Below are 70779 nucleotides of genomic sequence, written 5' to 3' on the forward strand. Positions count from 1 at the left end.
TGCTTGTTAAAAATTTAATTAGTAAAAAAATTAAAAATTTAGAATTGAAATCAAAATTTTAATTATTAATTAATGATATTTTTAATTTATTATGAGATTTAAGATTTGATTAGAATTTGGTTTAGGATTTTATTAGGATTTGTTTAGGATTTTATTAGAATTTTTTAAGATTTAATTAGAATTGATTTAGGATTTTATTAAGATTTATTGAAGATTTGATTAAGATTTGATTAGAATTTGGTTAAGATTTTATCAAGGTTTTATTTAGGATTCAATTAGGATTTAGAATTTGATTTGGATTTATTAGAATTTTATTCAGATTAATCTAGGATTTAGGATTTGATTAGGATTTGATTAAGTTTTTATTAGGATTTATTTAAGATTTATTTAGGATTTATTTTAAATTTCTATTTTTAATATTTCTTTAATTTTTTTATTATTTTTTAAAAATAAATTATTTTAGTATTTTTTTTGAAATTATTGTTATTTCTTTAAGATTTTATTTTTATATTTCTTTAGAATTTCTTTAATATTTATTTTTTGAGATTAATTATAACTTCTTTATAATTTTTTAAAAACTTCTTTTAAATTTCTTAAGAATTGATTAAAATTTGATTAGAGTTATTAAAGGTTATTTAAGGATTATTTAAGATTCTATCATTTAGTAAGATTTATTATTATATTTCTACTTACATTCCACAACTAGGTGCCTAATGTATTTTTAAGTAAGAATACACTTAATATGACAATGCCAAGTAGAAGTAGACCATCAGCTGTCCTTTGGTTGGACCAAAAAAAATAGAGTATTGAAATCTATTTGATAAAGACTTAAGAGTACTTACTAATCTTTAAAAATTGCATAATAACTTACTATTGAACTTCCATGACTGCTTATCTCTTTCTTGATTATTACTTGGTCTTCTCATTTGTTTAGTAGAATTGTTCATTTTAAGTGTATAGTTCTTAGGTTGAAGAATTATTATTCATCAAACATCTAGGCCTAAATGTTTTTGTCCTAGAGGTGTTGTCATATAACAACATATATATCTAGTGTTGTGATACTACTACAGAATTATAAACTTCTTCTTACTCAATTAAATAAGTAAGGTAAATCTTCCAATTTATATGAAACAATATCAAATTGACGTTATTATACTTCTTTGAGTTTTTTTGATGTCATTAGGAACAAGGTGAAGTTGGTTGCATCTTGTGATATTTTTTTTATTTATGTTTCTTTGTAAAACATTTCTTTTATCTAATGAATTTTCATTTTGAGGGCTTGCCATTGTGAAGGCTTGCCAATGTGAGGGCTTGACTTAGTAGTGACGTAGTATTGTCCACTAGCTCCTTGACTTCTATCTCTACCTTGTCAAATAATTCATTGATGGTAACCAAAAGGCCATGGCTTTTTAAATTGATTTCCATATCTTCATTAAATTTATTTATTTAATTTAATATGTATTAATCTTGTATATATTTTGTTAGCGACATTGAAAAGAAGATAGCCAAAGGAAGCCAATTTCATTTTAAAAGATTATCAAATATAGTAAAGATACTTGGTTGGTCTACATTTCATTGAAGAATGAAATCAAATTATTGATCTTTTCTTATGAACGCGTGCATCTTGTTATGCTATGCCATACCTTTAAATTATAATTTTTCAAACATAGAACAAAATCTTTTCCAAAAAAAATATTTGACTAAAGATCTTTTTGGTAAATTTTTGTATCCACACATCTCATATTAAACTAGCTCACAATATTTGCTAAGGTATTTTTTTGTTAATCTGGACTACATTCTTAGAGTCCCATGTATTAGTTGTCAAAATGTATTATTTTTTTGGTCAAGTCAATAGTCCAAACCATATACTTTATCAAGTGTTGTAGGAATATTGTAATTTATAATAAGAGTAAAGAGTGTTGAAGTCGGTCCATACCAACAAAATACAAAGACATGTACATGAGCATACTCTAATATTTCAACTCCTTCATTATTATATGGCCCAAAATTACCAACATGATTGATTTTTGAGTACCATTTTTTCATGAATAGTTTCTCTGCTAGATACAACTATTGCATTGCAATTATCTTACAAAGAGCCATGAATGCCATACTCTCTAAATAAAAAAATAAATTATAAAAATAAAAATAAATTATAAAAAAATATAGCCTATTCTTGCTAAGTTGCAAAGTCCTCAAAGAAAATGTTCATTTTATAGTAAGACAATCTTGTGACTTCTTTTATTTGTATATTAGAAAATATTTCAAGGATTAAGAACTTCTAATTTTTTCCGTTCTTAATCCTTAGGATTCTATTTAAGATGGCTAAGAAATTTTTTTTTAAATAATTAGATTTAAGAATTAATGTCATATGTTTTGGAATTTTATTTCTATACTTTAATTTGTATGCACATTGTACATTTTTTTAATATGATAGACTCTCTCTTATTGAAGCAATTATAAGGAGGTGCAACTTGATGTAAGTTCTTTCGAAGATTTAATCCTATATTAGTGACTTAATCAACTTGAGTCTTCTTGCTAAAGAATATGATATACTATTGAAATATTTGAAGTAATAAATGTGATCTAATTTCTAATTAAAAGCAATATCTCACTTAAAGGCATCTAAGTAATAGCTTGTAAAAATATTATCCATTGTATTAAGGTGATTTATAATCTAAAATGATTTTATATACCAAAAATTGCTTAGTTAGTGAAATATATCTTTGATTTAGAATACTTTGTTATATATCCAAATTGAAAATATTGAAATTGGTTCAATTCCAAAGAGAGGCTCTATTGGTTGAGTGATCAATTAATTATCAAATAAAGGCTATTTTAATATTTGAATTGTCTGTTTGATTAAAATTTGATATAAATCGGCTTTAATTATTGTCCAAGCTTAAAAAATCAACTTCCATAATAGTAGAAATCTTCAAAGAGAGGTTCTTCCAACCATTATCCAGTGAATATTTTTTGGCCATAATTTGCCTCAATAAGCTTTGTATAATTTAGATAATACTTTACAAATATTTTTCATGCTTCAAATTGAAGCTTAAAGCTCCAAACCACTAGTTTGATCAATAATGCTTGTGATTGAAGCTTTAGATTGAATACTTTAGCTATTTATGTACTCAAAATTTGAATCAAAGGTGTCCAATAGATCTTGGTAGAAGTAGCAAAATCATTTTCTTTTCCTATATATAATTATGTATAAATTCTCTTATGTTATTGAAGATAGAACTTGTGAGTGCAAATCAAAAACATAAGTATCATATAATTGCTAAGATAGCCTAATTGAATATCATAATTCTTCTTCCAAAGAATAGATTTTGAGAATTCCATACTTTGAATTTATTGGTGAAACTTTGTATGATTTTCTTTGTTATATCTTTTTATAGATACCTTGAATCTAATAGAAAATCCTAAATATTTTATTATACTACCTTATGCTAATCATTTAAAGCTTGGATCTTTCTTCCAAATCTAAGAATATGATTATTTTGAAGCCCAAATTCCAATTGATTTTTTTCAATTAATTTTTGTTCTATTTCTAACATAAAAGATATTAAGAATATTCATGGTTATATGAAGATTGATTTCATTGCCTTAAAAATATAGAATTGACTCATCAACACACATTTGAATGTTGGTGGATCTTCCATTAGGTAGAATTATATTGTATAATATTTTAGTGGAATCATTAAGCATATATCTTAAAAAATCTCTTATCAAAAGATAAAAACAAGGTACTAGAAGATATCTTTTTTTTTATTTAGCCATCACCAACTTGTAGATTCTTCTTTTTTAGAAGACAAATGTGTTTTGATGAGTCAATTCTATTAAAAAGACAAATATAAAAAATGCATAGGCATTACATATTATGTTACTATTAAAAGAGATTTTTTGCTCTTATCTATAGGTGATAAGTGCCCTTATCATCTAATATAATCCCTTAATGTAAACATTGTAAGGCCAACCTTCCAGAAATCCTCAACAAATAAATTCAAGCTTTTTTGAAATATATTCTATCCCTCTCTCCTCCATGTGCTATTATAGGGTTTCAAACCCAAGACATCCTAGGTACTACTCAGGCACCTTATCATCTATCTACTTTCACAAGCTCCAAGCTGCCACTTAATATCTAAAGCCTCAATTCTTCTCCCTACAAACATGATCTCTAACTTCTTTCTCTTCTTTAAATCTCTATTTTTCAGAAATTATAAATTCTTTTTTTGTAAAATATTTTATACCTATTTATAAATCTATTAAAAATATATCTATCAAATTTTATATTAAATAGATATTTTAATAAGTAATTATCCTAAATCCTATTTTTTCTTATACAAATTTAGTTTTTTTAAAAAACTAAAATATTTCTTACTAATAAGATTCATTAATCTATATTTATATATAAAATTTTAAATTTATTTTTATTAATCTTTATTCTAATTTAAAAAATTATTAAATAATTTTATTTTAATTTTAAATAATTTTTCTAAATATTTAATTTAATAAAAAAAATATAAACTAAGAATTAATATATTTTATATTTCTTATCTAATTTTTATATATTTTGTACAAATATGATACAACAATGGCCACATTTTAAAAAAGTAATTGAAAAAAGATAGTAGAGATCAAATTCCTATTTTTACAACAAGGATCACATTCAACCACTATATATGTTGCAAAATTCCAAAACCTTATTTGAAACATGAATTGATATGATAAAGCTTTTATCAATTAATTTTAATATGGATTAAAAGACAATATCAAAGATTTATTGTTGACAATGCCAAGAGCACACTCATTGGAGTAATTTATTATTCAAGCCATTGCATGCAATAATTGTTTCTTTAAAAGATGCCAAGAACAAAGGTTTGATTGAAGAGGTACAAGTGAAGTTATGGCAACTTCTAAATTTGCAGAAGCTTATTCATCAAGACCAAAACCTATGCAAATTAATGTGGTATGTTTTAAACCACTCACTGAGCAAAAAAAATTAATTAATTACGTTTGGAGGATTTATACTTATATTCTAGAGAAGCTTTGTATGCTTTTCAATATTTTTCAAAGAAATAAAGCAATTACAAAATAAAAAGCGTGGTTGCCAAATAAGACAATGTGTCAAAAAATGAATTTTTTCAACTATACTAGAAATTTTGCGATTGGAATCATGTATACCATCTAATAAAGATCTTATACTTTTTTAAGATCCTTCACCTTGTTTCACAATAGAATTCTATTTAGACCAAAAAATCACAAAGTCATTGACTTATTGGATTTAAGAGCCTTACTTTATTTTATAAATAAAGCTTTTATTAAAAAATAAGAAATAATTTTAGTTAAAAAAAATAAACTTATACATATAGAAGTCATAGTTAATTTTTTATTATCTTCTAGAAATATTATCTATAAAACAATTCTTTTAGATTTAGTAACTAAAGATCATAATAGCTTGATAATATTTAATGTGATAAGATATTTTTTATAACTTAGTTATTTTAGGATTATTTTAGCTAGAAAATTATAACCCTCACATGAATTGAATTTTCCAAAACCTTAATTTTTCTTATAGTTTAATCCAAGATTTTGCTAATTAAATAAAAATCCATGAATTCAATACATCCAAATTCTTATTAGCATATGGAAGAGCTTTCATGCATGGTGGAAAAGAAAGATTAATATTTATTATATATGCTACATTATTTTTGATGGAAGAAAGATTTTAAGTGGCATTTTAAGCCAATATCAAGATTATGAAGATATTTTTGAGAAGAAAAATGCAAATATTCTTCTAAATCATTATCTCAAGGATTGTTCCATTGATCTTCAAGAATGAATTCAACCACCATTTGGATTAATCTATAGCTTAATACAAAACAATTTAGTTGCATTCAAGGAGTAAATTGACAAAAATGTGGCTAAAAACTTCATGTACCATTTCAAATCTCCAATAAAGAATTCTATCTTATTTGTAAAGAAAAAAGATAGATCTTTGTACATGTATACGGACTATTGAAGACTCAATAAGTTCACCATCAAAAATAGGTATCTTTTACTTTTGATTTTAGGACTTTTTGATCAACTTAATCAAAAAAAGATATATACAAAAATAGATCTATAAAGAACATACAACTTAATATGTATTAAAAAAAGAGATGAATGAAAAATTACATTTTGAATCAGGTATGGACATTTCAAATATAATGTCATGCCTTTTAGACTCACAAATGTATTAGTTTTTTTTCAATATTTAATAAATGATGCCGTTTGTGATTTTTTTAATAACTTGGTTGTTTGTTATTTAGATGACATTTTAATCCACTCTAAGAATATAAAAGAGTATGAATTTTATGTTGGTTATGTGTTACAAAAACTAAGAGATGGAGGAGTATATGCCAAGATGGAAAAGTGTATATTTCACACTACTTAAGTTAATTTATTAGGATACATCATTTTAAATGATAGTTTTATGGCAGATTCTAAAAAGATCCAAACTATTATGGATTGAAAGATCTCAAAAATAGTCAAAAATATGTAATAATTTTTAAAATTTGCCAATTATTATCAAATCTTCATCAATAATTTTTTTAAAATTAAGACTCTTTTTATATATTTGACTTAAAAAAGACAAACTTAAATAGAGCAATGAAGCTAAAAAAATCTTTTAAAGCTTTAAAGACAACATTTATTTTTGCACCAATTTTATATTTTATTAATTTTTTTAAGATAATTTTTATAGAAATAGATATATCAAACTTTGATATGAATGCAATATTTTTTCAAATGGAAGTCGATGATAAGCTCCATCTAATTACTTTTTATTTTAGAAATTTTTTAATAATCAAGATTAATTATAAGATCAACAATAAAGAATTTTTTATAATTATGAATTCATTTCAAAAATGGTTTCATTATCTAAAAGGTGCTTTCAATTCAATTATCATATATATAGATTACAATAACTTTAAGTATTTCATATCAGCACATTTTTTGAATCATTGCAAAGTCCGTTGGAGCATGTCTTTATCAAAATTTGATTTCAAGATCAATTATTGATCCAAAAAACAAGGTTTATCAGATGTTTTTTTTTAAATATTCTTATCTTGTATCAAAAGAAGGAGATGCAACTTTTGATCAACAAAAAATAATTTTCTTGAAGTTCAAGCATTTTCATTTTCAAATAATAAAATCAACATTGGCTATTAATTTTACTTTTTTTAAGAAATTTTAATCTAGTATATTCTCTAATCTTCTTATTTATGATATTAAGAATAATTCTATTAAATCTCATGTTATTTTAAATTTAAAATTTAAAAATAATCTAATATATTTCAAAGAATAATTATGTATTTCTAAAGACATAGCACAATTAGATATTCAAGCTTATTACAACTTTGCAATAGCCAAGTATTTTAAATACAACAAGACTTTGAATCTAATATCTAAAGATTTTTAATTGCTTCAAATATAGAAGGAAATCAAAGACTTTGTACAATCATGTGATATTTGTTTAAGATCAAAAACTCCTCATCATCAACCTTATCGACTACTTCAACCATTACTTATTCTGAAACAACCATAGTCTTTTGTTTCTATGGATTTTATCACAAATCTTTCAATTTCAAGTTCTTATGATTCTATATTCATAATAATAGATTATTTTATCAAGATGGTATATTTTGTATCATTTATAAAATCTATCATAAGTGAAGAAATAATTAAGCTTCTCCTTAACAACATCTATTGCTATTATGGATTTTTTAAAGATATTATATTAAATAAATAAAGAGACTCAATATATATATATATATATATATATATCAAGATTTTAAAGAATTCTTTTTAAGATTCTAAAATTAGACATAAAGTTATCTTTGGCTTTTTATCTTCAAATCTATAAACAAACAAAGTATGTAAATCAAATTTTAGAGTAATATTTAAGGTATACCATCCATTACCAACAATATGATTGTATAAATTTTTTACCATTGATAGAGTTTGCTTATAATAGCATAGTATATTTTTCTATATAATAAATATTTTTTTGTTAAATATGGTTATTATTCATAATTTTATATTTTAAACTTTTTAAAAGTTGATAATCGAATGGCTAACAAATTGACAAATTATTTATTTAAGTTACATATAATAATAAAAGAATATTTAAAAATAGTTCAAGAACAACAAAAGATCAATACAAATGCCTATTCCAAGGAACAATCTTAATTCTATGTTAGTAATAAGGTATAGTTACTTTATTGTAATATCAAGTCAAGCCACTTTTATGACAAATTAGATTAATATAGATTTGGACTATTTTTTATTTGTGAACAAATCAATTGAATTATTTATTGATTATATATATCGGAGTCTATAAAGATCCATTTTATGTTCTATGTGTCTCTTCTTGAATTATATAAGATAGTGAAAATTTTGAAAAAAAGAAAAATATTATTTTTTATTTTAGAAGTAAATTATAATTATGAGTTTGAGGTAAAAGAAGTCTTAAATACAAGGCAGTGCCAAAATAGATTGAAATATCTTAATTATTGGTATATATATGATATTAGTGAATGTACATGAAAGCCAGCAAAAAATCTTACAAATATAGCAAAGAAGGTTGATATTTTTCATAGATGACATCCATTAAAATCAAGATAAAAAATAAAAAATCTTTGCTATAAAAGAAACAATATCTACGAGAAATAATATTCCGACTTCTATCTTTGTTTGTAGTTTTGTGTATTTGTAGAATTAAAGAGATAGAGAATGAATAACTAGCAAATTCAACTCAAGATCTATTATTTATTAATTTATCAAATAAGACATTACAATTGTTATTACCTACAATAAAATGTAATAGAAATGAAGATCTTTAAAAATATATATATATATATTTTAATATATGGAAAAATACAATGCATTTAGTATCACGGCCTTAAAAGAAACTTCTGGTGTTTGGTAATTTTATTGGAAGTAGAAATGAATCCTAACAATATTCCAAATATTTTATTTGAATAGAGTTACAAAGGCCTCAATAATAATCAAATAATACAATGGTCTTTTTGTTTTAGTTTAGAATACTATCAATAGCTAAGAAGACCTATCAACCATCTTCAAAAGAAATAAAGATCAAAATATGTAGCAAATAGAATTTGTTACATCTTAGACTTTCTCAACATATAATGACCACTCCTTGTAGAACTCATATCTAGGAGTAATGTCACAAACATATATATTTATCTAGATAAAAAATGCTACATAGAAAGTAAATATAAATAGATTTGATATTATCTTAAGGCATACTTTTTTAGAAGCTTTAAAGATGCATATTTGACTTTATATATATTTATAATTGAATAATAGGTTAGAAATTTGGCCAAAAAATTAGATATATATTACATATATCAATAGATTGTGGTACAAGCTAACAATATGGCATGCATGTAAAAAACTTCCCTTACAAGTTAAGACATAGATCTCATAAATTGGACATGTGTTGGAAAACCTATAGAATATTGTTGTGTAACTCCTAATTACATTATATATATATATATATATATATATATATGGAGGCAAACGTGAAGCCTTTTTCACTCTTGTCAATATTTTTTTAGTCTTTAGTCTTATTTCCAAACTTTCTATTCTTATTGTTAGCAATAACCATTCTAATTTAACATTATATCATCTTTAAGTGATTTTCTAATCTTTTTTTAGTGACATAAGAATGTATCCATCTTTTAATTCATTGAGATTTATGTCCTTGATACTTGTACATGGCAATTTTTTAATCATTATGGTATTTGATAGCCTTAATGCTCTCTACAAAATGCTCATTCTATGTTCGGTTGGAGTGAGCAACCATCAATGGATGCCAGTCCATCAAGGAGAGAGTATTTTCCTCTTCATTCAATAAAAGGTGGCAATCAAATTTTATATTGTGCTTGGCCCATGTACGTCAAAATTGGATTCTCACAAAGATCAGTGCATGATTGGTCACATGAACTAGTGCTGGCCATATTGCCATCAGTCCTCCAATCCAAGTTAGATTCTTGTTTAGGTAAAACCGATCGAGGCATGAACATATCATGTCGGGTGTTGATTGGCGATTATTATTCGCCTTTCAAAACTCATCCGATCTGAAACTATCATGTAAGCCGAAATGAACCATTAGTTCACCCCAGGCTACTATTTCCCTTGTCCCGCGACCAGTAGTAGCTTGACCGCCCTACTTGTCCTCTAATTGTTCACAACCATATTAAAGTCTCCAACAATTATCCAATCAGCTTCCGGTAATTGGTACTGTCTGATCTTGTTCCACAGTCTTGTGGGGGAACCTGTGTAGTCAAAAGTATATATGTTTATAATGTCTATCTTGAGTCTCGGAGTCCATTGAAGAGTGATGAACTGTGCCCTGCCACCCATGATGACCCCATGTTCCCGAACGAAGTCATTTATTCTATCCGAAAGAAGGATTGCTATACCTCCTTTGAAACTGCCCTTGGGTATAGTATATGGCCACGTTCCAAAGAGAGGTGCCATTCTTAAAACCAAGTTGTTTCACATGTTTTCGCCCCTCCTCTAATGACAATTTATGCTCTTGTAATAGGAGAACATCGGGGCGTGGATGGGATTTCTGGAGGTAATCCCTGATCTTGCGTCGTTTTCGTACCCCAATGAGGTCTCTGCCGAGCCCCTGTACGTTGTACGACGCGAGAATCAACTGGTCATCCATCAGGTTTGTCCGTTTCCGGGGTGTCGGACTCCCCAACCTGCTCTTTGTTTTCTGATGATATTAAGTAGAATTGATTTTGACCCTTTGGAAGGCTTGGTGTAGTAAGACCCAAGAACGTTAGAAGGTGGTTGTTTTCTAAATGCCATGCTTGGGATTGATGCCGTAGACAGTGTGATATATTGTCCTGCTGGGCAGAAGGGAGAGCTGGCCACTGTAGTCCATTCGTGTGACGCATGGTGCAGATTTCAGAGTTGTATTCAACTGGTGCTACCATATTACATAAATTTTTTCCGGGTGTAGGTTGTGTGCAGTGGTACAACCATGACCCCTCTTCCCAAGACCGAATTGGGTTGATATGTTTGTGTTTAAGGATTATTCGCTTACAAAGGTGGAGCATGGTCTGGTTTACTAGGTGCATTTGTGCCGTTTTCGTTGTCCATGTTTTCTCTTCTTAACCCTGTGAGAGGTGGAATGAGAAGGGAGATTTATCTGCGGCCTCTGTCAGTAACTCAAGTGAACCCTCTGTACGTATATAGAATGTTGGGAGGATGACTGCGGATGCTGTTTTACCCTCGAAGCTCCTGTCTGGTGCAAATGCTGACCAGAATCAACCATGCATGGTATATGTATTATATCCTTGGGTTCCTGTCAGTTTTTGTGTCGATGCGGTAGGTTGACTGGGCGATGGGTCACGTTTTGGCTGCCAGATGAATTTCTGTGCAGTGTGGAATCTATTCTTCTCTAATGGTTTTGATAAGTGGTTACAGGCAGCCTGTTGCGTTCCGCTCGATGCCGCTGATACTATTCTTCCTTTGACAGATCCCCGTTGTTTCCTTTAAGGGACCAAATGTTTGGGTACTAGGCAGAATTGGACTGTATGTTCGAGCGAGCGACACCTACTACATTGTGAGTATAGCTCGCTGTACTCTAGAGTGTTTTCTATTTCTCCTTCATCGTCTAATCTGGGAAGGAGTATTGACTGCGGTAGTGACTTTACGTCCTCCGTTAATATACGGACACGAGGGCCCGATAGCCGAGTTAGATACGTGTCTGTATAACCTACAAACAGTACCTCACAGAACACTGCAAATGTTTCTCTTAAGAACTGCTGCGATCTGAGAAATGGGGGTAATTCTCTAATTTGTGCCCAAACACACATTTTTAGGCTAGCCTTGTTGAAAGGGGCATCCGAGTTAAAGTAAGGTGACCATGCGTGGAAAGTTTTATCACTGTCATCCAGTCGGAATCTTTGTTCGGCCAGCGTGCAAGCTCTACCCTCCTCTTATGTGAATTGTACCTCAAAGTAGTTGTTAGAGCGAATCGACAATAGACGAAAGGATCTGTGGAGAGTTGATCTGGCTCAAATAGCTAATTTTCTGGTACCAAGGGTACGACCTGCTATATGCCCAAGTACCATGCAGTTTGAAAGGGTGGTCATCTTCGTTTTGTATTCTTGAAGTCGATCCGGTTCTAGCACTATCAATAAGGGGTGGGTTTATCTTGGCCTTCCAGAGGCCCTTTGGATCCCCAGATTGTGTTAAATCCTCATGTTCTGTATCCGGTAAATTGTCTGATGTTTGCCTTTGAGGAGTGTTCGCAATTACCTCTATGACTGTTGCTGGATCTGTTCCTTTGTTACATTCCCTGTTTGCTGGTGGATTTTGGCTCGAGTGATTTAGGGGGTAATGAGAAGAGAGATATCTAAGTATACCTGGAGCAATTCGTGTGACCAACGCAACGACTTCATCGTATTCGGAGTTGATGAATGCCAAACCAAGCTGGGGGTACTTCTTCAATAAGTGTTCTCCCGTGAGTCTTCTCTTTTGAACTTGACTCTGTATGGCCCTGAAGACTGCAAGATCCGTATCTCCATTGTCCTCTGAAGGGCTTCTTTCGAATAGTCCAGAGGTAGGGTCGCCAATGGTGTGACCCGTGGGGGGAGGGGTTGTACCCCCAGTGTGTATTGGGATGGTGTGCGGCATTCTTTGGGGATCCAATCTGATTTTGGCTTGCGGGGTACTGGTCAATATTTGCCTATTTCTAGTGCATTCTTGTGATGATAATATTTTCACCTGTGTTACTCTTCCCTCTGTATCTCCTCCTGGCCCTGCGACGGCGTGAAGGGCAAGAGATTTGCCGTTCAGCTGTGCTCTGGCCCGACCAGCTACCGAATTCGTGTCCATCTCGGCCAAAACAACTCGTATTCGGTGCAAAATGATCAGCTACTGACGCACTTCACTACACTGATCGTGTTGCATAAGAAAAAACACACATACGACTCATAAAATCACAACTATCATCTTCCCTGAAATTTCAGATCTAGGTCGAGGGTGCGTCTACGAATTTCAAGGATCCCCCTCCAAGCGAGAATGACTGGTATGATAAGCCAGTTATCCTTACCATCTAGACTATTACGGAAACGGAATCCTCAACCCCCTCGGATCTGTGGAGGTTCGAATCTCGCACGCTCCATGCCCGCTTCTTATACACCGCGGTGTCCCCACTGCACCCGTCAGTCACAGCCGCGCCTCAACTTTCGCCCACTACCTCAATTTCCAACCTGTATCGCCACACCACAAACTCACAACGGGCTATCTGTCAACCAACACCCCCGGAGAGCATTCGGCCTCCGCAAACTCTCGTCGGGCGGGACAGTCCCCTTCGCTTTGCTGCAACCCACACCCCTCGTGTCATGTGCCCAATCCAACCCCAAGCTGCAATGACAACTCAGAATGTACACACCACCCAAACCTCCTGCCTCTCCTACCTCAAGCCCAACTCAACCATCTGACGCCTTCTGCACAACTCTCTCAGCCTCCGGGTGCTCACGCCACTACCCGGATCAAATCGTTGTTTGGCAACAACAAATTGATCTCACTGATATCGAAACACACTTAAGCAAGCTTTCTCTGCAACATTTACCATGGAGATGACCCCGCTCCACACAAGATGCGAATCGTACTCAATTTCAATGACTGTGCCAGATTCGCATGAAGGAACATGAACAATCATAATCCTTGTAATCAGCATCTTTACAAACCAAGTAGAATGGTGCGTTAGTGTTTATGTCAACATACGGATTGATCTGTTCAAAAATAAATCAAACTGCATTAGAATATTCCATATTTTGGTGCTGGACATACTAATACTGACAGACAAAATTGTTTATGCAAAAACAAAAGATTACTACTTACGCACAACAAGCGATGGATTTTTGAGGCCACAATTTACCGGTAACAACCTCAAAACAATTTTCCAAATGAGCAAAAACGACAATCACAAATTTAAGGCATCCGACTAAACAAGCACCACTCTCAACCCAAGTTCATCGTTGCAAGCAACTCATGAATATTTATTTCAAATCCAAAAATCAAAACAATGCTTAAAGAATGAGATATGACCTAATACAATACTCAAACCACCAACATGGAACCATCTTTAAGGACATAAAAAAGCTAGTTTGTAGATATAAAAACACAAAAATAAAAAACCCTCTAAAAACACTTAGCCATTCTAGACGTTTCATACAGTATGGATTAGAAAAAACAAACTTAGAATCTGTTAGTTCAAAAACTTTATTAGGTGAAACTCAACTCCTCTGCAAAAGCTCCATAAATTCTATCCCACTCCAAAACCTTCACAAAGTACTAGTTGTAATTAACTGCTCTTGATATTCTTAAATAAGTAAGTAGACGCTGAAATGTTTCAAAAAAGAAAAAAAGAAAAAAAAACGAACTGGACGTCTTTCAGATAGAGCCGACAAATGCATTTGAGGGAAAAGGAGACTTCAGCAGTGGGCAGGGATTAGCCTTGTGGCTCACAGGAAGTAGTTCATCTTCAAACTGCAGTGCGTATTAGTGTAATTATAAAGAGGCTAAATCAACAGGTACTTGGTGCTGAAAAATCAGTTCAAAAAGAACTTATCGTGTTTAAGAACACCAACGACCCGGACTACACAAGGTTGATCCAAGATGCCAACACTAAACATAGCATGTAAGAGACAAAGCCATCAAATAGAAGAAAAGAAAAACGAAAAAAGAAGAAAAAAGGCCACGACCCATAAGTATGAACTTGACAAATAGTTCCGAAGATAAGATAATTAGGAATATCGTCATACCTAGAACCCTGGACTGAAAAAATTCTCACAAGATTTGACAGTTGAGTCTTCACCGTCGGGGAACTACCAAGTGTGCATGGGTACCGCAGGTTATTTAAAAAGAACTAGAAATGACTGAAAGCAATAATCCCATTCAACCCATGCCTAACCAAGGAAACCGGAGTACACAGCCATTGGCAATCGTTTCTGTAACTCACTTCCATTCAGCCTTCCTTGCAACCTCCACCTGCTTTACGTCATACTCCTCCTCCACTACTCCCCAACTCTCCACACCACCTCCACCGTGCCTTCCATCAATGTACACATCACCAAACTTCCACTCTCACCCTCTGCCTCCACTTCCACTCCTACACCACTACCATAGCTCACGTCTCTACAGGCTGCACCTCCATGTCAAGCCTATTTACACAAACATCGCATTCCACCGCCATAAATTCCATATCACAAAACAAACCAACCAAAACTACGTCCATGTCTCTCATCCTACCAAACCGATCATCTACACCGCCTCCATTTCTACTCTACACCTCTCCCTCACAACGCGAACGCCCTCTTGTTCGAGTCCTCCACCAGACTGCGCACCACCTTCTCGGGGTACCCGGGATACAGGTTCAAGAAGTGCCCGTACCCGGGAAGCTCGTGGTACGTCACCCACGCCAAGCTGCTCGCCACGTGCTTCTGTAGGTTGGCAGGAACCAGGTAGTCCTCCGTCCCCTGCCAAATGTGCACCGGAATCTCGAACGGGTTATCCAAACCCATCGGTGTGAACGGCCACTCCGAAAACATCACCATCACATCTCTATGCACGGATTCGAACTTGCCCTGCTGTGATACCTCCTTGAAGTGCTGCACACATCCATCACACACACATATCAGCCCACACACCTCGTGAAGTCCCTCACCGATCCTCACGCCCAATCCAACTTCGTCATACCCCATTCCTCCCACACAGCTCCTAACCCAGGCCCTTCTCCGCCATGCAAACCTTCACCCACACACCACGCAACAAAATCATCACCACAACCCACGCATGACTCCCGTCATTGCCACGGCCGCGACATGTACCTCGGCAGGAGTCATTTCAGGCATCTTCTTTAGTATTTCCTGGTCCTTTCCATTCAAAGCCGTGATCCCGTCTTCGCTCTCCACGGTCGCCGTTGGGAACCGTTTCTGACTGTTGTACCAATATGTCAGCTTCGGAACGTAATGAGTGATCGTCAAAGATATCTTATCCCCGATCCGCTGCGTATTCCATGCCTTGCTCATCTCCGACTTCGGGAACCCCGGCCACCAGAAGTTTACCACCGGTGCCGAGAACGCCACTCCTGCAAGCCTCTCCGGCTTGTATTTCAACAGCCCCCAACCCGTATACCCTCCGATCGAAGTCGCGATCGCGTAGAACTTCGGTCTCAATCCAAGCCCGTCTGCCAGGTCCACAACATCCTCTGCATCCGACTGAATGGACCGCCTCGGATTCGGGTCACTTTGCCCATACCCGGCTCTGTCGAACGACACCACGTGCAGACCAAGCTCACTCATCACCTCCTGCATCACAATCGTTTCAGTTACAACCTCATCGCGCGCGTGCCCGCACTTTCACCCGCACAACCACCCACCGTAACCAAATCCACACTTTCACAAGTGTCCCGACACACCCTCCATCACCCTCCCACTCTCCTCCAACCAAACGCGCCTCTAACCCCTCGCACATGCTTGCCCGAATTCAACAATCTACGCACCCACTGCTCATATCAACTCAGCAACTCACACGCGGAATCCCTGCGCACTCAACTCAGCTCATTTCATGTGCCCACTGCACATACACAAATCTCCCCACACCCCTCCGCACCACGCCCACCGTCCCGGTCCCAACAGCACCACTCACCTCCGGAATCGGCAAACTCTTCAGCCGCGACCCACCGTAGCCATGAATGTGCACAACGTAGTGCCTGGCCCTCTCCTTCTTCACACCCATCTCCTGATAAGCCAAGTATCTGCCATCGCGCATCTCAATTCGCGGAGCCGTCACCTTCGGTCCGTCGGGACTGTTCAGCTCATTCACCGGCGGTGGAGTGATTGCCTTGAACACCATGCTCCCCACCACCACTCCAACCAGCATCACCAGCCTTCGCACAAAACCTGCACCACATGCGCATCCGATGGTCAACCGAAATCGCCCCCGCACACCTGCCAGACTTCGCTCCATTCCCAATGCCGTCAGTGCAAACCAACCAACACACAATCGGCCAACGCTTCGCACTCCCTACGAATCCCGCTCCACGCGCACGGGGCGTCGGACCACTTCAAACACACAAATCGCTACATTCCAACACTTCGATCATCCAACGTATGCGGAAACTTTTCCCCACACTCATGCTCCAAACCTCTCGCAAGCGTGGACTGTGAAACCCGCATTACAACGTTCGCAACCGGGACGACACCATCCACAAACACCACCCGCCACAGAACCCACAAATGCCACCAACTAAACCAAATCCCCTCCACCTCCTACTCTGTACCGGCGTCGACGACGACGACAACAACACCTGAACAACGACGATACACGGCACAAGCGACGAAAAAGAACGGGCACCTGAAAACCCCGGCCCTCGCCTGGGAGCATCGCGCCGGGTGTGCGAGCGTGCCGAAGCTGCAGAGATCCTGGGCTTCCGCCCCACTTCCGCCATAGCTCCAGGTGGGATCCAACTCCGCCCGACCAACGCGACAGGATAGAAGAGAAGAGAAGAGAAGAGAAGAGAAGGAGCTGAGCCAAGGTCGATCAAACGGCAGCAACAAGATGATGAGTTGGTGGAGGGGGAGTCGGTTTCAAGCAGTCATGGCAACATGCACCATGCGACGAGGTGTGAAGTGCGATGGCAGTGGAGTGAGTGATGGTAGCGAGGGGATGTCAGGTTAGGGTTAGGATTAAGAGCAGCGAGGAGGAGGAGGAGGAGTCCATGTGTGTGTGTGGACGGCGCAAGGGAACACACTCCTCACTTCCTCCGTGACTCGACTCCACTTGACTTCACTGGATTGGATTGCTGTTGAAGCGCAGCCTGCTAACCCCCGGGCTGAGAGACTCATTTCAATGTTGTTTTTATTTGAAAACTTACAGTATTATGTGGCAGTTTAATCGTGTGCATGTTTCCAAGTTGTTTTGCATGGGTTTTGTTGTAGTTCGTGATCGGAGTATTATTTAATAGTGTAGAACAGATGCTTCATGGTTGGTTACAAATGTTTATTAACAGATAATTGGATTAGAATATAAGATAATCATTTGCTTTACTGTCTATTTTGTTAATCTTTTTTATAGGTTTATTCTACACAAATTGCAAAGAGTATTAAAGGTTCCTGAATTGAGCAGATATTTTCTTCCTCTCTCATATTTTTTTTACAACATCCACAAATCATATGTAATTAAAAACAAGTTTGTTATCAAATTGTTTAATGTTTGGATTAAGAAAAAAAGGTAAAATATCGAATTACAAAAAAATTCTGAAACGATAATAAATATCAGTTCTATATTCAAATCACAACAGGACATTATTCTACACAGATAAAGTGACAATAAAGAATATTACAAAGTTACCCACATATTAGATAGAAATCCCCACTTTAAACAACCTAAGCCAATTGTAACCAACCATGAAGCATCTGTTCTACACTATTAAATAATACTCCGATCACGAACTACAACAAAACCCATGCAAAACAACTTGGAAACATGCACACGATTAAACTGCCACATAATACTGTAAGTTTTCAAATAAAAACAACATTGAAATGAGTCTCTCAGCCCGGGGGTTAGCAGGCTGCGCTTCAACAGCAATCCAATCCAGTGAAGTCAAGTGGAGTCGAGTCACGGAGGAAGTGAGGAGTGTGTTCCCTTGCGCCGTCCACACACACACATGGACTCCTCCTCCTCCTCCTCGCTGCTCTTAATCCTAACCCTAACCTGACATCCCCTCGCTACCATCACTCACTCCACTGCCATCGCACTTCACACCTCGTCGCATGGTGCATGTTGCCATGACTGCTTGAAACCGACTCCCCCTCCACCAACTCATCATCTTGTTGCTGCCGTTTGATCGACCTTGGCTCAGCTCCTTCTCTTCTCTTCTCTTCTCTTCTCTTCTATCCTGTCGCGTTGGTCGGGCGGAGTTGGATCCCACCTGGAGCTATGGCGGAAGTGGGGCGGAAGCCCAGGATCTCTGCAGCTTCGGCACGCTCGCACACCCGGCGCGATGCTCCCAGGCGAGGGCCGGGGTTTTCAGGTGCCCGTTCTTTTTCGTCGCTTGTGCCGTGTATCGTCGTTGTTCAGGTGTTGTTGTCGTCGTCGTCGACGCCGGTACAGAGTAGGAGGTGGAGGGGATTTGGTTTAGTTGGTGGCATTTGTGGGTTCTGTGGCGGGTGGTGTTTGTGGATGGTGTCGTCCCGGTTGCGAACGTTGTAATGCGGGTTTCACAGTCCACGCTTGCGAGAGGTTTGGAGCATGAGTGTGGGGAAAAGTTTCCGCATACGTTGGATGATCGAAGTGTTGGAATGTAGCGATTTGTGTGTTTGAAGTGGTCCGACGCCCCGTGCGCGTGGAGCGGGATTCGTAGGGAGTGCGAAGCGTTGGCCGATTGTGTGTTGGTTGGTTTGCACTGACGGCATTGGGAATGGAGCGAAGTCTGGCAGGTGTGCGGGGGCGATTTCGGTTGACCATCGGATGCGCATGTGGTGCAGGTTTTGTGCGAAGGCTGGTGATGCTGGTTGGAGTGGTGGTGGGGAGCATGGTGTTCAAGGCAATCACTCCACCGCCGGTGAATGAGCTGAACAGTCCCGACGGACCGAAGGTGACGGCTCCGCGAATTGAGATGCGCGATGGCAGATACTTGGCTTATCAGGAGATGGGTGTGAAGAAGGAGAGGGCCAGGCACTACGTTGTGCACATTCATGGCTACGGTGGGTCGCGGCTGAAGAGTTTGCCGATTCCGGAGGTGAGTGGTGCTGTTGGGACCGGGACGGTGGGCGTGGTGCGGAGGGGTGTGGGGAGATTTGTGTATGTGCAGTGGGCACATGAAATGAGCTGAGTTGAGTGCGCAGGGATTCCGCGTGTGAGTTGCTGAGTTGATATGAGCAGTGGGTGCGTAGATTGTTGAATTCGGGCAAGCATGTGCGAGGGGTTAGAGGCGCGTTTGGTTGGAGGAGAGTGGGAGGGTGATGGAGGGTGTGTCGGGACACTTGTGAAAGTGTGGATTTGGTTACGGTGGGTGGTTGTGCGGGTGAAAGTGCGGGCACGCGCGCGATGAGGTTGTAACTGAAACGATTGTGATGCAGGAGGTGATGAGTGAGCTTGGTCTGCACGTGGTGTCGTTCGACAGAGCCGGGTATGGGCAAAGTGACCCGAATCCGAGGCGGTCCATTCAGTCGGATGCAGAGGATGTTGTGGACCTGGCAGACGGGCTTGGATTGAGACCGAAGTTCTACGCGATCGCGACTTCGATCGGAGGGTATACGGGTTGGGGGCTGTTGAAATACAAGCCGGAGAGGCTTGCAGGAGTGGCGTTCTCGGCACCGGTGGTAAACTTCTGGTGGCCGGGGTTCCCGAAGTCGGAGATGAGCAAGGCATGGAATACGCAGCGGATCGGGGATAAGATATCTTTGACGATCACTCATTACGTTCCGAAGCTGACATATTGGTACAACAGTCAGAAACGGTTCCCAACGGCGACCGTGGAGAGCGAAGACGGGATCACGGCTTTGAATGGAAAGGACCAGGAAATACTAAAGAAGATGCCTGAAATGACTCCTGCCGAGGTACATGTCGCGGCCGTGGCAATGACGGGAGTCATGCGTGGGTTGTGGTGATGATTTTGTTGCGTGGTGTGTGGGTGAAGGTTTGCATGGCGGAGAAGGGCCTGGGTTAGGAGCTGTGTGGGAGGAATGGGGTATGACGAAGTTGGATTGGGCGTGAGGATCGGTGAGGGACTTCACGAGGTGTGTGGGCTGATATGTGTGTGTGATGGATGTGTGCAGCACTTCAAGGAGGTATCACAGCAGGGCAAGTTCGAATCCGTGCATAGAGATGTGATGGTGATGTTTTCGGAGTGGCCGTTCACACCGATGGGTTTGGATAACCCGTTCGAGATTCCGGTGCACATTTGGCAGGGGACGGAGGACTACCTGGTTCCTGCCAACCTACAGAAGCACGTGGCGAGCAGCTTGGCGTGGGTGACGTACCACGAGCTTCCCGGGTACGGGCACTTCTTGAACCTGTATCCCGGGTACCCCGAGAAGGTGGTGCGCAGTCTGGTGGAGGACTCGAACAAGAGGGCGTTCGCGTTGTGAGGGAGAGGTGTAGAGTAGAAATGGAGGCGGTGTAGATGATCGGTTTGGTAGGATGAGAGACATGGACGTAGTTTTGGTTGGTTTGTTTTGTGATATGGAATTTATGGCGGTGGAATGCGATGTTTGTGTAAATAGGCTTGACATGGAGGTGCAGCCTGTAGAGACGTGAGCTATGGTAGTGGTGTAGGAGTGGAAGTGGAGGCAGAGGGTGAGAGTGGAAGTTTGGTGATGTGTACATTGATGGAAGGCACGGTGGAGGTGGTGTGGAGAGTTGGGGAGTAGTGGAGGAGGAGTATGACGTAAAGCAGGTGGAGGTTGCAAGGAAGGCTGAATGGAAGTGAGTTACAGAAACGATTGCCAATGGCTGTGTACTCCGGTGTCCTTGGCTTGGATGTCTCATCTATCCTGTGCGTTGTGTATGTGTTTGTGGGGATGTGTTTTTGTGTGTGTATGTATGGAGGTGTGTTTGTGTGTGTATGTATTGAGTTGATAAGGTGGAGTAGAATGTATTACTTTTTCATGATTGAAATGGGTTACTTGGAAGCCTGCGTTGGTTACCAGCTGGAATGGTGAGTGGTGACGGTTGAATGGACATCGTTTATTTTGTGGATGACTGGCAGTGCTTTGGCTGAGTTGGCATTGAAAATGGGCATGTGGAATATTTGAACTGTGGAAGTATCTATCGTGGGATGGAGGGTGGAGCTGGGCTGATCTAACGGCTTGTAATGGCTGTTCCCATGGTTAGAATCAGCGGTGCGGGAGAGCGTGCCATGTTTGTTGGTTTCTAGCTGATGATTGTTGCAGCAGTCGTTCACATATGTGCTGCTGCCGTGGGGTCTGCAATTTCGATATGTTTAGCTCTTCTGAGTTATGCTCTTTTCATACCCATGGATTTTGTTTGCATTGGAGCTTGCGGTTGGCTCTGATCCCTCACCAAACTCGGTTACAATTTTGTTTTTAAGAATGGTATCGGAAGGGACTCTTTCAGTGGTTGTGCAGAGGAGCACTACTTGTGATAGAGAAGTTTTTTAGGGTTTCTCAGTGGAAATGCAGGGGGTAATTTCCAGAGAGTTTCTTTTTTCTTTTGAAGTTATGGCGTTTCCTTTTCTTTAGAGGGCATCGTTTACTTTTGAAGTGTATATTTTGGATGCTTGGACTTTTTTTATTCATTGGTTTTATAAACGGAGGTGTGGACTCAGATGTGTCGCACGTATTTTGGAAGGGTTTGGGTGGAGAATGCTCTGGGGATGTTGCTCGCTGTAATGAGTCATGTTTTGGTCGGCTTTGAGCTGGAGTTTATTATGTTTCTGTAAATGTCTTGGTTACGTTTCCTTTCAAAAGCTGTATCCGTATTCAATGTTGATGGAGTCATTTGGTTTACTGCTGAGTCAGTTGATGTAACGTTTTACGGTGTTTGTGGACGAGGTCTGGGCAGTGCACGGTGTGTTCAATACTTCGGATGCGACTTGCGGTGATTACTAAATTCAAATCTTTGTTAAGATTTGGCTTTAGTTTTTAAATGTTTGCACGCTTCGTAGCTACATTGTTAGTGTCACGAAGAGTGTGGAATCGCCTCGGCCTAAAATCACTTCTGGTGCCATGTTGAAAACTCCCAAGAATATTGGAATCAGTGAAGTCTTGTTTGAGCAGCAGTAGCAACGCTCGACTGTCAATATGACCGGAACCTTCGGTGTCGCCACTGCTGCGGCAAAACCTGTTTCTTTGATTCAGCGATTGAAGAGAGGGGCAAGTGCTACCCTCGTCACTTTTAAAGCCGCTCCGACGCCCACACTGACTGAAATTGAACGAGCCAGGCCGTCGTCTGCCCAGGGCATTGGCAACCGTACATCAAGTAAGTACACTCGCGGGATTTTAGTCTCGTCTGGTGTTGGTATCGGAACCTTGTTGCGTGGGATTGTTAGTCACGCAAGTGACCCACAATGGGATTGTTGTCAAAACGGGATGAGAAGGTAAGACAGGTATACAATCACCTGGGCAGCTGAGAAAAAAGATTAGTGACTGCTTGCAATCCTCACTGCAATACTGAACCTACTACACCGTGACGTAAAAGCCTATTCACTCGGGAAGCTGTTCACCGACGAAAAGAATGTCGCGAATTTCAGCCAGTTTTTACGTAAGAGTTTTTTACGTTCATGGGAGCCTCATGAATGCTGATCATGAAGAATTACTTGCTATTCAGGTGATAATAAGTCATACCGAGGTCCACCTCCTAGAAGTCGGAATTCATCGCGCATGAGTGGAGGAGTAGGACCTTCAATAACTTACGGCCGGGGTAGCACTGCTTTAAAAACTTTGACATCAAGTGCGATCAAAGTAAGGTCCTTGGATGAAGAATGCTCCGCTTATGAGAAACCATCCAACGTCTCAAATCGTGGCAAGCGATATGTTGCAGAGAATAGAGACGAAGTGCATATCAATCGAGGTTCCACAACCACATTAGGTCCAACGAGACCAGCTTCCACTCTCTCAGGCAGATCGAAGTTTGCCAATCACCGTGCGTCAGGAGGGTTGGTTTGGGAAATTTCAAGGAACGGATCAAATAAAACGTTAGCAGCCAGCAAGACAGACTTGGAAGAGGAAGAGCGCACAGTTGTGAGAATTCCGAGACGTCAAAATGTCCGGGCATCGCAGCGTAACTCAAATGACAGCGGCTATGACAGATATAGCTCACCTTCGGATCTAAGCCAACTTGGTCATCAGCAAAGGAGATTTCGAAGAGAGCCAACACGTGGCTTGCGTGAATGGAAAGGTGAGTTTGTAAGGGGAAGTCAGAGGTTAGAGGAGCTACAAAGTTGCCAAGACGCTACTGGAGTAGCCACGCAAGCCTTCATGACTACAGATGGATCACATAGATTAGTGGAGAACCGGCCAGCATCAGCATCCGTAAGGGTGATTAAGGGAGCCTCGCTACCGCTGGCAGCCCAGCACGGTGTGGATCAAAACTGGGAGCCTCTCCGGCGCCAAACGAGTCTGCTGAAAGATATTGTTAAGGATACAAAAATGAGAGAAGAAGTGAAAAACAAAGCCGAAAGATTACAGCTGCAATCCGTGGACGAAATAGATCTAGATGAAGGCGGCATCTCGCGTGACAATCATGGTCAAGATCATGTCAAGGACAGTGTGGAAGAGTTCACTGAGGAGCACAGAGTCGACAGATTGGCGTCGTCACGTCATATAATTGATCAACCATGCTCTCTTGAGCGAACATCGCTGGAGTCGCTCAATAAAACGATGATTAGACTCACTCATGGAGATTATTTAGGTCCATTGACACCACCGCTTGGGACGGCGGCTCATCTGACTTTGGTAGAGCAGAATACCAATTCACCGGCAGGAAATGCATCGAGTTCTAACTCTTCTACCAGTCATCTACAACTTGGAGGAAAGTTGCAGGATCAACAGGTCCTCCACTCTCCTGCTGTCGAATCAAGGGGCCGAGCTTTTAGACGCAGAAATTACGAGGTGAAGATGCCCAAACTTCAATCCTAATTGGATGCCACAATTAAAAGTGTGTTAAGTTTGCAGTTCTATATTTGGAACGTAGCAAGTATGCTATATTTTCCGAGGCTGTATTTTTCCACCAATGAGTCTGTACATGTGAGCTTTGCAGAAGGCTCATTACAACGCAAACGACGAGAAAATTGCACATCTACAGAGGGCATTTGGTGAACTAAAAGGCTCAATGGAGGGTGAAAAAATCGGGATTGAGGTCGAAGGCGAAGGATGGCGGGGTGGTGTCGACCGCTTAGAAATGGAGCTAGAGAGCGTGAAGGAGATAGAAAATGAGTTGATTTCGGAGAAAGACAATTTCAAGAATGAGATCAAAACTAAGTTATTAGAATTCAAGGTAGATACTGAGAAGCTCTTCCAACGAGAAAGAGAACAGGTACTTCGTGATTTCAATAAAGTATTTAGGTATGAATTAGGCTTATAATTCTTTTTTTATTGCTACATATACATGATTGTGTACGTTGTGTTTATTCCATACAGAGACGGTGGAGTGATATTTTGATAGTCTTAGGTCCAGATGATGGTGGAGGAGAGGATAGAAAGACAGCTTAAGTCACTGCCGTTAGGCAGTGGCTGGGCAGAGGTGAAGAACGAGATGCAGCTTCTATGGAGCGAGATGGATTCCTTGATAAAGAGCAGGCAGGACTTGGCAAATCACGTTGAGCACCTCACGGTCGTTGCAAAAAAGGAACAGGATATGCTGAAATCAGAGAATGGTTCTTTACGCAATGAGTTGCAATCTCTTCAGGATGATGGTGCGGAGGTCATACATCTCTTCATCCAGCGCCATAGTAAAGTTTAGCAGTTGCCTTAACACTCCCCCAGCATTAAGTGTTCTGCAGATGAGGGTGTTCAAGTCAAAGGACTTGCAGTCAACGTTTCTTTGCAAAGCTTTTAACTGATCGAAGTCTGAAAAAGCTTCTCAGGATTATTTAGCTGGCTGCTTCTACGAATGCTATCATCTCCCTGACTTGCTTCATGATTCGGCTTGTCAAGAATCTTCACAAGTGTATGCATGACAGCCACCATTTCTGTATGATGTTGTGCAGGTGATAATGGAAACGGTCAAAGAAGAATTGAGGCAAACCATGGAGAAGATAAAGAACGGTGAAACGGATATGAAGTTGGAGATCCAAGGGCTGAAGAATATTGAGAAGGTCTTAAAGGTATCAGGATGACCTGAATCCATATGTGCATCATACAAACTAGCCTAACTTTTATTTAGACTGAGAGACCAAGATTAATGGGCTCTTTTCTTATCAAACATCAAAGTTTGTGTGAGAAAATTGAATTTGAAAGCGGGCAAGCAAGAATTATAGGCTCGAAGCTCGTGTTTAGTGTGCTCTGATGGAGTTTTTACAGGTCGAACTTGGGGATCTCAGAACAAGGTTGGGGAAGGTGCAAGACGAGACAAAAGGAATGGCTGGAGAGAAGGAGATGGCATTAGCAGAGGGCACCCGCGAGCGGCTCTTGATCATGGAGAGGATCGAATGTCTCTCACAGCTCTACTTGGGTGGATTGGAGGACGTGAGACAAGACATGTGCGATGTGAACCATAGTTGCAACAAGCGTGTAGACAAGGTTGAAAGTCAGTGGGATAGCTTGAAGAGACATCGGGAGGTGGCTTGCGAGGATAGCGGTTCCTCATTGCCACGCCAAGTAACCAATTACATATCTACAATGATGATAACGTTAAATACAGAACACTTTTTGTTTCACCAGTTTTATTGCTTCAATATATGACACGGAAAAGTAATTATCGTTGATTTTGGAGCACCCATTCCTCTTCATCTCTAATTTCCAGAATTCTCAAATACTGACTGGTGCTATCAGAGGAGCTAGATCAATTCCGTTGCCGAATTACACAGATGGTGGATATTGAACGTGGTTTCTTCAAGGAAATGCTTGAGAGAGAGAGCATTTCGATTTGGCGCAAAGTTGTGGATGCTCTCGCGGGCAACAAAAGAAAGATGTTAAATATGTTAAAATTGGAGATTCAGAAAAAGTTGCATAGTGCCCGTGAGAAGGTTCTGCAAATAACGGATACCCGCAAACACGACATGAATGCCTTGACAGCGAAATTGAATCAGACGCAGGTACGCATCTTGATCAAGTTATTTGGAAATTTGAACATCGTTGGCTGTTTTCATATCAACAGATGCAGGAAGCCATGGTACAGTTATCTCGATGCTGAAAAATGTCAAATGTATTTGTACATGATTTTAGGCCGCAAGTGATAAACTTGGTGGGCATGTATCATACTTTAGATGTGGCAGGATAGAGGCGAGTATTTAACGCGAACTTTTCAGGCCGCCATAGGGCAAAAAAGGGTTGTTGCTCAAGCACCGCCCGATGCACCTTACTCAGCAACAAAAGAAATAGAAATATTAATTTGCACTTTGGCATCCATTGAAGGTGAAGTAACTATTGCATGACGCAAAAGCATGCTGCACCAGGTGGGTTTTTTTTGTGAGTATGCTGCAGAGAATTCTCGCGGTTAGTTTTAGTTATAGACTCTCACCTGATCATTTCAATTTTTCCGTCTGGTTGTATAACCATCCACCATACGCATACAGGAGAAATCGCCTAGCCAGAAGGACATGGCAAATGCTGCGGCATCCAAGATGCGGCTGGTGAACCAGGAGGTGCTGAAAGAGAAAGGGGCCACCCTCGTTGCTTTTCAAGACGTGTGGAAAAAGAGTCACGAACTGCAGGGTTCTATGGAGAAAGGGAGTCCAAAACTGCTGACGGCCACGATGGTTTTCCACGAGGAACGGGATGCTGCATCGCAAGCCGTTGTAGAAACGACCGCGTCTGCCATGAAGGCAGGAGAGTTGCTTGCTGAGGTCTTGGGTTCCTCTAACGTGGAGATGGCTATAAATTGTCACGTAAACATGCAGCTTCAGATTCTTACCGAAATCTCTATTCCTTACCTCTCGCAAGTTCCATTTGATAATACATCATGATTGTGGTTCAAATCAGGTAGAATTCACCGATTTATGGCAATGATGTGCAGGAGGAACTTGAGCATGAGAGTGGGCGTGGCACCCAGCATAGTGAGGAAGTGCGGGACCAGATTAGCGAAGAACTTGAATTCGCCATTTCTACCTGGAAACAGGCAATCAATGGAGATGTTACAAAAGATAGAGCAATTATGGAGGGGTTTGGTAATGAAAACCTGAGCCAATTAGCGGGTTTATCGATCCCAACGGATTAAGAACGCTACACCTTGAAGGTCAGCTATCTTTCATGTGATTAGGGAGGAGGAAACAATAAAATCCCTAAGCTTATATTCCAAGAATCTCCTGGATTGATTGACATTCATCTTATTCGACTGGTATGGTGCAAGCGTTTGAACGTATCTTGCTATCTTGTTGAAGGCAATAATTCTGTGATAGCGCTAACCCATATCTATCGTTTGCTGTTGTCCAGACGGAAGAGAAACTTAGTCTCATGACAACTGTTGAACAACTGCACGGCTCAAATAACAGCCACAATGTCGAGAAGGGACGATTTGGGAACCAGAAGAACGAGCGAGTAGAGAAGGATTGGACTGACAACATGGAAAAGCTGAACCAGGTTCTATTCCTTCACTGCTCCGGTTCAAAAACAATATATATAGAAAATTTAGTAATAGTCTTAACAAGGGATGCATATTTAATTATCTAACACTTATGAACCGTTCAGTTCAGTCATCATGTTCACTAGTCTTATCCACTGTACCCAAACGATTCCTGATCTGTTATGATCAAGCTTTATAAGAGATGTGTTCGTTTTAGTAGCTTAAAAATACAATAGTTAAAATAAGAGGCCTGATTAACGAAATCACTCCGGGTTATTCGGAATGTGGAAGAACGAGTGAATGAAACTTTCTCAAAGCATACCGACTTGCGTAAAAGATTGAAGTGGTTTGAGGGTAATCAGACCAACTCTATTAATTCCGTTGGAGAAGTTCGGTCAAGTACTTGTTCCCTTGAGAAAACGATCAACATTTTCCTTCCTCAAAATGATGCTGCAGCACGATTTGAAAACGATACATCCTTCAAAATGAAGAATCTGGAGGAGAAAATCGAGGGGTTGAGTCGGGACAACGTATATCCGCAACCAGTCAGTCTGGCAGCTGAGGTCAAAGTTGAAAGCATGGAAATTCTGGCTGTGTCAACTACAGGTTCACAAGATCTAGAAAGAGATCTCAAAGGACATGAAGATCGTGTTGAGGATATCGCGTGTAGCTGCTTTCAGGTGCAATCAAAACTTCATTCATATTTTCTCAATTTTAAACGATGCTGACTTTTACATGAGAAGGTGACTGATATGGCGTTTCTCCACCGATGTGAAAGTATTTGATGATTATGTGTCTGGATCATGGTAAAGAAACGATTCTTCTATCCCTAAATTCGAGCAACTGTAAATAATGACATTTTTGAACACAGTCAATTGCTGAGGTGGAAACTCGCATTGCGGTGGTGGAATGCACATTGAGTGATATTCAGCATGACGAACAATCGCAGAAAGCAGAATTGGGGATGTTGGCAGGAAGTGTTGACGTGCTGCAGAGGTTGAATTCCACTGCGGAGGTTTTTTCAATCTAATGTTAATAGCTCTGGTATCACAGGATGGAGAATCTTTCGTTATGCATAGGCTATTCATATTCGGTTTCTTGGAGGATCAAAGCATAGGTTTTTGATGCCGACTGTAGACTGCCCTCCATTATCTCATGCTCAGTTCTTCTACTTAACCACAGGAAAATGCTTAACTTGGAGCAGATAGGTGCTTTGAGCGCAGACCGGGTGCCAGCTATTAGTGTTCTTATAGGTGGGCTGGAAAGTCGCATTGAGCACGTAGCATCAGCAACGTTGAATAATCTACAGTAAGTTGATTCAAGCAAGAATCACGTGAAAAGCATGAAGAGCAGATCTACGATTGTTTTCTAAGAAAATGCCTATTCTCTAGCTGCCAATTAAAATAGGCTATGAGCTGATGATCTCCGTTCCATACAGGCTACTGGGCAACAAGGTGGAGCATGTCTTGATTGGCGTACAATCAGCCCTTGAGGGTGCATTATTAGCAGAGAACAAATGCGGAGCACTAGGAGCTGAACTTGTGAAAGTTTTTCGCATACTAACAGCGGCCAAAGCTTCAAACAATTCTGGCGTCGGTAAAAGAAAAGACGCTGGAGCTGCCTGTAAACCACAGCAGAGCTCAACCCCGGGGACGAAGTCATTCGCCCCGATCAAGTAGCGCAACGCAGAGACTAAAGAGCCGTAGTCAATCACCTCCACCAAGGCTAAGTAGGAGACCTACATGGAATACCGGAAGAGGTACGATTTCAACCCAACCTAAGGCTGAAACGAGGGTGAAATGGAGTGTTGTGAGAAGAAGGTGCAATTTGTAGGAAGGTGAGAACCAGGGTTTTAATCTTCAAAAGGTGGGAACTAAGGAGCGATCCCGAATCAAAGAACCGTTTCTTAAAGATCCACAAGACAGCTCTAATAAACGCAAGAACCCCTAAATGACGATGCTTGGCGGAGGTGTTCACGAAAATCCATACCGTAGAGAGATGACCAATTTTCAGAATACGGACTCACTGTGGTGGACAAGCCACGAGCAGGTCCGTATGTGGCAGTGCATCGGTGCTTTGTTCCGGCAAGCCCACCTTCTCAAGAGATAGATAGCTCCCTGATCTAGGATTTTGTGTACGGCCAGACTATTCAGCAGGTGGGTACCAGAAGCATGTCATTCTCTGCGTTAATTTCTGCATAATCACCGTCAGCTTAAGATCGTCAATCCAAAACATGGGATCACATATGCAATTAACGCTGTGCAGGTTGACGATGGCATTGCCGAGCTGCTCAGAGGAGAAGTCAAAACACCGACTCCTTAAAATTCTGCATGACTTTCTGGAAAATCGCATGATACTTCTGTGTTCATCCAAACACATGAGAAGTTGAGAACAAGGAAAGACCTCAAGGAATCATTTTTTGTCTGGTTTTAGAGGCAATGCAAGCACCGAAGATTACATTGTGCAGAATGAAGTCATGAGCTTTTTATCTGGTCTCAATTTATTGTACTTGAAGATCTATTGGTACATTCCAAAATAATCCAAATGTCATATTACTTCAGTTAATTTATTTCAATTAATAAATTCCAAAATAATCCAAATAATCCAAATGTCATATAACTTCAGTTAATAGATTCTTACAGGATTTGGTTAATTTAAATTTTAGTTTTTGTGATGAATCATTGTGCAAGAATTGAATGATGAATTTCTTAATAGTTTTGAAAAAGATCAGATTATAAAAGTAAAATACTAAAAACATTTTGGAACACAGTCAAATAATATGGTGTCTTCTTTCTTTTTTCTTTTCTAACTTTTTTTTTATCTACAATCTAATCTTTTTAATAAAAATCTTTCTATACTTCTATAGCAATTATAGATATCCATATTACTTATGTTAAGTAAAATAAGTAGAAGTAAATAGAAATAGGTTTAAAAAAATCATTATCTTCTATGATAATTATCAAAAGATTATTTTAAATATAAATTTAATTTTCAAGTTTCTTCAAATATGCCACATGCTCAGAAAGACTTACATTGGAATTTTTTCTATTTATTTATAAAGCAGCTGTAAAAGCATCATATAATTTTGACATTTAATCTATAAGCCTTAGGTAAAGGTAAAATTCATCCCTTAATCTAAATTACAAGGTTGTCTCACTTAAGAATTGCTTTTAGTTAATAGTGTGGTTAAGAAGTACAATCAAAGAAAGAAAGAAGAATAGGTAAGAGAAGAAGAATAAAAGAAATATACATTTAATTTATTTAGATTTTATTTATTTATTATATTCTTAGTTACAAGATAATGAAATATATGTGTATATATATACTTGTGTAGGTAATTTTTTTATCTTTCTTTCAAATAATACCAAATACAAGTAATTTGGAGTTCCTATGAAAAAGCTATAGTAAAGTAAAAAGTAAAAAGTAAAAAAGTCATACAATTGGCATTTACCTCAAAGATAACTTGATTATGTAGTCAAGGTTTTAAGTCTCATAAATTAATATAAAAGTTTGAATGAAATAGCTTTTTTGTTTTTGATAGTAGAAATCTTTTTAAATTCTTGTATTAATATTTTTGAAGATATATGACAAGCAAGTTTGTATAAAGAATGATAAGAAATCAAAGTTGCAAACAATGCATTGGATTGTTTATTAAGCATTGCAAGTGGGACTTATATTGCTAAGTTATAAATAACTTTATGTTCTAAATTAATTGTTATATTTTTTTGTAATATACATAAGACTATCTTTCAAATCAACTCTCTTTAAATCTATTTAATGTAACCTTAACACAATTGTTTTTTTTTTTTTTTTTGAAACTTATTCATGGATATATTTTTCTATAGTAAAATTTTATAGATTCATATCATTGATACTGTATTTCAATATTATGTTTTTTTAAGAAAAAAATAATAATTTATAAATATCTAGTAAATTCAAAAAAATCATAAAATTATTTTAATATTGACTTGATTATTACAAAGAATTATTAATATAGTTCAAATATTATAGAATATAAATATCATTAAAATTTTAATATTGATAATATTTTAAAATAATTTAATACAAATACTGGGATACTACACTTGTTTTCATTTAGAATTCTGAAATTTGTCATAAATTACAAACAATCCCAATGAAATCACACCTATTGTAAGCGTTTTAGGAATTCAAAGAAATTAGTAGAAGTAAATATGATAGTACTTTGTTTTGGAGACTTGTATATATTTAACCATAAATATATATTTGAAGGGCTACAATAATTTTGGTCTAGCCTTGGAGATATGTTTCCTCTGTGCAGAGCCCAACCATGGACTGTTTGGACGTCCAGTGAGACCAATGCGGCAAAAATGTGAACGTTTGCTTTGACGGTGTCAATATAACTGATTTTGGATGATTCCAAAGATTGTGCACAATTCCTTCACTTCTAAGTTCTAAGAAACACTACGGTATTTACTTGTGTGCATCAAAATCTGTTGGCTTAGGCAATATGTTTAGCTCACCGTCTGATCCAAGTTCGTAAAACACTTTTCTGGCGGTTTATCGACACAGTAATAGCAGAGTACAAGACATTATGGTAGTATAACCGCATGAAGTGGGGTGTAAGCTCGGCTAAACATTGATCATAACGGATCTTGAGATTCAGGGTCTGGTAATACACCAAACTGAAGTGCCCAATTGAAATTTTCACCAATCAGTGTTCGACGAAGCATTGTAGAGAACTGATGAGCATACGATAAGACCATAAACAGACACAACTTCTAGTAATTGAGGTTGACTCGTCTTTGATTGCACGTCGTAAAGCTTTCTCACGACAAACATGGTTTATTCAGCAGTAATGATGCCAACATGGAAAACAGTATTTCTTATTCAAAGATTCATAAAAATCTCAAATGAAAAATTGCAACTCATGCAAGGGGGAGTACGGTAATACTCCGCATCTGCCAGACATTGATGCTGCGAACTGTAATCTGCGTTGTGCTGTTGTTGAAGAGGAATACATGAGCTTTCTCGTCCACCGCTTCTTTAGGATAAACACGCGATGTTATAGCCATTCGTCCACCTTGAACAAAACTTTCAACGATAGAGTGATCCACCTGGTCCAATGAAGTAAAGTTAATCAGGAAGGATAGACCTTTCTGAGATCTTACAACTGAGATCTTAATCTGATCAGCTGACTCCACGTACAAATGGATGCTTATCTCACACTAGTGACGATGCTTTGCTAACCAAGTCCAACTCCTCCCGTGAGGTAGAGTCAGACCCAAACACAACAATGTTCAGGGAGCACATAGAAAAATACAATATATCATATTCATAGGAAATGAAATAGAATGGTGAAGGTAGCCCACCAGGACACGCAGAGACAGAAAGTTCTCAGTAGGCAAGACGCGAACATCACTCCAAAACGCAGTTGTGTCAATATCATGCAAAAGAGAAGATCTGCGCAGTGTCTTGGTAGTGAGCTTTGTTTGCACATTGGTGAAGTCAACTTTAGGATCAACCATGATAAACTAATACAAAGCAGGGCTTTGGAAGTCACGTAAAAAAAGCATTGAACTTCAGATATGCTTTAATAACCAGACTCTCAAGAGGCTATATGACCTGCTCTGATCACTGCAAAAGTGCGTGACCCAACGCTGATTGGCGTCCTGGGCGATGTAGAAAAATACAGCAGTTTGCTCTTGGTAAGCGTCATCTGTGAGCACCAGCAATCCAAATGGGCCATATACACCTCGCTGGGCTGATCCTCCATTACCACAGTCAAATGGTCCATTCAGGAAACCATAATCTTGAACTATCACGTTGGAGACATTGGGGTACTCAAATATGACTTCAATATCCAGCTGTCCATGCACAAGTAGGTATTATCAGTGCTTGATCAGCACAAATGAAAATCACATTATCTAGTTTGCGCCAATAACAATGAGCTAAGACCCACAGTAACTACCGTATTTGTGTATGTCTCAATAATGAATATAGCTTATGCGATTCCAAGACTTCTCTGCCCAGCTTTAGAGATTTGAGAACCACAGATGTCATCAGTCTTTCACAAACCTCACGATCACGAATTCCAGTACGTGAGTATGAGTTTTTACCAAAACCACCTGCACAGCCCTGAACACTCTTCAAGGATAAATCTTAACATGCATATTATTTATACTCGACCTTGTTCTCAGATTCCTTCTGATCAAATTACATATTATAATTTGAAGGGTATGGGATGTTATATCAACCTGGCCTCCAGAGGATCCCTCGATTTTGATGACACTGCCTGCCTCCAAATCCACATCTGTTTTGGAAACCTTGCCGACCCTCAAATCATCGACCTCCTCGATAGGTGCCTGTATTAAGCTGTCTCCTAATGCAGTGTCCAACCACAACACCCTCGGTATTGCCTGCGGTAAAAATCCAACCAAAACTGGCCATTAACAGATAAACAGCATTAAGAGCTAATCAGAAGTTAACTGAGAGCAGACACTTGATTTGAACTCATAGAAAGTTGAGTTACCTGGAGTGATGCCCATCCTCTAGCAATATCTTGAGCTGCACTGTCGGATTCATTAGACCAACCCCACACGATGCGACGCTTCTTCACTGGGTCATAGAAAGACTTCGAAGCATAAAACTTCCCGTAGTCATAATGCAAGCCGTGCTGGATGTCCAAAGCATGATTGATAGGTGTGAACGATTCTGTAGACAAATTATAAGTACCCACTGCATAATGATCGTGCTGATCATCATACATGCTCGCTTTCAAGACATGTTTGACATGAGGCCCATTGACTGACGTGTCCAACCCTTCTCGTCCAAACGGTGCAATAGGAAAGAAGTCCAAGCATTCCCACATTCCCGAGCCAGGAACTGTGTGCAGCACATTTTCATCTAGCTCCCAATGACGTAGGTCTTCGCTCTTATAAAGCAACGCCATTCCATCTCTCCCCATTTTGGCTCCAACTAGTATTCTCCACGTGCCATCATTTACCTGCCAAGCTGTTGTTGGATCCCTGAAGTCCTCTTTATCAATTCCAACAGGGTGTCGAAGAATTGGATTCTCTCGACTTTTCACCCACTTGCGAAGAAGAGGATCAGCAAGATCTTCGGGTACCGCCAAGTTCTGTGACTGCTCAAGATCATCTGCTACACCTGATGGTGCAATTCTGGTGACATTAGTAGTAAGAAAGGCTTTTCACTAACAAGAAATGGTTCAAGGCTCTTAAGTAATTTATAAACGTGCCTGTGTATAGAATCAACGGTGATCCGTCTGGACAGATAGTGACTGAACCAGACCATACGCCTCCATTGTCATACCATTCGTCAGGTTTCAAGGCAGGCTCAAGATCACGCCAATGGATAAGGTCTGTGGAGACGGCATGACCCCAAGTAAGGTTGCCCCACACAGCTCCTCCGGGATTGTACTGGTAGAATAAGTGATAAAAGCCTTCGTAGTACATTGGTCCTGTTCAACAACACACTTGTCAACTAAAACAAGCGTTCCAAGAATGAAAGATTTGGAACTTTTTCATCGAACAAAAAAAGAAAAAAAAACAAAACAAAACAAAAAAAAACAAAAAGAGAACAAAAAAGAAGATCTAGTAAGGAAAGGGGGCAGGGACACACCATTTGGGTCTAGAGATGTTGAAAGCGAGTTCCAGCATCATACCCACATGCCACAAGACAAACAAGGTGAGATCGACACACAAGTTGAATTTGTTCCCAAAAAAATAGCTTATCCATCTAAAACGATTCCCTGAGATCCTGAAAGCATGAAAAGCCTCGAGAATACTAATGTGCTGTATTGCTTAGTCCAGCGAGTTCTAGCCATATACATTTACCGACTAACAGCATATTCAGTTGCAAGCAAGGAAACTGCGAACTTGTCCACTACGAGAGCCCTGAAAAACATGATTCCTCACCATTCATCCAGTTTTTGGGAGGTTGGAAATGATATGATGACCGGTAAGGCTGAGAATGACAGCTCGTAATAGCACTGTTTCTGACAATATCACGTACAAGATACTGTTTCTCCCTTTGGAAGAGCTCCAGCCATTTGGGAGCAACAATTTTGCTCGTGTACAATACTACTGCTATCAACATAATTGTGAGGAAAGCAATTGCACTCTTTTTCTTGTTCCTGGATGCAAAAACTTCCCGGTACAAGCCATAGCCCTCCTGCGATGTTTCATCTAACATCGGAACGGAGACCAAATTGCAAGAATTATCTTCCCTCTGAGCATGATAATGCACCGCGTTGCTGTTTAACAAGTTTCAAACCTTGAGAATTCCGGAAGAACAGAACTGCAAGGACCATTATTTGAGATACTGACACGGCTGTTCCCAGCAGGAAAATCTCCTTCTGAATGGCAAACTATCATATGAATCTCACATGTATGATAAAAATAGAGATTCAAAGCTTCCTTTTTCTTTTGTTTATTATTTATTTAGAGTTTTAAAGATTGTCCATAGAAGTATGCAGGGCACAAGGAGAGAATTCACGTACAATTGCGACTTCGTGCTACATGGTAAGTACATTTTGGGCAGCTCCTTGATGATCGAGTGAGAACTACTACGAACGTATCAAGATTCTGCAAAACCCTTGCAAAATCAGGACTTTCTGGGGTGCTACTAGAAACCGCTGATAATCGAATTCATATGAACGACACTATTACGAACCCGACGTCAAATCACTTTGTGCTGTTCTATATGCCGGGAAGGAAAAGACACTACACCTTCAGAAACTCCAAAAGTTCATACGGAAGATATTTGTGCCCAGCCTGCGGCAGACCTTTTCAATCAACTTCACATCTTCTCAGTTGCCTGCACGACTCTCTCCACCAGCGTACACCCTCAGCTACATTCATGGAGAAATTCCTCGTGTCAAATTCCTCTGCGATGTTACCTACGACATTATCCAGGTAGGAACTCAACAATAAGAAATCCCCAAAATCGATTCAGCTTCTAAGATCACTTCTGTGCAACCCAGGATCGACAAAAGAAGAGTTTTTTTTTTTTTTTTTTCTTTTTTTCCTTCCTTTTAAAAAAACTTCAAAACGCTGCAATACCCAACAACCAGGAGGAACATCTTGACGCAGAAATCTCAGGTTTAATCTACTCAACCCGGCCAGCACACTTCAATCCACAACAGCATGATCAATCGCTCAATCGATCCCCATTGTTCCAAAATACAGAATGCGACACAAAGCTCTGATGCAAAAATCTCAAAAATCGACAAAAGTGTTACCTCCTCTGCAGCAAAAATGCAGATGCAGCGCCGAATCCAGCAGAGCAAAGCAGCATCGCTTGAAAGACAAGAAATCCCACAAGAGAGTTTTGTGTGGAACCAAGCTCGCGTTAGAAATTTCAAACCAGTTTGCGTTGCCGTCTCGCACTTGCATAACGACTCAGACTGGGAAGTGGATTGGACCTTCGTGAAAGGGGAATCACGTTCCCTGGAATAAGAAATGGATGATTTTCATTCGTTTCATTTTTGAATGAGAAAATTACGCGTAGTTTCGAGGGTCCTTCGTCCCCGCTACACAATTCGAGGGGGTAGTTAAAACTGTTGAGTGGATTCAATAGGCGGATAATTTATTAATTCTTTACAGGAATTAGGAAATTGTCAAATGTTTTATGAGATTATTGGTAAAATAATAATAATAATTCGTAATTAGAGGTTTTCTTAGCAAAAACAAGTATTGTGGTGTCTTTTTCTTGAAACTTGAATAGGTTTTGAAAATTATTTCAAGTTCTATTCATGTGGATGTTGTAAAACTTGGAAAAACTAATTGAATTAGAACTAGTCATAGTTGCAATATATAATTGAAGTTTAAAGTACCCATTGCTAGAAAAAAAAAAATTACTTCTTCAATTAAAAAATATTATTTATTTTCTTATTTTATAAATTAATAGTATAATATAGAAATAAATAATAAATACAAATTTTATTTAGGAGATTTTATGTTTGAAAGAAAAAGTAAGTAGCCACAAATTTTTAATCTTTTATTGGTTGAAAATCAAGAACCTCGCTTAATTGGCTTTGTACTTGGAAAAAGCAGCTAAAAGTTCGTAAGAGGAAAAAATAAGGTAGAAATCATTTCATTTCATATATGCTACAAATAATGTTCTTGCTTAGAATTTGAGGTATGTCTACCTCAAGAGATGTTATTTAAAAAGGATTTGAGAAGCTGTACCAAAATTTGCTAGAAAAATCATTAAAATAGTAAAAAAATATAATTCTTTTAGTTTTGAAAGTTATATGTATATATATATATATATATATATATATTAAGATATAAGTTGATACATCTAGAATTTTAATAAAAGAAAAACTTGGTCGTTTTTATGACATCTTGTCACTTTATTCTGTCTTCAAAAGTCAAGGTTTTTAAAACAGGGTTTTCTTCCACTAAGAAGTATTTATTTTGTAAAACTTTTTTACACTGGCTTTTCAAAGTAAGCTTCTACATTCAAAGACCCTGTAGTTTCTTCACACAAAGAATATAAATATAAAATAAAAATTTAAAATATATAAATATAAATATATATAATTAAAAATAATAATAATAAATCTTCTAGACGTCAACCTTATTCAAACTGGCATAATAAGCAACTGTCACGAACGACACAAGCACAAAACTGAAGCTCAAAAGTTCATTAGTCCCACTGGGATATAGATCATTCATTCATCCACAATCCATTTCATCCACGAATTAATTCATCCGTGACACCGTCTCGAGTACGTCGCAGACATTTCATCCAGAAGATGAACGCCTTTATCTCCAGCGTGATGGTGTTGTCGAAAACGAGCCGTGTTCGGCTTCCGGCAACCTCCTCCGCTGACGGAGCAGACTGTTACCCTGCCGCTTTTGGATTTAGCAACAATCCCACCTCCATTCCCACGCCAACGACTCTGATCGATCTCCTCACAATCACTATGGACGATAAGGGTTTATCTCCATTCCACAACACCTGCATGACGTTTTCGACGTCGGGATGCCTGCACTGCGGTATTGTTGCAGTCTCTGAGAACCCTGCGAAGTTGCAATAGAATTTTGGGTTTCATACATCCCATTGCATTTCTTTGGATTTCTCAGTGCCTGAACCGATTGCGCCATGGCTATGGTGGGTAGTTCCCCGCGCTCATTTCTTCCAGTTTTATCGCATTTTAGTCATGCTGCTCTCGTCAGTGGCAGGATGGTAGTTCCAACGCGGTTTTCCAGCTCAAGGATGGATTCTCCAAACCTGGCCAACTTTTCTCAGTCGTTCTCTTTACCATCTCGGTCGTTTTTAAGCTGCGGGTTTGCAATGCGGGAATTGATGTGGAGAAGTAGCGGGAAATTAGACGATGGTAGAGATGGAGCATGTACTAGGGTAGTGAAGAGCGAAACGTCTGGCGTAGAAACTGTGGAAGGAAAGATTGAGGGGTTGGTCGGAAGTGGCAATGGCAGTAATGGTGGTGGAGGTTCTGGCGGAGGGGGGAATGGAGGTGGAGGTGGGGAAGCTCTGGGATGGATTTCTAGCGTGCTTGTCTTTGCTCTTTACGCTGTTTTTGTATATTATGCAGCAGCTGTGGCTCCTGCTCAGACGCCGTACCGAGACCAATATTTCATTGAAAAGCTAGTCGGGTTACGCTCTGATGATGGCTTCGTGATGAACACGATTCTTAAATGTGAATTTTTCATCATGGGATTGTGGCCGATAATCTACTCAAGCCTTCTAATCCCGTCTGCCAAAAACGAGAAAGGAGGAGTGCCAGCTTGGCCATTCCTGATCTTTTCCTTTGCAGCTGGAGCGTTTGCATTGGTGCCCTATTTCGGGTTATGGCAGCCACCTCCTCCAAAGGTGACGAGGGAAGAGCTCAGCAAGTTTCCACTCAATGTGTTGGAGAATAAGCTGGTCGCTTATTTGGTGCTACTCTCCGGCGCTGGATTACTGCTCACAGCTGCTGTCGCAGAGGCTGATCAATGGACCGAAATGTATCAGTACTTCCGAGAGAGTAAGTTCATTCATGTCATGAGCATCGATTTTTTGACTTTGAGCTCGTTGGCGCCGTTCTGGGTTTACAATGATATGGCGACGCGGAAGTGGCTCGACAAGGGAACAGCGCTGCTGCCATTATCGCTTGTGCCTTTCCTTGGTCCTGCCTTGTATCTTGTTTTTAGGCCTCCATTGCCACTATCCATGGTTGAAGAGGAGAGTTGAGTAACCTTCTCGACTGCGAGAAGGTTGGGTTGTCATCTACAAAATTGGTTGTGAAATGCAGAGTACAAGCTCTGTTTATAGAGTATTCAGAGAAATTCTAGGAAGGGTAGAGCCAGATTCCTGAGATATTATGAAGCGACGCTGGAATTCGGGTGGCAAACCTTAACATGCTAATTTTTGTTCTCTACCATTCGAAATGCAGTGATTTTAGAGATCAGAATTTATCCTCGTCGAGAGTTGGTGTGAGGGACAGATTGTAACGTAAAGATGAGGAGGTGAGTGCTTACTCTAGACAAATAAGCTTAGAAATCCCTCTTGTACAACTACGACTCAGGCCAGTCGCTTTTTCTGGGGGGATAACCATCTCAGCACCTTCTAAGCACATCGATGGATTTTGCTCGGCCACATGAAAACTAGACATCCTCTTCAATTGAATATCGTCTCTTTCTAAAGTATAACGCAAATAGGAACTGAGAATTCGTGCAAGTTGAGTAATACTTCAATATTCTTTGTAAATTATGTTTCCAAATGTAGAAGATATGTAAACTCATGAAGATCAGAAATTTATGAGGAAACTTCAAATTACACAGTCTGATGTTCACAAAGCTGATATTCGGTAATAAACAAGTTGGATGAGCTCTAGTTAAAGCATTTCCCAACCGACTTGTTCTAGACATGAGGAACTCCATGGTCAGTGGCTTAAAAGATGTTCATATTCTGTTGCAAAACATGTATACTGCCGACGGTCCCAGGACTAAAAGCTTCGATTGCATACAGATAGAAATGTAGTCCGTATCCTCGTTCACTATCAGCATTTGTGAATTCACACGATTACAGGTCATCTCACGCAAACCACTTACTAGAAATAAACAACACGTACTAGCCATTGATGGATCATGTACAAGATATCTGCTTTCACACAATATCACGTCCACAAGAGACAACCACAAATGTCATATCTTTGTCTGTAGGAAACACTGAAACCTTTCTCAAACCAGTCTAACAGTTCCACCTCCATTAGTGCTCCGGAACATTGTTTAAATCTACAGCAAAGAAATATGTGGCACCTCCGTAACGAGATGTAACCAGGCTCCATAAGTTCAGCTGAACTAGCTCCTGCTTCTCTGACCCTCCTATCTGTAGATGCCTGCATCAAGTTTCCTATGGTCTCCAAACCTCCAAGATGTACAATTGACTATCTATGCTTGTCTAAATACCAGAAATGAAAACCTCATGATGATATCCAAAACTTGTATTACACATGGACAGAGTGGTCTAAAAAACTTACAGGCGTTCTGAGGATCTTGAATAGTTACATGTTCATAGAATTTGGATCTCAGTTAAAGCTGTAATATAAGGACTAGGAGAGCATCCATAATGCTTACATCGTGGGCCTTGTTACGAAAAAGAAAGAATCAACTTCAACCTGAGGAGTTATACTCAAAAGAGCAAATATTTCAGCTGGAGCCGAAAACAAGAACCCATTTTCCTCGGTGCAGATGGTAATGCGGCATTCCCAACTCACAGAAGGACAAGCACAGTATATGCTCGGCTTAACTGACGCGGTATTCTAGAAAGAGACCCAGCTTCTGGAGGTGCATTTCATGTGATCCATAGAGAGGGGTTGTTTGGCTCAACCAATCTCTTTCTGCAATAGCAAGACCCTTGTTACTGATAGATCCCACCATTATTTCCTCCCCAAAGACGGCTATAATTTGGTATATTGAGGTTCGCAGGATGTCAGCTAATGCATACGCCTTTTTATGCATTGAGGAGCCTTTTCCAAATGGGGAGCCCTTGCGCTTAACCACGTCTGCGACAACTCCTTGTGAAGGAACGGTCCATTTGATACTATTTGGACCAACGAAGCCCACCCCTCTCGCACTGCTCCTACGTCCAAGGTAAACCTCTACTACCAAGAGGCAAGATAAAAGAGAAGAGAGCGTGGCCTTGTTGCAGCCGCTTAATTGAGCTACCCCGTATCTGTCTTCCAGCCTAGATGTTGCTGTCAACGACGCCACAGTTCGTGCACACCAAGAACACAACTGAAACATCGCATAATCTCATGTGAGCAAACCTACTAGTTGGGACGAAAACGTCTTATAAAAGAATGCTTCATGAAGTCACTGGAATAATTAACAACATATGCCTCTCAGAAATCAAAGCTGTAATTTCCAGTCCTACACACATATCGTATGTAGAGGTCTGCAGGAAGGTACAAAATGAGAGCTAAAAACATGAGAAAATGATGTGCAGTATAGATGTTGCAGGTAAAATCAGACTAAACTATAGTTAGAAACTCTATCCCAGTCCTCACCTGCACCAAGAATAGCAGACGTAGATTTTGCGATTGAAAAAAGAAAAAAGAAGAAGAAGAAGAAGAGAGGAGCATACCTGAATGTCCCTAAATATCTCTTTGACGCTACTACTCTCAGATTTTTTATCCAGACCCCGAGATAACACAAGTTGCTTCAGAAAATCCCCAGACTTGGTCTCGAATATCTCCAAACCGTTCGCAAGTCGCAGCGTGAGGTTGTCGAGCGGTCCTAAACACGCACTAATAATTCGTTTGTAAGTCTCTCCGGACTCCTCGAAGAAAGCAGTCCTCCGCCACGTATCCACGTTTCTCTCAGCGACGATACATAAGTCGAGGTATGCAAGGTGCTGGACAAGGGAAAGGTTCTCGACATCTTCTAAAATTGAGAGGAGCTGTTCACTTGGTTGAGTTTCAGCTAACGTAGAGCCCAGAGGTGGTGCAAATATATGCCTTCTAGTCAGAATCACCTGCATTTCGGCCAGACACATTTCCATCTCATTATTAACCTTCCAAGCGAATGCATACATTCAGAATGCTGATAACATATCCATATCACTGTGCGAATCGTCTCTAGAAATGCTCGATGACGAAGTGATCCGCAAAATACATCTAAAGAAGGTGACAGTGCTTACCTGGACTAGGTGATGGCAGAGTTCCCAACTTAAAGTTGCGCAGATAGCACCAAAAACCAAAACAATCTGCTGCCAAAAAAATAAGGATAATCCATCTGCCAAAATCTCATGAAGCGACTGCCTTCGCACAGTACTGATAAAGTCCGAAAAAATCTCCGCTACTGGCATAACCAACACGCCCAGTTTCGCACTGGTAATGATCAGGCGAGAACTTCCAATTTTCAGGCTGTAAGCAAAACTTCGCTGCATGGATTGAAAACAATGAATCAGTTCTCATACTTCATTCGAACACGTATGCAGCAAACCAATTTCTAACAACTGGACGCAGCACGAACATATAGAAACGGATGAGCTTCATAAAAACATAGTCCTTAGTTGACAGCAAATGATTCCGCAAGTGGACAAGTCCTGCAGCAAACAAAACCTGAAAAAGTCCAAATTCTTGACGATAAACCCTTAGGTATGACGGGTCACAATCTGGGATGCAATTTGTACGTACTCGCAACATGTTAGTAGTAGATAAAGACTGACAGTGGTTTCAATATGAGGCTGAAGTTGTTTGCGAAATTTATGGTGATCAAGTTCTTACCTGAATAATTGGAAAAGTGAGGATCTGCTTCTTTTGGTAAAGATAGAAACACGCATACACAAAGCCGAGCCAAGCGCCTCGTACACCAATGTCAAGGATACTGACCGGACTCAATTCCGTCGACGCGAGAGAAACAAGCGAGAAAAACCCAGAGATCGCACATAGTAAGGTGAAAATGATTTGGTCCCGAATTCTACTAATTTTTGAGGACAAGTGCCGCGCATCCTCAGGCTCCCATGAGATACCCACCAAGACGTTCCATGTAAGCTTCCATACACCTGAAACTAGATCCAACCCAGATGCTACTTCTCTTTCTTGGCAAGTTGTCACGAACATTTTCCCGAGTAAAAACAGAAACTGAGAGGCTTGAAAAACAAGGAACCAAAAGCTCGACCAAGCCGAGGGCACAAACCACCAGAATCTGTTGGAGTTCCCAGAGAACATGCAATGCCAAAATATCCATACTGCTGACGTTCCTGCTGACTGCCATATCATGCAACGAAGCCAACGCTTCGCCTCTATATCTCGTCCAATTCCTAACGCCATGGCTGAACAGCTGAATTTTCGATGAAGTAAGTTTCAGCCTGTAATGGAACGTCTTCTTTTGAAGACAGTAGCTCGTCTACTTGAATTCAAAATCCCCGATAAAAGGCAACATCACGCCTACACCGTCAAAAGAATACCTGCGTTCTGAAACTGCAAGAGATAGAACAGCTGTAGCTTAGGGGTTGGTGCAATTGCGGCACACTTTCACGATACACAATCTTGAATGAAAAGACCATGAAACAGAGATTAAGCACGAGTTTCTAACTAGTTTGAAGTGAGCACATTCTCTCAACACTTAAAAAAAACGCCTAAAACCTCAAACGGAATGACACATGAGACCTAGCACCAACAAGACTCAAATACTACGCACCTGTGCCCGTCGAAACTACATGGGACGCAGGTGCAATGCATGAGCAAATCAATCAAGGGGAAAAACCTCGAAACCAAGAAACTTGCGGCAGAACTCCATATCACACTGAACAATCGCAGAAAGAAACCAATCTACAACCTGGAAAGAGTACCCTACAAACTTGCGCACCAACCCAAGGCTTCAAAGACATCACCCTCTGAGCAATGAAAAAACAAAGTCCTGACTGCATTCGGGAACAAGAGAGGCACAATTTTGACGAGTGGCATGCCCACCGCCGGCACACTCGACAATCAAACATTACCAATATAGAACATGATAATGGGGCGTGGAAGAACGAACCCGAAGACGAGCCGATTTCAGGTCATCGAGGAAGGTTTTCAAGTGGAGCAAGGTGATCAAGTAGAGCTGGAAGCCACAGCTTCGCAAGCTGGCATCGACATCGCAATGCCCGTTGCCGCACCTGCGAAAAACATTTCTTAGGGTGCCGATCATGAACTATTGTTCTAATCTCTCATCGAAGAAACTTCCGTCGGACTCACAGCCGGTTTCGTTGCTTTCTGCCGAAATTCGTCGACGAGTTCTCGAATGAATGTGGGAAGGAAAGAGGGTCAATCTCCCCACCGGGTATTGCAAACTCGTTAGGGCGGGGAGAAGAGAATTTGAACTGGAGAAGAACGTCTTCATGCGATCGAAGTATATTCATCGAAGTGGCGATTGCAATGGTGGCCACCAAGTTGCTTACGACTCCCTCGAGATCGTCCCTACCGGACTTCCCCATAGTCCTCGCCTTATTCGCTGCTCGCGACATCCTCCTCTCAAAGTGATCCGCCATTTCCTCTTACCCATTGTGTTGCAAAATGATAGTTTGAAAAATAAAAAATAAAAAATGTTGTATTATATTTTTGAGTATGCTAATTTAGATTAAACTTGTCAAAGCTACCGTTTGTTGTTTTGAACATTTATGAATAGTTTAATCAATTTAAAGTTAAATAGAAGAATCACATGTATATATGTAAGTATGTATGTAAATAAATAAATAATTTATGAAATTACATATACTTTTAGTATGTTATTTTCATGAATTTATTATTTTTAAGCTAATAATTTGTTTTTAAACTTTGTAACAATTCATATCACGTTTTATTAGAAAATTTTTTTATATAAATTTGTCAACATGGTTTGTTTTATATTAAAGTTAGTAGAAAAAATACATTACAATGACTTACATAAAGAATTTTCAGAAATTTCATTTTTTTTTAGTTAATTTAAAACATTTTATTAAGATCATAGGAAACAAAAAATTTAAAAGATTTTCTACTACATTTGTTTATTATAGAATTGTTTATTGTATGAGATGATTTTATAATTTCTTTTTATTATTTATATAATATAATTTTTATAAATTATTTATTTTATCTTTTGAATATATCAAAGATAATATGTGAATTTTTAAATCCAATATTAATATTTAATTTTAGATTTATATAATAATTATTGATTTAGTTTATATTGAGATCTTTGATACTAAATTTAGTAATATAAAGAATTTTTACCAACACAACTTTTTATAATATCATTTCTAAAACTTTTGCAATAAAAAATTAATATTAATTTAAAGAAATAATATGCTCATAAAAAAATTCATAATCTTTACTTTATTTTGATGCAATAATATATTAAAATAAATACTTAATTATCTTAGTTGGTTTTATTCGTAAAGGATTTTATACTAGCTTAAGATTGTATAATGGCATTAATTTATATCAAATTTAATAAATTTTATTGGTGGTATTATTATTACAAATATATATATATTAATACCTATCAAAGACATATATATTTATCTTGATAAAAATTATTAGGTAGAAAGTAAATATAGATAGATTTGATATTATGTTGTGGCAAAGCTTCTTAGAAGCTTCATAGAAGTGTATTTGATTTCATATGTGTTTGTAGTTGATTGATAAGTTAGAAACTTGGCCAACAAATTAACCACGTATTGTACATTTTAGTAGTTTGTGAAATAAGCTAATTATATGGCTCATATGTATAAGAAACTTGTCATATAAGTTAGACATGTATTAAAGGTTTTATAAAATGTTGCTACATAGCTCTTACTTAGATAGTATATATGGAATCAAGGGTAAAGCCTTTTTTACTCTTGTTAATGCCTTATTAGTTAGTCTTCTTTGAAGACTTTCTCGTCTTTTTGTCTTTAACAATGTAGGATCATTTTCAACCACCATATATGTCTTCATATCTTTATAATGTGTCTACATATTCATCCATCATATATGTTTTTATATATTAGTCTTCATATCTTTACAATAAGGATCATATTCAACCACTATATATATTGTTGAATTCTAAAACCTTGCATATAATGTGGTTTGGAATGACAAGGCTCTTATCAATCAATTTTAATATGGATAAAAGATAACATAAAAGATTTATTATTGATAATGCCAAGAGCAAACTTATTACAATAATTTATTACTAAAGCCATTGCATGCGACAATCAACTCTTTAAGAGATAGTAAGAATAAAGATTAGGTTAGAGAGCTACAAGTCAAGTCATGGCAACAACCTCTAAGTTTACAAAAGCTTATTCATCAAGATTAGAACCTATGCAAATTGACATGGTTGTTTCAAACCTCTTATCAAACAAGAAAAGACTTGACACTATCAAAAAGGTTTGTGCTTATATTATGAAAAACCTAAGCACACTACTTAACATTGTTCAAAGAAAGAACATAACTACAAAATAAAGAGCATGGTTGCCAAAGAAATCAATCTGTTAGAAAACTATTTTTTTCAATTACAATAAGAATCTTGCACTTGGAATCTTATATGAGACCTAATAAAGGTCCTATTTTCTCTTTAGATCCTTCACCTTGCTTTACAATAAGATGTCCAAGACCAAATAATCACAAAGTCTTTGTCTTATTAGATTTAGGAATATCAACCTATCTTCTTTTAGTATAACAACTAATGATCATAATAATTTAGTAATATTTAACATAATTAGATCTTCTTCTAATTTAGTTATTTTAAAATTATTATAGCTAAAGAAGTATAATTCTCAAATAGATTAGATTTCTTGTAATCTTAAATTTTTTCATAGTTTAATCAAAGATTTTGTCAATCAAATAGAAATCCATAAATCCAATATATTCAAATCATAATTACTATGTACAAGAGCTTTCATGCATGGTGCAAGAAAAAGGTCGCATTTTTTTATATACACTACATCCATTTTTGATGGTGGAAAGACTACAAGTAGCATTCTAAGTCAATATCAAGATTATCAAGATGATTTTGAAAAGAAGAGTGTAGATGTCCTTCCAAAGCATCATTTGTATGATTGTTCAATTAATCTTTAAGTATTACAGACATCTAACAAAAATATTTTAGAATTATTTTTATAATATTTTATTAAATTTTAAAAGGTTTTATAACATTTTAAAAATATTTTAATAAAATTTTATAAAATATTTCAAAAATATTCTAGCAGATTATAGAAAGTTCTAGAAGAATTAAAGAAGTTGCTTATGAATCACACAATTGATTCACTTATGTTGTTGGTACAAAAAAAGACACTTAAGGTGCTTAAAATTACCAATTTAGTAAATTAATGTAGGATTTTTGACATTAATAGTAAAAAATAAGATTTCAATATAAGATTGGATTTCTTATAGAATTTTCTTAAAAAAGAGTTTTAAAATAAATATATTTTTTTAAATTTAGGTTATATAGAAGTAGAATTTTTAATATAATATTTCATTATCATTAAAATTTTAATTGGATGTGAGCTAAAATAGAATCACTAATTGAAAAAAATCCAAAAACAAAATAAGAAATAAAAGTCAAAAGAAGGAAGAAAAGAAAAAAAAAAAGATGAAAAGAAAAAAATAAAAATAAAAATAAAAGAAAGATAAGGAAAGATGGATTGAAGGAAAAGAGGTTGCCTCCAAATTTTGGCAACCTCCATGCCAATAGAGATCCAAGCTTTCATGGACCAAAACTGTTTACTTCTCTTATTTGATTTTTTTGTAGCATTTACAGGCTTCAAGCATTCCAAAATTTCTTTTTCCTTCTTTTTTCTGTTTTTTTGGTTTTTGAGAGGTGAATTAGAGCTCTAACATTGATGGAGGTGTGTTCAATTAGTTTTGTAGTAGACTTACAAAGTGTTGGATTGAAAGTTGTAATATGTATATTTTTGCTTGAGAATGCACAAGGCACCTAGTTGTGGAAGATAAATAAAAATGCAACAATAATTCTACCAAGTCTAATAGAATTTAAAATAAACTTTAAATAATTTTTAATAACCTCAATTAAATCTTAACCAATGAAAATAAATTTAAAATAAGTCATAAAAAAGCAAAGAAGTAATAATTTGACTTCGAAGAAATATAATAAAAAAATCCTAAAAACAAAAAAAAAATCTTAAAGAAGTAATAACAATCTTTAAAAAAATCTGAAAATAAAATTTTTATAAAAAATAATAAAAAATCCTAAAAATAAATAAAAATATAGAATTTAAATAAATCTTGAATAAATCTTAATTAATATTAATTTAATCCTAATCAAAATCCTAATGAACCTTAACCAAATCTAAGGTCAAATCTTAATTGAAATCTTAATTAAAATCCTAATGAACCTCAACTAAATCCTAGATCAAATCCTAATGAAATCCTAATAAAATCCTAAATCCTAAAATATTCTAAATCTTAAGCAAATCCTAAACTATAATCCTAGATCAAAGCCTAATAAAATCTAAAATCCTAAACAATTCCAAAAGAATCTCAAGTAAATTTCAATCAATTACTAAAGCTATTTTAAACTTCAATAAATATTAATTAAATCGTATATTTTAACTAAAATTTTATCTTGACTTAAATCAATAAAAAATTAATAAATATATAAAGTTTGAGAAGAATCAAACTTATTAATTGTAATAAAAACTCCCAAAATCTTTTAATTATTGATTGTCATCCCTTTTCAACTCAAATACTAATATTTTGATACCAATTTCTCCTCATTGGACTATTTAATTGCTCAAAAAATTGGATTGTGTGTAGGTATTTAAGTCTTAAGTGAAATCTCTAAATTTTGCTTCAATCCCATTAGCAAATATTGTTACATCTAAAAATCACTTATTGATCCTAAATTACAAATTTTTGAGACCATAATCTACAAAAACCCTCATATGGTTCAATTTAATTATTCAAGTGACTCAAAGTTTGCACACAAATTGGAAACAAGCACAAAAAAAATCTATCCAAATTTCACCTATATATATATACTATAGAACTCAAAGAACCCTCAAATTTGTAAACATATTTTTATTTCTCAAAATTTAAATCCAATGAAAACATCACTAACTTTGAAAATCCTTCAAACTCTCAATATTGATTCAAATGACATAAAACCAATGTCCAAATTTTTTTCCTTAAGTCTACTCTAAAACCTCTTTGTTTGATTCATAAAAAAACTGTAGAATTGCCATAAGCACATGGGTTTGTGCATCATAAACTGATTTTAATCCACATTGACAACCAATCTTCTTTGGGTATCAAATTTTGATAATTTGATGTAATTTTTATTTTAACATATTTTTAATTATTTTCTAAACATGTCCATATTAATTTCTCATCTCATTTTTTTTGATTTGGCTCATTTATGCATCTACAAAGTAAATAGAAGTTTCTTCTATAATAGACAATATTACGACTAAACTTTTTATTTTCTTTCTATAATTTGTCATTATTTTTCTATTACATCTTTCTATTAGGCTCACCTATAATAATACCCATTTTAAATTTTTTCACTATATAGTTGTATTATCATACAACATCCGACGGTGTGGTATTTTCTCTCTTTGTTGGAGTGCAACACTTGTATGGTTGGCAGATTGTTGGACAACGGTTGTATAGAGAACATGCAGCTATTATTATTAGTTTTTTTTATTTTCCTTGTATAGAAGTGCAAGTGCGGTATGGTGTAGTGGCTACAGTTGAAATAAGAATCAGTTCAAGACAATTGGGTACAATAAAAATATCTTACTAATTTACTTTTTTGCTACTATGTAGTAAGTGGTGTCATCAAATTAGTAGAGTTCTCTTCTTAGACTTATATTCTTGTATTAGAGAAGCAATATTGCACTGCATTGAACGTAGATGTAATAGAGCATCAAAATGAATCAATGTAGATTCTAAATTTTTATGACTAAGATGACAAGTTTGATTTATGCATTAATTCTTATGTTTTCCATGCCTTCACTAAATTGACCATTTTTAGTCCAGTGTTATATAGTCTCAACTCTTGTGTGAGCCTAGATACTTGATTTTGGTTGCAAATTGGCTCATTTTTACTTTGTCTTGAGCTATTAATATTTATTCATATTTCTTTGATGCAAATGTGTATTGTATAACCATTTTTGAAGAGTTGGAGGATGGCTTTATAAGTACTATATGAAGGTGTGCAAGAAATGTTGTATTATATGTGTTCTTGCTTAAAAATGCATTAAGTACCTAGCTTTGGAAGGTAAATAGAAATGCAATAATAATCCTACTAAGTCTAATAGAATCTTAAATAAACTTTAAGTAAATCTTAATAATCCAAATAAAACTTTCATTAATCAAGATAAATTAAAAAAAATTATAAAAGAAATACAAAGAAGTCCTAAATTAATTTTTAAAAAAAATAATAAGAAATATTTAAAAAATATAATGATAAAATTTTAAATAAATAAAAATAATCTTAAAAAAATATTAGAAATAGAAACTTTTAAAGAAATAAAAAATTATCTTTAAAAAATACTAAAAATAAAAATCTTAATTGAATCTTAACCAATTTTTAGATCAAATCTTAATTAAAATCCTAATTGAATCTTAACCAAATCTTAGGTCAAATTTCTAATGAAACCTTAATAAAATCCTAAATTTTAGACAAATCCTAGATAAATCTTAAATAAATCCTAATCAACTTTCAATCAAGTTCTAAATCAAATTTCAAGAAAATCCTAATTTTAATTAATTCATAGATGAAGTCTTAAGTCCTAACCAAATCATAGATAAATCTTAAATGAAACCTTATAGCATAATAAAATCTCAACAACTAATGATCAAAAAATTGATATCAACTCAAAATTTGCACACTTCTTAATATTTTGGTTAGAAATAAGTTAAAGAAAGATGGAATTGATCACACTTACTAATTGAGAGAAAATCAAGATAATCCAATCAAGTGCTGAGTACTCTCCTACTCCTACTTAAATGTTGAACTTCCAATACCAATATCTCCTTCTTGAATTGTTGAATTGTTCTCAAATTTCATATAAACATTGAAAATTAAGTTTAATATCTACATAAAATATTTTTACTTCAATCTAATTGATAGATTGCAAAAGATCTTAGAAACATTCATTGACCTTCAAACTCCAATTTCTAAGACCTCAACCTACAAAAACCTTCACACCCTTTGATCTAATTCTTTGATTGATTTCAAAATTTGAACATACATTCACAACCAACATATTAACACATTATCCAAAATTCATTTGTACATATACCACAAAACTCAAGAAACCTTCCAATTTATAAAAAAAAATTTATTTTCTAAAATCTAAACCAACCAAGAACATTATTAATTTTAAAAATCTCTCAAAAACTAAATATTGATTTAATTGATATAAAATAAATGCTTAAATTTTTTTTTTAAAGTTTTTTCTTCAATCCCACTCTTTAATCTACCAAAGAATTCCTAAATTGCCATATGGGTGCCATTTTATGCCTTAAGATTTGATTTCAATCTAAGTTGAAAATCAATCATCTTTGGATATCAATTTTTGATAATTTAATATAAATTTTACTTTATTTTATTTTTAATTATTTCTTAAACATTTCTGTATTAATTTCTTACTTTATTTATTTTGATTTGGATCATTTATGTCTATACAAAGTAAATAGAAGTTTTTTTTATAAAAAAATAGCATTAAGAGTAAATCTTTTACTACCTTTCTATCTTTTATCCTTATTTTTCTACTTCATCTTTTTGCAAGGCTCTTCTATAATAACATCCATTTTTTTATTTTTTATAATATAATTGTATTACCACATGATAGCAAAAAAAATTATTGTCAGCTACAAAGAATTTATTGTTCCTATATAGATCCTCTTATTCTAATGGCAAAATATTAGATATTACAAGAAGTTTTGGAAGGAAGTGAAGAACTATTTTGCTAGATAAGGGCATTTCTAGTAGAGTTGTTGGGGTGCAGGTCTCCATCACTAACATAATTATTTTAAGGTTACTGATAGATGCATGTAAATTATTGTTGAGCTAAATTTCTAAATTTGGATGTTTAGTTCTTATATTTTTATCATAATTCATTTGAATTTTGTTGGATATCTTTGAATTTTAGTTTTGAGAATTTAATCCATTGTGGGAGTAGAAAGCGTTTGCTTTAAAAAAGAGTTGGACTTTTAGCTGCCACTAAATGCTCAATCAAATCTAAGATATTAAGATTACAAATATATATATATATATATATATATATATATATAATATTTTTTCTTTTAAGGCAATTATATTAGCACATAAACCTAAGTACAAAAAAAACACTCAAACATATGATAAAATATCTTAAAACCTTATATATCCTTATGGAATTTTTTTCTTGAATTTCAACAGTTCATATCTCACGATCGGACCATCCAAAAAAACTAGAATTTTATATGATGTACTAATATACTTTCAACAACTATCAAAAAAAATTTCAACTACAAATTCATTATGAATCTTGAGATATCACCAAAATCCTAATAGTAGCTTCAAACCCTTGCTTACATACACCCACATGCAATTTTCTTCATATCTCACAAATTAAATAATCAATTACTATGAAACTTTGATTTATAGATTTTTAACCTAATAACACACACTTACAAAAATTTTGAGCTAAAAATTCATCTAGAAACCTAAGATATGGCTCCAATCATTACTATCAACAAAATAACTCACTTACTATCTTTGAATTACATATGTTGTCTTCAATGCCCTATAATTCTTTCATTTAGACTTAGAATTTATTATAAAAAAATATAAAAAATATAGCAAAAAAATTACTCTCTTTAATCCTAGTTGCCGGTCCTTTTTTGATCTTTGTAAGCATACGTTATGCCCCAAAAAGTAATAGTAGGTATGACATTGACACCTTAACTTTGAGTACCTATAATTCCTTCATAAAAACTCCAAATCATATAAAATTTGCACCCAAACCATATCCAAAAACCTAAACTTGCTGATTCTAGCCCCTAAAGCTCGAATGCCTTTGAAAAAAAATCCTAATGCCTAATAAGGCCTTAGGCAGCCTCCTTGAAGCCCGTTGGGCATGACATTTGACCAATACTATTTAATGTTCAATTATTTCTTCATCCCTTGCCTTCATCCAACCATACCTTGCTTTCATCCTTTTCAATAAGCTTCCTCATAGTTTAGACTTTCACCTTTAGACTTCAACCCTCTCTTAAGCTTTATATTAAATATCTAAATCCTATATAATATAAATACTATAATCAAAATAGATAAACCTCCAAATAATTTTTTTAAAATCAACTCTTTAAATTTACTTACTAATTTCTCTAATCCACATCAAGAATTACAAACATAATATATGTTTTAATTAATTTTTACATATTATAAGCAACTACAGTATGATACCATAGCTAAAACTCTTTCTCAAAATTGATAAACCATAAAGGTGCATATACTTGCATTTAGTATACTATGAAGAAATAATTAAACATTAAATAGTTATGATGAGGCTTTAATAGATAAGAGCTTTAAAAAGTGGATAATATAGTGAATGCTACTATAAACTTGAACTAGATTGCTAGAAAACAAAAGTCAAAGTTACTGCCACAAGTGTTCTTTGCTTCAAAGACTACTACATACAACCTTATAGAATCAATGGTTGTAGACTGTAGATATTGTCCTTCTTTGTTGCATTTTATTTTTTTATTTTTTTATTTTTTTTTTTTTTGTTTTGTTTTGTTTTATTTATTTATTTATTTTTAATACAATGAACTAAAGTTTAAGAACTATAGCTTTTTGAAGGTTTTTGCATATGTGAAGGTAGATGTTGAAGACCTTGAGATGATAGAATCTTAAAATCAAAATTTCAACAATTCTAAGGTGCATCAATTTGGCAGTAAAAGAGAACTGGAGCTACTGTTGTGAAGCGTACTAGACAAAGATTGATGGTAATCAAAACTTAATCCTTTATTATAAGAGCACTGCTTGAGCTAAAATGGCCAACAATAGACTTTTGACTTATCTCATTGAACTTCCACCTTAGGTAAATTGAGTTAACTTTAATTGAGCTTAGGTTAAAAGGAACTTATGTTAAACTAGATGATTTTCTTGTTAAATAAATTTAAGCAAATAAAAGAAGAATTTCAGCAAATTGAATAGAAATTATATAGATGAGGCTAAATTAATAATGAATGGAAAATAATTGATGAAGATTGATTGAAATTAGATAAATTTTTAATTATGGAAGAAATTTCATTCATAGATAAAATTTTATCTTGGATGTATTTTGAATTTTGGATGATAGTTAATATTAGATAAAAACTAAAAAATCAAAATAGATAATAATAATAATAATAATAAAATTATATAGTCTTAAATTAAATCATATAAAAAATTATTTTTTAAATATGTATTTTTTTTGAATTATTTGATTGCCTTATATCATTTTTAATAGTATATAAGAGAAATTTTTATTAGTTAAGAAAATTAAGAATTTAAGACATAGTAAAAAAAAACTTAAATAATTAATTTAGAATTTATTTAATAGTTATGAATTAGAATAGAATTCCAACTAATAGAAATTTATTTTGCTTTATATTATCAAAGAAGGATTTTGGAGTTGCTTTATCTTTAAGTAACATAGAAATTTCTTGAAAAGCTTCCTAATACCTAGTATATAGTAGAGTTGAATTCGAAGGAATATTTAATCTTAATAATATATCTCTTAGAGCTCTAGTTCACCTCTCTTAGTATTGATTTTGTATTCATCTAGTTTAATCAATTTCTTCTTAGATTTCTTATTGAAACTCTTCTATTCAACTTTTTAGCTAGTCTTCTATATAATGTATCTATGAAACTTTGTTAAGATTGCCCTCTTATCAATATTAGAGCTTGATCTTTGTTAATAAATATTTAATTATCTCTCTTTTTAAAGGCATCTAAGTACTTTAGATGTTATGGATTATGTTCCTTTAAACTAATATTGTTTAGATTTTTATTTTTTATTTTTTCTTTTATAATGGTTAGAAATAGAAATATCAATATAGTTGAATCTATTGAGTCCTATTTATATGCTATTATGAATATCCTAAATACTTTATCTTATAGAGCTATTGAAATTGAGAGAATTTTGGAAGATTTTATAGTAATACAAGATTTGGAGCAGTTTAGATTGTGATGCAACTACTTCCTTAAGCTTCTATATGTAAAGAAGCTATAGCACTTATATTTCAACAAGAAATCTTACCTATTTAATAACATGAGGAGTCTCAAATTAGTCTTTCAGAAAAGTTTTATGGCATATTTTTTAAGTTTTAAGGATTTATTAACTAAATTCAATTAATAATTTTTCTACAATCTAAGAGCTATTTAGAAAAAGAATTATAAGTTGGTTTAGTTGAAATCTTGGTTATAGCACAAGTCTTACCTTAATTTGCTCCTTTATTTGAAAAGAGATCTCTAAACTTGAGCAACTTTAAAGAATTTTTAGAAGTATTTGTGGACTTATTTGAAAAACATGATAAGGTTCAATAGATGACAATAAAGATTTGCTCATTACATCAATGGTTATGCTTTACATCAATTTATGTATTTGATTTTTGGCAATTGACTTGAGACATCAATTGAGATGAATAAGCTCTTGTAAGCCAATCATGTTAGGGAATAAAAAATGATGTAAAAGATTTATTATTATCATTATTTGATCTTTAAATAATTAATGAAGCTATTAAAAAAGTTATAAAAAGTAATAATTGATTATTTTAATATTTTTAAGATCAATGCTCATAAACTTTGATAAAGCACTACATTGAAAATTTATATTCTATTACTTCAACAAATACATTGCTATTATACTTTAGAACTAAGAATATGAAAATTGGTGTAATATGATTGAAACTTCTTATAGTAGAAGAAAAGAAGTATCAATTTGAATAAGGTCTATGCTTGTATTACAATAAACGAGGCTACAAATCTAAGAACTCTTCAAAGAAACAATGCACAACTAGAAATAAGAATGCAATTGTTAAAAAAAAAAAAAAGTTCCAACTATAATAGGGATTTTAAGTAAATATCTTATTAGATTCAAAAGCATCTGATTACTTTTTAGATGAAAAGTTTATCAAACTTTGTAAAATTATTTTAATACAAAAGTCAAATTTGTACACATAAAAGTAATAGATGGTCGACATTTAATTTCAAGTAATATTATTTATGACACCATATGACTGAAAATATCATTTGAAGGCCATAATAATAAAATAATATTTAATATTATTAAAAATCCATTCAATCCTATCATTTTAGGACTTTTTTGGTTGAAAAGATATAATCCATCTATAAATTAGAAGTTTCATAAGGTTGAATTTCATATAAAAATCTTCTAAAACAAATCCATATTCTAACATTTGATGAATGATATTTCTTGAGAATTCTTTAATAAGTTTATTATTTTCTATCTTAATGATATCTTAATCTACTCTAAGACTCTTAAAAAATATGAAAATACAGAAGATTAGTCTTAAAAAAGTAATGAGATATAGAATTTTATGCCAAATTAAAAAAATAAAATATTTTATTAACCAAAAGTTGAATTTTATGAATAAATTATATCAAATGAAGGCTTTTCAATGGACTCATAAAAAATTCAAGTTATAATGGAGTAAAAAATTCTAAAGATAATTTAAAATGTATAATATTTTTTTTGATTTGCTAATTTCTATTAAATATTTATTAAGAATTATTTCCAAGTTGCTATTCTTTTCTACTTGGTTGATATTCAAAAATAAATTAGAGTGGGGACTTGAAGCACAAAGAGCTTCTCAAGATTTGAACATAGCTTTTACTATAATTCCAATTTTAATTCATTTTAGCTTTATAAAATCTCTTTATTTAGAGACTAATGCTTCCAACTTTATATTAAAAATTATACTATCACAGATGGAAAAGAATAGAAAGTTCTACCTATTTGTATTTTATTCTAAATAATTTTTAATTACAAAAATTAATTATTAGATTCATAATCAAGAATTTATTATAATTATAGATTCTTTCTAAAAATAATATCACTTATTGGAAGGAACTATACATCTTATGATTGTATATATAGATCATAAAACTTAGAATATTTCATATTATCTTAGATTCTAAATTACCGCTAAGCTCGTTAAAATATGTCATTATTTTTTTTTGATTTTATTATTACATATTGACTAAAGAAAGAATAAAGAATATTATATGCTTTATCTAGAAAATCAGATCTTGCTCCAAAGACTAGAAAAGTAACATTTGATCAATAATATGCAACTCTCTTAAAGCAAGAATAATTATATCTTTGTGCTACTTCTATGGTTATACTTATTGATTTAAGTTTTTTTGAATAAATTTATTTAGCATCTTCTAATCAACTAAAGAAGATACTTGAAAGTAAATTGGATGTGTATTTTTATTTCCTTTAAATTACATACTTTATGATTAATTAATAGCACTCGATATGTTATGTGAAATGACCTTTGTTTAGATAACAAACTTGAATTTGTCATTGTTAAGGCATTTCTTGATATTATGAACTAATGTGCATGCCAAATTATACTCTTCTAAATTAATATTATTGTAGTTAAATGACCAAAGTGTGTAACATACTTAATAGAATAAATCTTTAATTCTCATTAAGAGATAAAGCATAGCTAGAAGTCTTCTTACAATGAGGAAAAATCTAATTTCCTAATGGGAGAATTGAAAGTAGTGAAGTCAAACATGTCATATACCACCTACATTGGCATTAATCACATAAAAGCATAGTAGCAACTCTTTTCTTCTCACCAAATAGAAAATAAAAAAGATCAATTATTATAACTGCCAATTCAAGATGTATAGAGTCATCAATAGGAAGATAATAAAGAACACAATTTTTTGAGTGCTCTCAATACTTTTATCCATCCTTACCTTCTAACAGCAATATTCTACTAAGTAATATATTTTTTAAATGTAAAATTGTGTACCTTACCTTAACATCAAGTATTATAGGCACTTCATATTACAAACATACATAATCTCTAAAATTAATAAACTCCACTACAAATATAAGGATATTACAAAGTCTTGTAATGTTCAACAATAGATAATTTTTCTATAGCTATATACATGGTTTTTTTAAAAAATTCTGTTTGGTAATGTAGATATTAAGCTCAAACATCAAGACCATTCAAGTCTATAGCTAGAGCTAACTTTTCAAATATTGAGTTAGATAGTATTGGCTTCTGTCCATACAATAACTGGTAAAAATTAAATAATATCAAATATGATTTTTTCTAAAACAATAATCCATTACAATCTATAACAACATCAAGTATCAATTATGATGGATTCCATGAAGTAATTTATACTTTTGTAATGTATATTTGACAATGTGAGTAACTTGCTCAATTAAGTCAGCTACCTTAAGATTATTTCTAGATGTGATATAATGATTTATCAAAGCTTTAGTATATAAAGCTTCAATTTTTTTTAAAAACTTTTTTTCTTGATCGATTAAGACTTTACCAAGTGCTCCAAAACGTGCCAATATTCAATCAAAAAAAGCCATAGCTACTAATACTAAAGAATTTTGTAATAAATCTATAAGTTCAATCTACTTGTGTAATTGCTCTACCATCACTAATATGTATTTAGCTGTGATTGCTCGTTTTACTTATTCTAAATTAATCTAATGGAAATAAATCCATATAGAAGGATTCGAACACGAGGAATGACTAGTTGCTTAAGCGTTCACGTTAGGGTCACACAATCAATTACTTCCTGAATGTATCATCTCTATTTCTAATATCTGAATACACAAGGAAATTATAATCTCCTCCTTCATCTTATTGGTCTCTTCCTTACAGCAATTCAGTCATACCAATAACTACTATTTCTACCAATATATTCACCCTCATAATCTCTAACTGTAATACTACACCCTCACAGCTTTCAATACACAATTATCCTCATTCCAATCACTGGAATTCTTCACATAGAACTGCCATTCACATTATGGTGTTTCACACAAACATAGATTCATTCTCTCTGTTGAACTACAATCAGATTTCAGCATTGAATCTTTCTTCTTTTCAAATAATACCAATCATATTTCCATTTCATAATTCATTTCATAATATTCAGAAACTCTCAATCCTCTTATTCAAAGAAAATAACAAACAAAAGAAAAGAGGTAGTACCAAGCTTACCCCGGCTCACACTATCACAACGATGGTCCTCGGCTCATGACTATCATAGTCTGGCCTCTTAATTATCTTCTACAACTCCTATATACTTTCCTCTGATTCTCCATATTCTAACCATAATTCTATAATTAACTACTTTTAAGAACTAAATCACTCATCCGTCCTCTTGAATTTCTTATTACATGGACTATTAATATATTTTATCAATATCTTTCAAAAATGAATTAATATCTATTCTACATAGTTCCACTTCTATCTATGCAGCGTCCTCACAAATACTCAATTGATATCTATCTAAAAATTATCTAATAAAACTCTACAAAAATTGCGATCCCTCTAGCCTATCTAATCAATCAATTGATGCATTATCAGTTATTGGTTCCACCGATTCCAGTTCCAACTGTAAATCTTTATCCTCCTCCAATCCTTCTATTGGCTCCTGTCTCAACTGAGCTGAAAGGTCTTCATTATACTCATCCAGTATACGGACTTGAGTATCAAATTTTAAGATCTAGACATCCTGAAGTTCCAATTGTTATTGCTGTTGACTCATCCATTCTGGAACATCTTCAATTGACACTTATGACCGGATCCTCACCATTAACTCTTAACTAGAACTACTACTCTCAAAAATACAAGAAATATAAGAAAATGGTACTCCAGCCAACCCAAAATAACACCACAGAATGACTTTAACTGGTGTCCTACTCCTATTCTTTTACTACTTAGTGATAATGACAACATGTTATCCATACTGTCCATGAAAGGTAATGGGAAGTAATCTTTCTTGGTGGCTGCATTTAACTTTTGAAAATCTTGACATATTCGGATTTTTCCATTCTTCTTCGGTACCATCACGATTGGTGATACCCATGCACTATGCAGAATAGGATAAATAAAATCTACGTCGAGAAGTTTATCCAATTCCTCTTTCATTAAAAGAGAATATTTTGGATTAAGCCGGTATTGTCTTTGACGAATTGGCATAACACCCTCCTCCAAAATAATCTAGTGCTCACACACGTCAACTCGAATCCCTTTCAAATCCTCATACGACCACGCAAAGGCAGATTTGTGACGGATGAAAAACTATTTTCAAGCATCCAATTCTGTATCAATAATATCGGCATATATTTTAATTAGCTGTGGCATTTCGTTGGTACCTAGGTTGATAGATTGATACACAGGGTCTTCAACAACCTCTGATTTAATTGTCTTCTCTTGATCTAAATATCTTGTATTATCCAACATATGAGAACCACCCAAATCTGGTTCCAATGTGCTGACTCTATTGACTGTAGAATTATTCATCCATTGGACAATAGCATGATCCAAGTTAGTCGCATCGTCCTGATGCAATAAATATTTGCTGGGACCTCCACATTGGTACACCACTCTAGGGTATAGTGCTGCCTCCATTAGTATATACCTACTAGGTTTGTTCCATGTAGGATTAGAAAATGATCTTGGTTGTCCCATTGGTACTGAGGGAACTTGGTTTGATGATGTCGGTGGAGCATATTGCTGATACCTCTGCTGCTCCTTACTGTAGTTCTGGGGGTTTGATGTAGACCCCTGATTAAAATTGGAACTTTGAAAGTTATTGAATGCTCAATTTTGTCGATTAAATCGATTTCCATTTCATCCAAACGTATTTCCCATTTGTACTTGATTGACATCCCATTGGGTTGGTGGGATCATGGTCTGATTATTAAATTGTTGTTGTTGTCTTTGTCAATTTCAACAATTTGCTGTTAGGTGCTTTCGTGTACAAAATGTACATTGATCCATTATTTGTGAGGGTGAGGAGCATTCTATTACAGAATGATCGTGGCCCTTACAATTACTGCACCATACATTGGTCCTAGTATTGGTAGGCTTTTGCCTCTTCTCCTTATCTTTGGCCATATTGACGGCCATTTCTTCCATTTTCTTTGTCAAATTCAATAATAAGGTTTCATTGGAATCTTTTAGAGCTGACATTATTGGTATCTCTGTCGTAATTAATGCTTATTGTTGATACGAAAAATATGGAGCATACGCTGTTGTCACATTCGGTGGTATAGCTTGCAATGGAATGACATTAACTGGCCCCTGAATATTGGTATTGGAATTGGTCCCTGTTTCTAACATCCGTGGATAACTACCCACTGATTCATTCCAAGTCGGATTTTGATATCTACCTTGAATTGGAATCATCGTGGCTCTTGTAGTTAAAAATTGATCATAATGACATTCTTCTCAGACCTTGGCTCTATTAAGGGACGCAGCCACCGTAACGGGTTGAGCTTCCTTTACAAACATTTTTAGCTCTAGTGGGTGCAAACTATTGATTAATATGGATAAGATAAATGCCTCCGACATTTGGTGATTCGGCCACTTACTAAGTATATCAGCCACTCGGCCATAGTACGATTCCACCGCCTCCCCTAGGATCATTTTATTGTTCATTAACTTCTCTCGAAGGCGGTCCTCAAAACCAATTAGCCAAAAATGAGATAAAAATACATTCTTCAATGCTTCCTAATTCGGAAATTGACCCACTGGTTGGCAATTGTACCATTCAAATGCCATGTCTTTTAAGGTCGTCGACAGCCATTGCAACCAAATATCTTCAGTTTTGCCATTATTAGCTACACATGCTGTAAGAAATTGAGACAAATATTGATCGGAATCTGCAGCCAAAAATTCTTGAAAAGTAGATAATGGCATGACACTAGTCGTACGATTGCCTACTACACCCATTTGTACTGCAATCGGAATGGCTGATCCTCCTAACGCCATTGAATTTCTTGTTTCGCTAAACTCCATTTTAAAATAATCTCTGCTTTCTTTTATTCTAATTTTTGAGCTCTCAGTGCTCCTTGATTTACTGTTATTTTCTGCAATTAGTTTTATTGGTTGAATTACAGGTGAAAATGTCAAATTTTGAAATACAATATAGTTATCTTTATTGGTGACCAATTTATGCCAATCTGAAGAGCCACTATTGCTTGTTTCAATGGTACCTCCTACTGAAAAAATATCCAATGGAGTACCAAATTCTTCTATGCCTCCTTCTCTTTCAATTAACGGCCTCAAGATTTCCACTGGAATATTAACAAAATTTCCCACGAGTGTTCTTGGCAGTTTTTCTAACGGTACATACGACTGCAAAATTAATAGTCTGTCTAGTTCTTGATATGTTCGGATGTGCTGACAAGCTTGCAACCATGGTTTAATCCAATTTTGTCGATGCTTCCTTTTAAGAACTATTCTACATGAAGTAACAACAAGTAATCTTGTAAAGTCCAAAGATCAATGATAACACAAATCTATAATAGGTAATGGGTTCAACTAAGGTGATAAAGTGTTAAAACTTGATTTAATTCAATCACACACTTCATACTGAGAAACATATGTCGCTACTTGTTGATACATATTACTTCATCAATATTAATTATACAATATACAATATATCCTGGATACTTCAAAATGTCTAAGTTCTTTATGTACTTGGTGTTATAAAGAGGTTCTTTGATCTAGCCTTGGAACTATGTTCCTAATTCCATCACGCCACACATGCAATAACAAATTATTTTCTCAATAAAATCTTATTATTCACTAACTAATCCTATTTCTTTTTATATTAGATATAGCTGAAGAAAATATTATTTATTAAAGCTTATATAAAAATATAAGATCTTTCTATACATTGCTAATTATTAGATTCTTCTTCAGTTCCTTATTTGAATTCTAATCAAGAACCATGATTGTAGAACTTGACATTAAAGTTAAGCATGTGGTTATATACTATTTAGAAACTACTTCTCGAATATAATTTCTATGCCACCAAGCTTCTTTTAAGTCTTCTTTTAAAAGATATGGATTATGAAAAAATCCATCAGCATCCAAATTGATAATGGATGCCCAATGTATAACCTCAAAGTCATATTTTTGAAGCAATAAAGCCTATCTTATAAGCTTATCAATAAGCTTGTATAGCTCTATAAGCCACTTCAAAGGTTGATGGTTAATTACCAATATGAAATGTTGACTATACAAGTAAAGTTAAAATTGAGCATTAGCCAAAACTACTATTAAAACTTCTCTTTCATCAAATGAATAATTTGACTCTATATTATTGTGAGTATAAAATTCATTCTTCAACTCAAATTACAAGATGGCCTCAATTAAGAGTTATTTGTAATAAGTGGTATGAAGTAAAAAAAAAATAGTAAGAATAAAAGAAGAATAAATATAAAACAATTGAAATAAATGAAATCAAGCAATTATACAATCCAAAATTTAGTCTAGTGTGTTCATTGAATCTTTACTTAATAAAAAATAAAAAGTAAAAGTAAAAAATATATATTTTTAGAAATTTAGTTTTTTTAATCTTTCTAATGATATATAAAACATATAAATTTTAATTACTATGAATAAGTTATGAAGGTTTAAAAATAATAAGTAAATAAATAAAAAAATAAGTAAAAATAATTTACCTCAAGAATAACTTGCTTATAGATCAAAGATTCGAATCTCACTAAAGCTCTCATGTAATGTATATGAGTATCTATGAAAGGACACAAGGCCTTAGATTTATCCTCCTAACTACCTTCAAGGTGCTACAACTTATATGGAACTTGTGCACCTCCATTCTTATAAGGATTATACTAGCTGCCGATCCTCCTACTAATAGATCCAACATTTTTGCAATTTTGACTACACTATGGTGTTCAAAAATACCCAAATAGCCTTGGATCCTTGCACGGCCTTCAAATCTTACTCCATTTCTTCATAATGGCTTCCAAAGTAATAAAACACATTTTTACCAAAGTCTTAAAAATTGCTCTAAAAATTCTAAATAATTTCTAAATAATTTCTAAATAAATTCTATATAAATTCTAAATAAATTATAAAAATTCCTATAATGGTTTTATAAAGCTAATATCAATTTAAGACTATAATTTCCTATCTTTATGATTTTTTATAGTAATAAAATTAATTTAAATCCACTATAAATCTTACTTTTTATATAAATAATTAAAAAGACATGAGGTTCTTTTTTATATTTTTTCTAGCTAATAACTAATATTTGTAGTTTTTTACAAGTAATATGTATAGGTAGAAGGCTAATATAAATATTGACCTTAATAAACAATCCTTAATACTCAATAATAAGTAAAAAATATTAGACTAACTAAGATAATTGTCTCGAAGACTTACTAAGATTCCATTTCTACAACTAACATTTTTATTTTTTATTTTCTAATGATTTTTATAATATTTATTATATATTATGATTTTAAGCACTTTAAATATATCTTTTTGTCCTAAAACAACTACTAAGTTGATTTAGTAACTCATATCTCTTGAATCTTCAAATTAGATGGATTTTGTTGAGAAAAATTCTTGTGTGAAGTAAACTTAAGCATAGAAGGAAGGTAGGATTCCTTTCACATCTTCATCTTTCAATATTGATTTTGATTTTTTTGAATTGGATGTAGTTGTGGCATAATTTACTATAGTTTATTTTATTTTATTTTATTTTATTTTAAGTAATTTTATTTCTGATGTTCCATCTTCTTATAATAAATACATAGAATTATAGACTTTCTTTTGGATTTATCATTATGTTTGTATTCTTTTGAATATTATTTTGGTAGTCACTTTGATAGCCATTTGTCTTTGCTTTTTAGATTGATGAAAAATACTTTTAATTTAGAAGAAGAGTCTTTCATGGTTGTCTCTTCTTGAAGAAGAATAGAAATTAGCTTAAGAAATGTTGCATTTTTTGTGATTCTTAATGTCTATATGAAAGTACCATATTTTAATGGCATAAACCTTATTAGAGTTAATATTTCTATTTAAGGTGAAATAATAACTCATATGGCCTGACATTATTAAAATAGATTTTTAAAATTATAGAGACATTGTGTAACAGATTTTTCTACTTTCATCTTTTGTGTAACAATTTTTTTTTTAAAGTGGACTTGAGTGATTATATCACTTGTTGAATATGTAATTTCAATGGATATTTAAGTCTCATTTTCTATTTTGTATGTTCTTACATGTAAAAAAATCAAATTATCTATATAATTTTATATGGCAAAAAGTACCATTTGATTTTTCTTCCTCCATGTGAGTATTTTACTTTGATTTGTTGATAATTTTAAATTTGGTTTTAGGATAGGAATTAGTTCTTTTCAATTCTTAAAATTAGATTCCAAATATCTTCTATATCAAATTTCATTTGAATTTTTTGTTTTCAAATTGAACACCATAGGCCATAAAACATAGACTATTTTTTTTATTGAGAAGATGTTTGCAACCGATCTCATAAAAAAAGAAGTTTAACAATGTCTCAATTTCTTTGAAAAATATCTTCAAAAAGACTTTTTTCTTGTGAATTTTTTAATTACTTATTTTTTGGAATTTGTATTGCTAATTTTTCAAAGAGAAGCTCTGATATCATATTAGAACTTAAAGTACTTCTAAGATTAGAGTATAAGTTTAATATTTATAAGTATTTTTTTTTTAATATTATTTTTTATTTTTTATTTTCTTTTGTATTATTAAAGAGAATATAACTTCATCAAGGGTTATGTCTTTTCAATAAAATGTGATGTTTGGATATTTTATACTTGATTATTTGTAATTATTATTTTTCAATATGTACAAGTAAGCTTCATCACCAAAGCTAAGAGTTGAATCTCACAGCTTTGAATAATGAATCCTTGATTGTGCTTATTAGTCCTATAAGTCCAAATGACAAAATTCCCACCACCATCTACATGCAACTTGCTTAACAAGCTTGAGGCAGCCATCTTTGTAAATCACTTGATAATGCTCCTATTACACTATTTATAGGAGTAAGTGCAGATGAAAACTCTAAAACAACTTCAATCAAAATCACAATTCACAATTCAATAAGTATATAAGGTGATTCCAAAGGATGATTATCCAACTTGATGTTACTTGATATTTGCAGTATAATGTGTAGTAGACAAGTGATTTTAAGAGCAAAAAAAAATCAAAGAATCAATGGAAATAGGAAGAAGCATTGGACACTATGTGGAAGCATGGTAATGGCAATAGTTGATGGCATCATCTCCATCAAATTGAATTCTAATGGTCTTAACAAAGGAAGAGGGAGAGATCCAAATTTCCAACTACTATGATATGATTTGATCTTAGGATATTTGATTTCTAATTTAATAATCTTATTTGTAATTTATTTATTTTATATGATAAAGATCAAGTTGATTTGCATTTTATTGCTCATCTATCTCTTGATTCATTCATTATCATAAGAACTTTCTTTCATTCATTAATTTAACAATACTTTCACATATCAATACTCACTCTTTATACATATTCATATAGATATATTTAATTTATATAGAAATAAAATTGTCTACAATTTTTGCTTGCAGTAAGTTGGTACATAGGTTGTAGACCTTGAAATTGGAGCTTGAATAGTTGTACAAATAAAAATTCAACAAGCTTATTGATATAAAGGAAAAGAAAATTAAGGAGAAAATTTAGACCAGTCAATGTGGTCTTGCTACTCTTGATAAGAGTACAATATAGTCATAAGGTAGATAATTTCTATAACCTCAAAAAGTATCACATTTGAATTAGCCATGAAAAATCTAAAAGTATAGATTCTCACCAATCTTTTATCAAATTTAATAATCAATTATTTATTAAAGTATGAATTACCATAGAACTACAAATCTATGTGTATAGTGTAGATCTCAACAAAATATTTTGAATACTTCAAATTCTTCTTTTGAATTTGATCATGCTAAAAAAATTTAATTTTAAGCTCTAGTGTAATTCATAATGGTATATTATGATAAGATATAAATTTCAATATTTTTGGATGATGATGATTTGAGTAAAGTTGATCCATCTACCCTATGATAAGAAGTCAATGTTTTTGGAAAGTTTTTCATATATAAAGGATAAAATTCAAATTTGATCAAGTTTTTGTTTATGAATCTTGATGTATCTAAGCTAATTTGGAATAAAGATGTCTTTCTTTGTATTAAAGTTATTTCTTTGATAAAAGATTATTGTTGTTACAATGTTTTTAAAGTAAATATGTATTATAAATCAAAGTTAACATATAAGCTAGATTTCTACTTTGGAGTTGTTCATATATTATTTCTTCTTAAAAACATGTATTCTAATTAATTGAAAGAGGTTTTTAATCAATTTCTTTGTCAACTATTTTGAATCTCTAAGTGAGATGAAGGTCACTGAATAAGATAATTTGGATCATGAAAATGCAAGGATGCAATCCTAACTTTGTTGATGGAGTAATTTAGATCATGAGAATAGAAGGATACAATTGTAACTTTTTAATGGAGCATCTAGCCTTATTGCTACTACTTCTTCTTTTTAAAAGGAAAATAAAGATATTACTACTCAAATTACAAGAAGCTAGATTTAAAAGACATGTGAAATCAATAATGTAGGTTTCATTGGTAATGCATTTTGTTAAAATGGTAGTTGGAGTATTACTCCCAATAATGATTCTTTCAAGTAGTAAGATTAGATTCTTCTTCTATTCCAAAAGAAGATGTGGCATTGCACCAATATTCTTATTTCTATCAGCCTTCTATCCAATTTCTACTCTCCTATTCATTTGTCATAATTATGTGCTTTAAATTCCAATTGGTTAATAGATATTATCCATTGTTGATATATATTTGTCATGGGTATATACATTTACCTCAATGATTACTTATATGATTAGATAGAAGTAGATAAATATAGATTAATTTCATAAAGTCTTTTAGAAAAGCCTTCTAGAAGCTTTATAGATGCAATTTTGACTTTAGATGTGTTGATAGGTTAGAAACTTAGCCAACAAGTTAATTACATGTTGGTAGCTTGTGGAATAAGTTAACTCCATATAGTAGCTTATGAAACAAGCTAACTATGTGACGTATACATAGATAACTTTCCTTGCAAGTTAAGACATGTGGCTAACAAAGTCAACACATCTTGGAAGTTCTATAGAATATTGCCACATAGCTCTTAGTTAGAGAATATATATGGAAGTAAGAGTGAAGCTTCTTCACTCTTTTCAATGCCTTTCTAGTCTTTAGTCTTATTTCAAGACTTTCTAGTCTTCTTATTTTTGGCAATAGCCATTCCAATTCAATATTATATCATCTTTGAGTGACTTTCTTGTTCCTTTCAATGACACAAGAGTGTATTGAAGGTTTTTTTTCTTTGAGATTCATGTCCTTGACAATATTGCTTGTTAGATCTACTACTTGTGGTTTTTTGACAACTTCTAAAATAGATAGGAACCAATAGTAGATGTTCACTACTTCTATTGTAATATTGGTGTATCCAATAAATTTTTTATAAATCTAAAAATTCCATTAATATAAGTTTGTTAAGTAAAAATAGTGGCTTGATACAAACTTGATACTGATGATATATCAAAGTTTTATAGGACTCATACATAAACGAAGAGTTTGGAACTTACCTTCCTCCATTGTAAAGACTATTAGAATCCAATTTGATGGAGATGATGTCATTAATTGTTCCCATCTTTAAGCCTTCATATTGTACATGATACTCCCTGCCACCTCCATCCTTGCTTTGGCTTTTTTTTGCACTTAAAACTACTATCTTATTGCATATTATTTTACAAGTATCAAGCATCATCAAGTTGGATAATTGCCTTTTAAGATAGCCTTACAAACTTACTAAATTATAAATTGTGATTCTCATTGAAGCTATTTCAGAATTTTTATTTATACTTACTTCTATAGATAGCTTAGTAGGAGTATTGCTTAGTGATTAGGAGAAATAGTAGCCTTGAGCTTGTTGAACATGCTTGAAAATGGTGGCTAAATTTCCATCATTAGAACTTATAGAATTAAAGAGTAGGGTAAGTAAGTTATTACTTGAAGCTTTGAGATTCACCTCTAAGCTTTAGCAACAACGTTTAGTTGTGCAAGACGACAGTAGAAATGAGATCATGGAGGTGAAGATGAGGAATGGCGAGAACAATATCATGGAATAAAATCGCCATTACGTGAATGAAGAAAAAAAAGATTTTATTATAAAAGAGCTTAAATGAAAATATTTTAGTAAATAATCTTAAAAATATTAATAATAGATAAGAAGGTAGTAAAACTTAATATATACTAATACTGCCTTCTTATAAAAAAAACTTCTATTTACTTTGTAGAAGCATAAATGAAACAAATAAAATATATAAAATAAATAATTAATATAAATATTTTTAAGAAGAAGTTAAGAATAGGTTTTACTAAAATTACCTCACA

At 34.9% G+C, this 70779-nt stretch overlaps 7 protein-coding genes and 1 long non-coding RNA gene across 12 annotated transcripts; 4 read left to right on the forward strand and 4 right to left on the reverse strand.

Moving 5' to 3' along the window:
- Positions 1-12994: 12994 nt before the first annotated feature.
- LOC149986534 (uncharacterized) lies at positions 12995-14819 on the reverse strand. Its single transcript, XR_016500195.1, has 2 exons — positions 13667-14819; positions 12995-13413 (listed from the first exon to the last, which is right to left on the reverse strand). It is a non-coding gene; the product is annotated as an uncharacterized LOC149986534 (long non-coding RNA).
- A 153-nt stretch (positions 14820-14972) lies between these two features.
- On the reverse strand, positions 14973-17922 carry LOC112275599 (uncharacterized). Its single transcript, XM_024506091.3, has 4 exons — positions 17455-17922; positions 16747-17000; positions 15927-16406; positions 14973-15707 (listed from the first exon to the last, which is right to left on the reverse strand). The coding sequence occupies exons 1-4, from the start codon at positions 17546-17548 to the stop codon at positions 15396-15398; spliced, it is 1140 nt and encodes a 379-aa protein (XP_024361859.1). The 5' UTR covers positions 17549-17922; the 3' UTR covers positions 14973-15395.
- A 704-nt stretch (positions 17923-18626) lies between these two features.
- On the forward strand, positions 18627-21565 carry LOC112275598 (uncharacterized). Its single transcript, XM_024506090.3, has 4 exons — positions 18627-19135; positions 19590-19843; positions 20184-20663; positions 20883-21565. Exons 1-4 carry the CDS (start codon positions 19042-19044, stop codon positions 21192-21194), a joined length of 1140 nt encoding a protein of 379 aa, XP_024361858.1. The 5' UTR covers positions 18627-19041; the 3' UTR covers positions 21195-21565.
- A 3999-nt stretch (positions 21566-25564) lies between these two features.
- On the forward strand, positions 25565-28294 carry LOC112275837 (uncharacterized). 4 transcript variants are annotated; one of them, XM_073530492.2, is made up of 5 exons: positions 25565-25891; positions 26088-26821; positions 27302-27613; positions 27742-27960; positions 28158-28294. In XM_073530492.2, the coding sequence occupies exons 2-4, from the start codon at positions 26594-26596 to the stop codon at positions 27940-27942; spliced, it is 741 nt and encodes a 246-aa protein (XP_073386593.1). In that variant the 5' UTR covers positions 25565-25891; positions 26088-26593; the 3' UTR covers positions 27943-27960; positions 28158-28294. The 4 variants fall into 4 exon arrangements, with proteins under 4 accessions (XP_073386593.1, XP_073386594.1, XP_073386595.1 ...); XM_073530493.2 differs by having other exon boundaries at positions 27302-27571; XM_073530494.2 differs by lacking the exon at positions 25565-25891 and adding an exon at positions 26993-27181 and having other exon boundaries at positions 26691-26821.
- LOC112275756 (uncharacterized) lies at positions 28164-31769 on the forward strand. 2 transcript variants are annotated; one of them, XM_090246744.1, is made up of 7 exons: positions 28164-28304; positions 28744-28967; positions 29159-29283; positions 29470-29595; positions 29726-30046; positions 30337-30443; positions 30553-31769. In XM_090246744.1, exons 2-5 carry the CDS (start codon positions 28773-28775, stop codon positions 29964-29966), a joined length of 687 nt encoding a protein of 228 aa, XP_090102870.1. In that variant the 5' UTR covers positions 28164-28304; positions 28744-28772; the 3' UTR covers positions 29967-30046; positions 30337-30443; positions 30553-31769. The 2 variants fall into 2 exon arrangements, with proteins under 2 accessions (XP_090102870.1, XP_024362149.1); XM_024506381.3 differs by having other exon boundaries at positions 29726-30443.
- Positions 31770-33125: 1356 nt separating this feature from the next.
- LOC112275506 (beta-fructofuranosidase, soluble isoenzyme I-like) lies at positions 33126-37689 on the reverse strand. The gene is made up of 11 exons (XM_024505905.3): positions 37529-37689; positions 37017-37186; positions 36788-36872; positions 36204-36541; positions 35908-35916; positions 35525-35746; positions 34799-35433; positions 34524-34685; positions 33892-34133; positions 33639-33729; positions 33126-33383 (listed from the first exon to the last, which is right to left on the reverse strand). Exons 3-11 carry the CDS (start codon positions 36817-36819, stop codon positions 33195-33197), a joined length of 1920 nt encoding a protein of 639 aa, XP_024361673.1. The 5' UTR covers positions 36820-36872; positions 37017-37186; positions 37529-37689; the 3' UTR covers positions 33126-33194.
- Positions 37690-39111: 1422 nt separating this feature from the next.
- LOC112275911 (uncharacterized) lies at positions 39112-40923 on the forward strand. The gene has a single exon (XM_024506669.3). It carries the CDS (start codon positions 39400-39402, stop codon positions 40486-40488), a length of 1089 nt encoding a protein of 362 aa, XP_024362437.1. The 5' UTR covers positions 39112-39399; the 3' UTR covers positions 40489-40923.
- Positions 40924-41348: 425 nt separating this feature from the next.
- LOC112275910 (uncharacterized) lies at positions 41349-45407 on the reverse strand. The gene is made up of 5 exons (XM_024506668.3): positions 45282-45407; positions 44027-44722; positions 43438-43680; positions 42883-43272; positions 41349-42533 (listed from the first exon to the last, which is right to left on the reverse strand). The coding sequence occupies exons 2-5, from the start codon at positions 44570-44572 to the stop codon at positions 42042-42044; spliced, it is 1671 nt and encodes a 556-aa protein (XP_024362436.1). The 5' UTR covers positions 44573-44722; positions 45282-45407; the 3' UTR covers positions 41349-42041.
- Positions 45408-70779: the final 25372 nt, after the last annotated feature.

This window comes from Physcomitrium patens, chromosome 23 (assembly GCF_059467195.1).
Source record: "Physcomitrium patens ecotype Gransden chromosome 23, ASM5946719v1, whole genome shotgun sequence".
Taxonomy (NCBI): Eukaryota; Viridiplantae; Streptophyta; class Bryopsida; order Funariales; family Funariaceae; genus Physcomitrium; species Physcomitrium patens.

Bases quoted from the DNA above. Each gene is read 5' to 3' on its own strand.
- LOC112275506 (XM_024505905.3), bottom strand. From the start codon at position 36,819: ATGTACTTACCATGTAGCACGAAGTCGCAATT. The intron at 36,542-36,787 runs GTACGTGAATTC...CTTGTTAAACAG, and splicing joins TGTAGCACGAAGTCGCAATT to CAACGCGGTGCATTATCATG. The intron at 33,730-33,891 runs GTCATATAGCCT...GACACTGCGCAG, and splicing joins TTTTGCAGTGATCAGAGCAG to ATCTTCTCTTTTGCATGATA.
- LOC112275598 (XM_024506090.3), top strand. From the start codon at position 19,042: ATGGCGGAAGTGGGGCGGAAGCCCAGGATCTCTGCAGCTTCGGCACGC. The intron at 19,136-19,589 runs GTGCCCGTTCTT...CATGTGGTGCAG, and splicing joins GCGAGGGCCGGGGTTTTCAG to GTTTTGTGCGAAGGCTGGTG. The intron at 20,664-20,882 runs GTACATGTCGCG...GGATGTGTGCAG, and splicing joins CTGAAATGACTCCTGCCGAG to CACTTCAAGGAGGTATCACA.
- LOC112275911 (XM_024506669.3), top strand. From the start codon at position 39,400: ATGGCTATGGTGGGTAGTTCCCCGCGCTCATTTCTTCCAGTTTTATCG.
- LOC112275910 (XM_024506668.3), bottom strand. From the start codon at position 44,572: ATGGCGTTAGGAATTGGACGAGATATAGAGGCGAAGCGTTGGCTTCGT. The intron at 43,681-44,026 runs GTAAGAACTTGA...CAATCCATGCAG, and splicing joins TCACTTTTCCAATTATTCAG to CGAAGTTTTGCTTACAGCCT. The intron at 42,534-42,882 runs GTATGCTCCTCT...GCGATGTTTCAG, and splicing joins AGATATTTAGGGACATTCAG to TTGTGTTCTTGGTGTGCACG.
- LOC112275837 (XM_073530492.2), top strand. From the start codon at position 26,594: ATGGTGGATATTGAACGTGGTTTCTTCAAGGAAATGCTTGAGAGAGAG. The intron at 26,822-27,301 runs GTACGCATCTTG...ATACGCATACAG, and splicing joins CGAAATTGAATCAGACGCAG to GAGAAATCGCCTAGCCAGAA. The intron at 27,614-27,741 runs GTAAACATGCAG...AATGATGTGCAG, and splicing joins AGATGGCTATAAATTGTCAC to GAGGAACTTGAGCATGAGAG.
- LOC112275599 (XM_024506091.3), bottom strand. From the start codon at position 17,548: ATGGCGGAAGTGGGGCGGAAGCCCAGGATCTCTGCAGCTTCGGCACGC. The intron at 17,001-17,454 runs GTGCCCGTTCTT...CATGTGGTGCAG, and splicing joins GCGAGGGCCGGGGTTTTCAG to GTTTTGTGCGAAGGCTGGTG. The intron at 16,407-16,746 runs GTGAGTGGTGCT...ATTGTGATGCAG, and splicing joins AGAGTTTGCCGATTCCGGAG to GAGGTGATGAGTGAGCTTGG.
- LOC112275756 (XM_024506381.3), top strand. From the start codon at position 28,773: ATGAAGAATCTGGAGGAGAAAATCGAGGGGTTGAGTCGGGACAACGTA. The intron at 28,968-29,158 runs GTGCAATCAAAA...TTTTGAACACAG, and splicing joins TCGCGTGTAGCTGCTTTCAG to TCAATTGCTGAGGTGGAAAC. The intron at 29,596-29,725 runs GTAAGTTGATTC...CGTTCCATACAG, and splicing joins GCAACGTTGAATAATCTACA to GCTACTGGGCAACAAGGTGG.